This window comes from Manis pentadactyla, chromosome 13 (genome assembly GCF_030020395.1).
Source record: "Manis pentadactyla isolate mManPen7 chromosome 13, mManPen7.hap1, whole genome shotgun sequence".
Taxonomy (NCBI): domain Eukaryota; kingdom Metazoa; phylum Chordata; class Mammalia; order Pholidota; family Manidae; genus Manis; species Manis pentadactyla.
Genome location: NC_080031.1, coordinates 35,173,267 through 35,245,355, shown reverse-complemented (window position 1 = coordinate 35,245,355; position 72,089 = coordinate 35,173,267). Strand labels below are relative to the sequence as shown.

Here is a 72,089-nt window from a genome sequence, read left to right as displayed (position 1 = left end):
TACTTATTGATATGGAGATGAACTACTTCTCTCCATCCTTTGGAAACTGCTATTGATATGAAGATGCACTAAAGCCAGGTGAGTGACTCTGTAAATATTACAATTTTACCCACACTGCCTTTGAAGTAGTATTGCCAAAAATCCTAACCTGATTCTATTAAGTTTCTAGACCTAGTGAAGAATTTATAGCAAAAACCAGAGGGCCAAGGAAGGTTTTATATGACAACACAGTCATAATAGTCAGCAAACTTCTGGTTTTCAGAAACTCTTTAAGACAGATAAGTCAGTTTCTTCAACACATAAATGATAAGGAAGGAAAAAATGGTAAGAGGGAAGAACTCAGTGGATTAAAAAAGAAACATATCTACCAATTGCAATTTGTGGGTTTTGTTACTATTCCGATTTAAATGAATATTTCATAAAAAAATACTCCTGAAATAGTTAAAGAAATATGAATACTACCTGGGCATTTAGTGATAGTAATGAATTATGTAATTACAAGCAGGGATGATGGAATTGTAATTATATTTTACAAAGGTAATTATATTTTAAAGATACCTGTTGAAGTATTTGTGAATGAAATGAAACTGATGTTTAGGGATTTTACAAAATATTCTGGAGGAGGGGTAAGAAAGTAGAGGAAACAAGACTGGCCTTGAATTGATAACTGTTTAAGGTGGAGGTGGGGTTCATTATACTGTTCTCAGTACTTGTGCAAATGTTTGAAACTTTGTGTAAGAATACCTTAATAGAAAATTAGAAAATAATAAACCTCAGTCTTGTCCTGAAGGATTTCAAAACCTAATAAGATAGGCATGCATGCATGGAGATAATTGATTTAATTTAAAGGACAACAAAGGGAGAAACAATATAAGAAATGTGCTGTTCATTATTAGAATTTCAGGATTTTTTTCAGCTAAAGGGAATGTGTGCTGGGTGTTGATTTCTGAATTTTCCACCTAGTGACAAATTCATAGAGATATTTATTTTCTCAGAAAAATTTACTTAGCTGTTATCTATGGGGTTCAGACCTACTAAAAGGTGGTTTTCTACTCATTCCTCACCAATTCTTTCTTAGTAAAAGATGCTCATAAAGAGTTCACAGAGCAGTGGTGTATTATCCATGAAATTGGAGATTAAGTGGAACTTCTGCCATTTTTTCATGGAATAACTATTTCTTTTTTTTTTATTAGATAATTATTTTTTATTGAAGGGTAGTTGACGCACAGTATTACATTACATTAGTTTCAACTGTACAACACAGTGATAAAACATTTATATACATAATTCTAGGTTCCAGCTATCACCCTACCAAGCTGTTACAATATCTTGACTATATTCCTTATGCTATACATTACATCCCTGTTACTTATTTATTTTACCATTGGAAGTCTGTCCTTTTTTTTTTTTTTTTTTTTTTTGTGAGGGCATCTCTCATATTTATTGATCAAATGGTTGTTAACGACAATAAAATTCTGTATAGGGGAGTCAATGCTCAATGCACAATCATTAATCCACCCCAAACCTAATTTTCATCAGTCTCCAATCTTCTGAGGCATAACAAACAAGTTCTTACATGGAGAACAAATTCTTACATAGTGAATAAGTTACATAGTGAACAGTACAAGGGCAGTCATCACAGAAACTTTCGGTTTTGCTCATGCATTATGAACTATAAACAGTCAGTTCAAATATGAATACTCATTTGGTTTTTATACTTGATTTATATGTGGATACCACATTTCTCTCTTTATTATTATAATTTTTAATAAAATGCTGAAGTGGTAGGTAGATACAAGATAAAGGTAGAAAACATAGTTTAGTGTTGTAAGAGAGCAAATGTAGATGACCAGGTGTATGCCTGTAGACTATATGTTAATCCAAGCTAGAAAAGGGCAATAAAACATCCACATATGCAGAATATTTCTCTCAGAACAGGGGGGGTGAGGTTCTAAGCCTCACCTCTGTTGATCCCCAATTTCTCACCTGATGGCCCCCCTGCGACTGTGCCTGTCTTAGGTTGTTCCTCCCTTGAGGAATCTTACCCGTCTCTGGCTAACCAGTCATCTTCCGGGGCCATACAGGGAAATGTAAAGTTGGTAAGTGAGAGAGAAGCCTTATTGTTTGAAATGGTTAGCTTTTTATTTCTTTGCATATTTATGCCCTGTAGCTTCTATGCCCAGCATTTGTCTTGAGGTATCTTTACCACTTGGAAGAATTATGATACTCGGTCAATTTGATATGAGGCACGAATTCTATTTAAGGGTTGTAATTAGAAGGAAGAAGAAAAGCTATAGAAGTAGCAGGCGGAAGAAAACATGGGAAGATTGATTACTTCTTTGACATATCTTCTTGTAGAGTAACTTCAGCATGTATAGGTTTTAAGCTACTAATTAAATTGCACGCACACATTAACATAATAGGAGTATAGTTACATAACCAAAGCATATCTGTAATTACCAGCCATCTCCAGTGAAACCAAGAAAATCAGTTAGGCACCATAGGCATTTGTGAAAACTTATCTATGATATGGTGGATATTGTCCAACTGAGCTTGAACAGTCTGAGAGAAATCAGACAAATCAAAACAACCCATTCCTGGGGAATGTTCACATCCCTTATGTTCTTTTAACAGTAAATAGTCTGTAGTTGTAAGATTTTGGAGTGCTACAATTTGCACTTCTCCTAATTCTTGGTTGTGTTCCAACAGTATAGATCCAGTCAAATTTGTTGTTTTACTGTATGCACAGGCCAGCTTAGATATCTCCTTCATTCCCATGGCAAGTCCAGGAGCTGGTAGGATGAGTGCATCTACAGCTGTAGCAGTGCGTGGATCTTTGTTGGGGTTTTTTGATGATCATCTTCTGGCATGAGTCTTCCAGAGAGTGCTGATGTTGGAAGTTCTCTTTCATATCGTATCTTAGTTCATTTTCGGGGTAGCCCAATTAGGCTTTGAACTTCTGTATAAACGCAATCCGACCCTTTGCCTACACTTTTATATGCCCTTTATACCCTTGTGTAGAACTCATTGGAGGTTACCACACAGGAACTGCCCTTTTTTTTTTTTTGCTTTGTTTTTGGTATCACTAATCTACACTTACATGACGAATATTATGTTTACTAGGCTCTCCCCTATACCAGGTCTCCCCTATAAACCCCTTTACAGTCACTGTCCACCAGCATAGCAAAATGTTGTAGAATCACTATTTGCCTTCTCTGTGTTGTACAGCCCTCCCTTTTCTCCTACAACCCCATGGATGTTAATCTTAATACCCCCCTACTTGTCCCCCCCCTTATCCCTCCCTACCCACCCATCCTCCCCAGTCCCTTTCCCTTTGGTACCTGTTAGTCCATTCTTGAGTTCTGTGATTCTGCTGCTGTTTTGTTCCTTCAGTTTTTCCTTTGTTCTTATATTCCACAGATGAGTGAAATCATTTGGTATTTCTCTTTCTCTGCTTGGCTTGTTTCACTGAGCAAAATACCCTCCAGCTCCATCCATGTTGCTGCAAATGGTTGGATTTGCCCTTTTCTTATGGCTGAGTAGTATTCCATTGTGTTTATGTACCACATCTTCTTTATCCATTCATCTATTGATGGACATATAGGTTGCTTCCAATTCTTGGCTATTGTAAATAGTGCTGCAATAAACATAGGGGTGCATCTGTCTTTCTCAAACTTGATTGCTGCGTTCTTACTGTAAATTACTAGGAGTGCAATTCCTGAGTCAAATGGTAAGTCTGTTTTGAGCATTTTGATGTACCTCCATACTGCTTTCCACAATGATTGAACTAACTTACATTCCCACCAGTAGTGTAAGAGGGTTCCCCTTTCTCCACAGCCTCACCAACATTTGTTGTTGTTTGTCTTTTGGATGGCAGCCATCCTTACTGGTGTGAGGTGATACCTCATTGTAGTTTTAATTTGCATTTCTCTGAGAATTAGGGATGTGGAGCATCTTTTCATGTGTCTGCTGGCCATCTGTATTTCTTTTTTGGAGAACTGTCTGTTCAGTTCCTCTGCCCATTTTTTAATTGGGCTATTTGTTTTTTGTTTGTTGAGGCATGTGAGCTCTTTATATATTCTGGACGTCAAGCCTTTATCGGATGTGTCATTTTCAAATATATTCTCCCATACTGTAGGGTTCCTTTTTGTTCTATTGATGGTGTCTTTTGCTGTACAGAAGCTTTTCAGCTTAATAAAGTCCCACTTACTCATTTTTGCTCTTGTTTTCCTTGCCTGGGGAGATATGTTCAAGAAGAGGTCACTCATGTTTATGTCTAAGAGGTTTTTGCCTATGTTTTCTTCCAAGAGTTTAATGGTTTCATGACTTACATTCAGGTCTTTGATCCATTTTGAGTTTACTTTTGTATATGGTGTTAGACAATGGTCCAGTTTCATTCTCCTACATGTAGCTGTCCAGTTTTGCCAGCACCACCTGTTGAAGAGACTGTCATTTCGCCATTGTATGTCCATGGCTCCTTTATCAAATATTAATTAACCATATATGTCTGGGTTAATGTCTGGATTCTCTAGTCTGTTCCATTGGTCTGTGGCTCTGCTCTTGTGCCAGTACCAAATTGTCTTGATTACTATGGCTTTATAGTAGAGCTTGAAGTTGGGAAGTGAGATCCCCCCTACTTTATTCTTCTTTCTCAGGATTGCTTTGGCTATTCGGGGTCTTTGGTGTTTCCATATGAATTTTTGAATTATTTGTTCCAGTTCATTGAAGAATGTTGCTGGTAGTTTCATAGGGATTGCATCAAATCTGTATATTGCTTTGGGCAGGATGGCCATTTTGATGATATTAATTCTTCCTAGCCACGAGCATGGGATGAGTTTCCATCTGTTAGTATCCCCTTTAATTTCTCTTAAGAGTGACTTGTAGTTTTTAGAGTAAAAGTCTTTCACTTCCTTGGTTAGGTTAATTCCTAGGTATTTTTTTTTTTTTGATGCATTTGTGAATGGAGTTGTTTTCCTGATTTCTCTTTCTGTTGGTTCATTGTTAGTATATAGGAAAGCCACAGATTTCTGTGTGTTGATTTTGTATCCTGCAACTTTGCTGTATTCCGATAACAGTTCTGGTAGTTTTGGGGTGGAGTCTTTAGGGTTTTTTATGTACAGTATCATGTCATCTGCAAATAGTGACAGTTTAACTTCTTCTTTACCAATCTGGATGCCTTGTATTTTTTTGTTTTGTCTGATTGCCGTGGCTAGGACCTCCAGTACTATGTTAAATAACAGTGGGGAGAGTGGGCATCCCTGTCTAGTTCCCGATCTCAGAGGAAAAGCTTTCAGCCTCTCGCTGTTCAATATAATGTTGGCTGTGGGTTTTTCATAGATGGCCTTTATTATGTTGAGGTACTTGCCCTCTATTCCCATTTTGCTGAGAGTTTTTATCATGAATGGATGTTGAACTTTGTCAAATGCTTTCTCAGCATGTATGGAGATGATCATGTGGTTTTTGTCTTTCTTTCTGTTGATGTGTTGGATGATGTTGATGGACTTTCGAATGTTGTGCCATCCTTGCATCCCTGGAATGAATCCCACTTGGTCATGGTGTATGATCCTTTTGATGTATTTTTGAATTCGGTTTGCTAAAATTTTGTTGAGTATTTTTGCATCTACGTTCATCAGGGATATTGGTCTGTAGTTTTCTTTTTTGGTGGTGTCTTTGCCTGGTTTTGGTATTAGGGTGATGTTAGCTTCATAGAATGAGTTTGGGAGTATCCCCTCCTCCTCTATTTTTTGGAAAACTCTAAGGAGAATGGGTATTATGTGTTCCCTGTATGTCTGATAAAATTCTGAGGTAAATCCATCTGGCCCGGAGTTTTTGTTCTTGGGTAGTTTTTTGATTACCACTTCAATTTCGTTGCTGGTAATTGGTCTGTTTAGATTTTCTGTTTCTTTCTGGGTCAATCGTGGAAGGTTGTATTTCTCTAGGAAGCTGTCCATTTCTCCTAGGTTTCCCAGCTTGTTAGCATATAGGTTTTCATAGTATTCTCTAATAATTCTTTGTATTTCTGTGGGGTCCGTCGTGATTTTTCCTTTCTCGTTTCTGATACTGTTGATTTCTGTTGACTCTCTTTTCTTCTTAATAAGTCTGGCTAGAGGCTTATCTATTTTGTTTATTTTCTCGAAGAACCAGCTCTTGGTTTCATTGATTTTTGCTATTGTTTTATTCTTCTCAATTTTATTTATTTCTTCCCTGATCTTTATTATGTCCCTCCTTCTGCTGACCTTAGGCCTCATCTGTTCTTCTTTTTCCAATTTCGATAATTGTGACATTAGACTATTCGTTTGAGATTGCTCTTCCTTTTTTAAATATGCTTGAATTGCTATATACGTTCCTCTTAAGACTGCTTTTGCTGCGTCCCACAGAAGTTGGGGCTTAGTGTTGTTGTTGTCATTTGTTTCCATATATTGCTGGATCTCCATTTAGATTTGGTTATTAATCCATTGATTATTTAGGAGCGTGTTGTTAAGCCTCCATGTGTTTGTGAGCCTCTTTGCTTTCTTTGTACAGTTTATTTCTAGTTTTATGCCTTTGTGGTCTGAAAAGTTGGTTGGTAGGATTTCAATCTTTTGGAATTTTCTGAGGCTCTTTTTGTGGCCTAGTATGTGGTCTATTCTGGAGAATGTTCCATGTGCACTTGAGAAGAATGTATATCCCGGTGCTTTTGGATGTAGAGTTCTATAGATGTCTATTAGGTCCATCTGCTCTACTGTGTTGTTCAGTGCTTCCGTGTCCTTACTTATTTTCTGCCCGGTGGATCTATCCTTTGGGGTGAGTGGTGTGTTGAAGTCTCCTAGAATGAATGCATTGCAGTCTATATCCCCCTTTAGTTCTGTTAGTATTTGTTTCACATATGCTGGTGCTCCTGTGTTGGGTGCATATATATTTAGAATGGTTATATCCTCTTGTTTGACTGAGCCCTTTATCATTATGTAGTGTCCTTCTTTATCTCTTGTTACTTTCTTTGTTTTGAAGTCTATTTTGTCTGATATTAGTACTGCAACCCCTGCTTTCTTCTCGCTGCTGTTTGCTTGAAATATGTTTTTCCATCGCTTGACTTTTAGTCTGTACATGTCTTCAGGTTTGAGGTGAGTTTCTTGTAAGCAGCATATAGATGGGTCTTGCTTTTTTATCCATTCTGTTACTCTGTGTCTTTTGATTGGTGCATTCAACCCGTTAACATTTAGGGTGACTATTGAAAGATACATACTTACTGCCATTGCAGGCTTTAAATTCGTGGTTACCAAAGGTTCAAGGTTAGCCTCTTTAGTATCTTACTGCCTAACTTAGCTCGCTTATTGAGCTATTATATACACTGTCTGGAGATTCTTTTCTTCTCTCCCTTCTTGTTCCTCCTCCTCGATTCTTCATATGTTGGGTGTTTTGTGCTGTGCTCTTTCTAGGAGTGCTCCCATCTAGAGCAGTCCTTGTAAGATGTTCTGTAGAGGTGGTTTGTGGAAAGCAAATTCCCTCAGCTTTTGTTTGTCTGGGAATTGTTTAATCCCACCATCATATTTGAATGATAGTCGTGCTGGATACAGTATCCTTGGTTCAAGGCCCTTCTGTTTCATTGTATTAAATATATCATGCCATTCTCTTCTGGCCTGTAGGGTTTCTGTTGAGAAATCTGACGTTAGCCTGATGGGTTTCCCTTTATAGGTGACCTTTTTCTCTCTAGCTGCCTTTAACACTCTTTCCTTGTCCTTGATCTTTGCCATTTTAATTATTATGTGTCTTGGTGTTGTCCTTCTTGGATCCTTTCTGTTGGGGGTTCTGTGTATTTCCGTGGTCTGTTCGATTATTTCCTCCCCCAGTTGGGGGAAGTTTTCAGCAATTATTTCTTCTAAGATACTTTCCATCTCTTTTCCTCTCTCTTCTTCTTCTGGGACCCCTATAATACGGATATTGTTCCTTTTGGATTGGTCACACAGTTCTCTTAATATTGTTTCATTCCTGGAGATCCTTTTGTCTGTCTCTATGTCAGCTTCTATGCATTCCTGTTCTCTGATTTCAATTCCATCAATGGCCTCTTGCATTCTATCCATTCTGCTTATAAACCCTTCCAAAGAGTTTGTTTCATTTCTGTGATCTCCTTTCTGGCATCTGTGATCTCCCTCTGGACTTCATGCCATTTCTCTTGTGTATTTCTCTGCATCTCTGTCAGCATGTTTATGATTCTTATTTTGAATTCTTTTTCAGGAAGACTGGTTAGGTCTGTCTCCTTCTCTGGTGTTGTCTCTGTGATCTTTGTCTGCCTGTAGCTTTGCCTTTTCATGGTGATAGGAATAGTTTGCAGAGCTGGGATGAGTGATGGCTGGAAGGACTTACTTTCTTGTTGGTTTGTGGCCCTCCTCTCCTGGGAGAACAGCGACCTCTAGTGGATTGTGCTGCGCAGCTGCGTGCAGACAGGGCTTCTGCTTCCTGCCCGGCTGCTATGGAGTTAATCTCCGCTGTTGCTGTGGGCGTGGCCTGGCTCAGGCAGCTACTCTAAAGTGGTGGAGTTGCGTTGGAGCAGGAGCGGCTGGGAGGCCATTTATCTCCTTAAGGGGCCTCCCTGCTCCCTGCAGCCCAGGGGTTAGAGTGCCCAGAGATCCCCGGATTCCCTACCTCTGGATTAAGTGTCCCACCCTGCCCCTTTAAGACTTCCAAAGCACACCCACCAAAACAAAAGAACGACCACCAAAAAAAAAAAAAAAAAAAAATTTTAAATTAAAAAAAAAAAAGAAGGTCACTCGTTTTTCTTTATTCTCCGGTGCCAGCCTCAGGCCTCTGCTCACCGGTCTTGCTGCCCTGTTTCCCTAGTATTGGGGTCCTTATCCCTTTAAGACTTCCAAAATGCGCTCGCCAAAACAAAACAGCAAAAAAGCAAAAAAAAAATGGTCGCGCGCTTTTCTTACGTCCTCTGGCACCCAGCCTCCAGTGCCCGCTCACTGTTCTTGGTGCCCTGTTTTCCCAGTATCGAGGGCCCTGCACTCTGGCTCGGATGGCTGGGGCTGGGTGTTCATCAGCCCTGTGCTCCGTCTCCCTCCCACTCTGCCTATTCTTCTCCCGCCGGGAGTTGGGCGGATGGGCGCTTGGCTCCCACTGGGCCGGGGCTTGTATCTTACCCCCTTCGCGAGGCGCTGGGTTCTCTCAGGTGCGGATGTGGTCTGGATATTGTCCTGTGTCCTCTGGTCTTTATTCTAGGAAGGGTTGTCTTTGTTATATTTTCATAGATATATATTGTTTTGGGTGGATATTTCCGCTGTTCTACTCACACCGCCATCTTCCGCCCACCTCTGCCTAACTATTTCTTTATACCAAATAAAGCGTGGTTTGTTTAATCTCTTGCCTGAAAAACTGTAACATATTCTGGCTATTCTACAAACAGGCAGTCACTTAAGTATGTCCTGCATTAAATTCTGAAGAGAAAAATTTCATGGCACAAGAAAAATAAATCCTAAGTATTAACATTTTCCTGCTACTTGAGAAGTTTACTACCTGGAGTTTAAAGAAGTACATTCAGAAAGAGAGTTTGTGAGAATTCAAAGAAAGTTTTTTCTAATATTTTGAGTTTCTCACACCTGCGTATTTTTCACTGGTTGACTTAAGGTTTTCAGGAGTTGTCAGGTAGTAATGTATTATACCCAGTTCAGCCCCTAACACACAAATGCTTCTTGTCCTTGTAAGATAAATTTTAGCCAAAATAAGCAGGCAAAGAGAGGCAACAAAGGGCCAGGTAGTTTATTTGAAAGCCACTCCCGGGTGATGTTCCGTGGTCTGGGTATTACAGGCTGGGGAAGTCACACCTAGTCAGGGAGGTGGGGGCTTATAAGGGGTTAGGAGGGAGAGGAGTGGGAGGAGTGGGCAAGCTATCCTAGGGACCATGGAGAGGTATGATTGGCTAAAGGTGACATAATAGACAACTAGAAACTTTCTTCCTTCCAAGAGGGAGGAGGCTGACATCCGGTTCTTAGTTGGCACATTAGAAGGATGGAATTCAGGAAGAGCTGTCCCCTTTCCATTAAAGGCACGGACCTTGGGGTCTGGTCTGTTTTCCCCCTATGGCATCTCTCTGTTCTGTTTACATGTCCTTGTTTTTCCTTCCTCCAGCCTAACAGTCCTCTTCCAGGAAGTTACTAGTGCTCTATAAGTCACTTCATGCTCACAAATGAATTCAACCCACGTTTTCCAATTTCTTGGCATCAGAATTTCTGTCCTTCCAGAACAGTGGCTCAGTGGCTAACTCAGTGAAGAACAGATTCCCAGGAAAGCCTTGGGCTTATCAGGTTTCCTGAATAGTGTCTAAGACCAGCATACATCTGCATGAGGCTCCTCCCTTGGAAAGTGGAGTCAGGGAAAAGAGCTCAGATGTGGAGGTGAATGCGACATGATTTAAATCAAGATTTTCATCATTTGACCTTATCAAACTCCAGTTTTCTCAGCTGTAAACTAAAATGCTAATGACACAAAAATATCTTCCACATGGTATGATGGATTTTAGCTCCCTTATCTCCATAAGGATTGTTTATGGCAAATAAAGAATATATTCTGGCTCTTTTAAAAGAAAAAAAACATTTAAAAAAGATATTGTATAGTCAGGAGTACATTAGTGGGTTAGAGAAACAGGCTTGAAACTAAGCTGAGCTTTCAGAATCAACACTCAGAACCACACCCCAGAAGAGGCATGGTAACAAAACTTACCTGCGATTGCTACTCTTACCTGTTCCACAGATGCCAGGAATCTGACTTGGCTGCAACTGTGAGATAGGCTAGGATATCAACTTTACTGTTCCTCTAAAGCTGTGACCCTATGCTGTCATCTGTGTCAGTGAAATGATGTCCCACTTAAAGCCTTTCTTTAGATTGCTCACTTCCCAAGTGAAGTCCTGCCTAGGTATTCATGACAGGTGAAGCCTACGTTTCATGCCCTCATCCAGAAGGATGCCAAGGAGCAAAGTGTCCCAGATTCTACCTTATGAAGATGGGGCTCCCAGAGAGGATACTACCAAAATGTAGGAAGGGTAGTCAAAAGATACTGGACTCTTTCAAACTGCTTTTCCTTAGGTCTAATAACAGTAATACCTTTTCTTTAGTCTACATGTATTAAGTACTTAGCAATGGGCTAAATGAGACTACAGATATCCCCACTTTGCAGATGAGCAAATAGAGGCACAAAGAGATTAGATAGGTTTCTTTTGGTTGGTAAGTGACAGAACCGGGACTTGGACCTCTGTCCATCTGACTCTGAACTCTGGATGGGAAATCGCTATATAATGCTGTCTCCGAAATCTAAAGGCTCTTCCACTGTACTTAAATTGTTTTCTGTTTTCTAAAATCTTGCCCTAATTTCTGCTAAGCATCTTGCTCTATTAACTCTCTGCTAGTGCTGTTTATTTAAAGCTAAGTCAACTCAGCAGCTCTTCACTCTGTGGAAGAGGTTGGAGAAAGTGGGTTGGGTGCATATGCAGACTCATCAGAGGCCCGAGTCCTTAGGAGGTGAAGAAAACTTCTTTGGTGTCACAGATTTCCCATGAGATGCTGTGTGGAGAATGTGGATGCCCTTCCTCTGTTTCTCACCTTTTTCAATGGGTAACATTGGTACAGGTCATGAACACAGTGCAGTGAGAAGAATGTGGACCACAGGCATTCTGACTTGATTTCAGTTCCTGCCTTTGTCACTGACTGGCAGTGTCAGCTTGGAGAAATGATTTACCCCCTTCTGAGTCTGTTTTCTTACCCTTAAAATGTTCCTAGCTTTCAGAGTTCCAGTGAACATAGTACACATTGTGATATTTTGATCCTTCTCCTTCTCCTGCCCCCACACATCTTAGCCCATTCCCTGGAACACAGAATCTGAGACAGTTTGTCTGTTAGCAGTTCATTAAAACCCCAGGGAAGCTCAGGGTGGGAGTGAAAGGGGAGTAGGGCAGCATGGAGGGAAAGCAAGGTCAGGAGATGTGTCATCAAGCTGGCCAAGGCACATCAGTAATACACTGCTGTCCGTTCAGCCCACAGACATTTCCAGAGAGACCTTCTGGGAGTCGCTGAACCTCAGAACAGTCTGTCCAGTTACCAGTTGGATTCTTCCCACCACCTGCTTGCTTGTTGATCAAAATCTGTCCCCTGAGACATGAACTGTCCTGTACCTCTGGGGTATATGATGTGCTCCCTCCGGGCAGCCCCTGGAGAAGCCAGTGTAGAACCTGGATCTGGGAACTGCTGAGTCTTTTCTCCTGCGGGGATTTTTTGAGACAATGTTGAAGCCCAGCTCCTACCTTAGAGCAGGACATGTGCAGAGACAATGACAGCTGGAGCCATGGTGGCAATGTCAGTATTGGCTTTATGTTCCAGGGAAAATGTGAGCCATTGCTGACCTGCTCTGGGAGGGAAGTGAGGCTCATGGCCAGAGTCTAGAGGACACACGGTGCTGAGCACATCAGGGTGGAGCAAACTGTTCAGGTGATTAGACCTTTTAGGAGTCCTGGCGGAAAGCAGCACAGATCCTGCCACTGACGCTGAGAACCTTTGCCCAGTGATTCCTGTTATTAGGACACAGCAAGAGTGCGTTCTGGGCAATGCTTATGAAGTGCACCCACTCTGGATTCTCAATCAGGAGCTAGGGGTTTCAAGAGGCAGGGGCTGTCCAGAAGCCATTCAGGTGAGGGAGAGGCAGTATGGAAGCCACATCAACTTCTGGGGGCTGTAACATCTGGTGTCCAGCATCAGAGGGGTCTGTGCCCGGTGACAGCAGCAACGTCATGGGATAATCCAATTTTGTTGTGAAATTTCGGGTGTCCTTCCAGTCATTCCCACACTCCAAGTCTGGTTCTTCTCCCAGTCTTCCTGGAGATCTGGTCAGCTATTTATGTCTTCTAATATATTGCTTTTATGTTTAAATTAGCCAGGATTCTTGTATTTATAAACCCTAACTGATCCAATGATGATGGGAGGATGAGTGGCAGGTTAATACTTTTGAAATATTAACCATTTTTCCCATTTGTTTTATCCCCTCTTCTACATCACTGTCTGTCGGTCTTTCTGGGGACAGGTATGACAAGGGAATGGAAACAATAATTCCTGGCCTCCAAAGGCCGGTGAGCTCGGGGAGGATAACAACAAAACTCAAGCAGACAGAATGTTTGGGAGATAATACAGGAATATTTGAGATTCTCTTTCCCTTCAGGCTCCTAGACAAGAAAATGATCTCTCCAGGGTGGAAAGAGGAAGGAAATGTGAGAGACCCTCAAACTGCCTGAGATGATGTTCCTGCCGCTTCCAGAGAATGGGCTTTCAAGGCAGATTATTAACTTGAGTTAACATCGGAGTTAATATCAATTGGGAAAAACAAGACTTACTTGTACTTGTGTTTGTGTCCTGAAATTTATTTGTGTTACATGTGTAACAACAAAACAAATCATACAAAACATTCCACCAACCCTGGCGTAAGTTAGCATAAAATGGGTGCCCAATGAACTGCACTGTTTTTATTGCACTCATATCTATTGAAAGTGGGGAACCGTGCGTTGTGCTCTGGCTAGTTAGCAAAAGGAAATCTAGATGCCTGTGTGGTGCTGTGTTCTGAAGGGAGAGGGGTGTTAATGCTGCTCAGGAATCTCACAGTCACTAAACCTCACTAAGTACATTACATCAATAATGTGGTTGGCTGAGGGAGAACAACAGAGGCAAGCATGTCTGGAGCCTTTAGAGTCAGGCTGTACACTTGCCCTGGGAGCCATTCCTTCTGGGAGGAGAGCCCCATCTGACTCCAAAGTGCATGTGATCCAGGAAGATGATGGGTCTCAGGTGGGGGAGGAAAGGCCTGCTTTGTTCCTCAATGCAGACTGGACTTTATATTAAACATTCATTTGGAGAATGTTGTTGCAGTATTTTCATAATTATGAAGGTAAAATGTCTAACTTGGGCACAGAGTAAGCTGTGAGTGTTGTCTTTTGTGCCCTGATGTGGGCTGTTGCACTGATATCCTACGCTCAGACAGTGAGTTGGTCATTTTTTTTTTTTTGTTTAAACGATAAATGAACTTTATCTTATATTGGTCTGTTTTAGTATTGAAGGAAGTGTTCTCCAATTTATCTACTATCATGTAATAGAGAAGCTCAATAGTCAGCAAGAGGGACAAATGTTTTATTTTTGTCATTTTAATTAATTTATTTTAATTGAACTTTTTGGCCATTTTTGGTATTCTAATTAAGTTTTGCCACTATAATTGGACTTTTGTTCTGTTTTAGGACATGGCTAGTCCTCAAAACTTAAAATTTCTGGAGGACCATCAGGAATAATGAGATGTGGGGTAACTTCAGCTTCTATCTCTTCATTTCTGAACCCACATGTTCTTCCTATTGCTAACACTGATATCAAGGTCTTTGATTCAGTTAATATACTGAAAATGGCAGATGTCTCTCACCGTTTCAGAGTATTGTCTCACCAAATGTCTCTCAGCTCTGCTTACTCAGGAGGTCCCATGAGGGCTGACAGTTTCTGGGTGGTCAGGTGTGTAACACAACCAGTGAATCTTATGCTTATGGGCTCAGTCTTGCACCTCCTTTGCTGTGAAGTGGTCTAATGAAATGTTATTTGGGATGCTTTAAGACTGTGGTGTTAGCTCAGGCTCAGAGAGCAGGAAAGACAAACCTATAGCTGAAATAAAGTCATTCTTCTGTGAGAATAAACGGCTGGCTTTTTCAGGCATGAGATGGGCCACTGAGTTCAAACCGATTCATTGTGCTCCTTGAGCAGTGGCACCACATGGGGACTCAATTTTAGTATCTGTTGTAGGTTGCATGTTAGGCAGCAACAGTAACTAGACAGGATTGGGTAAGCGGGTGCTCATGCTGTTGGGCCCCCATGTAGTTTCCATCTCTGCTGTCAGAACTACTTTATTCATATGCTTATTGTGCCGTTACTGATGTTGCCAAGGATAGAGGGTGGCTGGCATCAACTGGCTGAAACATTTCTTCCTACTTGGTCATTTAGTGTCTCTCCCATGGTCTCTGCTCTCTGGTAGGCAGTGACCTTTGTAACATGTGATACACAGACCTTTACACTTTCTGTGATGTGTCCATCACATACAACCACTGCCTCTTCCTATGTCTTCTAGTTTTTTTCATTTTTGGTCTCTGGCCAGCAGGCCAGGCTACTAGCCAGTGCCCATGAATTTGTATATATTCTAACTTAGGGACATTTCTCTTTCCAGAGAAGAAATGTAGTAGATGATCAGATGTACCACTGAAAGCTCCACCCAGCAGGAGAATTTTTCTCTCCATTGTCTTTCAAGCCCACCCTTGACTGAGTCTCTAGTCTTACACTCAGCAGAGGGCATGTCTCTAGCAGAAACATGCTGCCTGCCACTCTAGGGAAAAGAAACTTGGAGTCCCTTCAGTGCACAAGCACGAGAGCCACCGTGGCTTTCCTGACTTCTGCTGGGACCAATTTATGATGATTCATTCACTGCCCCAGAGAAAATGAGGGAGAAGAGCCCTTTTTATTCCTTCTTGCAGGCACTCTCCCTCTAGTGACCCCTACTGGCAGAGCCTAGCATTGACCTAACAGGAAAAAGATAATGCAGTTTGCAGCCTGGGGTCCAGAATCACAAAGTAGAGCAAAAAAGGTTGGGTTTCAGAGTTGAGAGGCAATAACTCATTAACTGGCACCATACTCATGCAGTTTGAAGCTGTGCCTGACAAGCACCTACTTAGTTCTGCAGTCCTGCAATCCTCGACTGTGCATCTGGAAATGAGAACACTGTCATATAAGAAAACAAAACAAAACAAAAACAAAAAAATGGTGTCACAAGAGATCAGAAAGCTCTCCTGAGATAAACACTTTTGGAAAAAATGGTCACATGAAATAGGAATGACTGTTCTGTGAGAAGAAAAGGTGGAGACTGTTGGGCATTTGGGATTTGTACGATACTGGCAACAGTACACACAGCACAACTGCATGCAGACCGAGTGCTTCAGCAGAGGTTGTCAGTAGTTTGAGAAGATAACTCTGAGGGGACAGAGCAGCAGAGCAGAAGGAAGGCAGCCCAGAGCAGGGGACTGCAGAAGAGCAGGCAGCAGCTGTGATCTGCTGTGCACCCTGGGCTCACCCACACACTAAAGGTCTGTTTTCATCCCACAATAGTAAGGAACAGCAAAGGCCACTGCTTTTCTCCTCTGCATGCAGTTTAACCTGCTCTGGACCCTCCTCCACATTAGGCTATAATGAACTCAATTCCAATTACTTCTTTCATTTTTTTCTTCCATGAGGTCTTAAACTTAGGTTTATATGGTATCACCAAAATGGTGTCCATCTAGCTCACCTGCCCTCTGGTTTCTCCTTTTGCTATAAATTATGGTTCTTAAGTTATGGTGAAACACCTTCCTCTGGGAATACTCTGATGTTCTGACCCGAGGAACACTCTGTTAACTGCAGACTCACCTCTAGATGTCCCTGCTGCTAGGCTCTTGGCACAGCGCCCAACCTCTGCACCATCTCACCACCGCCCGCCCCTCACTGAGGATGTAGGATGTAAATGCAGGAGGCATTCTGTGTTTCACCGTTTCCTGGAATCTTGTAGTGAGGGACCAGGCCCCATTAAATTTCCCACTCCACTTCAGGGTAGCTCATATTTCACTTAGACTTTTCTCTACTGTCAAATGCATGGCCCATAGCTTCTGCTTTGAGCCCTGTGAGGCAGCCTGTTTTTTTTTGAGAGTGAACAAGTTTATTAGGCATTTCCTGAGAACAGGTTTTCTAGGGAGAGGGTGCAGGGGTACAAAAAGGCACGGAGCTCCTAGACAGAGCAGGGGGCTGGGGATGGGAGGGGCACAAAGCAGGGAGATGAGGCACAGGGAAGAGCGAGCTCCTCCCGATCTGGCTGATCTGGGCCTCGGCAAGCTGCCAGCTTGCCCCAGGGACCAGGGTGGATAAAGCCAGGCCTCCGTGAGGCAGAGACGTCACAGGCACGTGGAGGTGCTTGCTGGGAAGAGCTCAGACAGGTGACCCTGGGGTTCAAGAGAGAACCTGATGAAGGAGTATACACATCTGGGAGCCTCTAGCGGCTGCGCCCTCAGAATTCAGCGTCCACACCAGTGTCTCACTCTGTCTCTGCTTGCTGCTCCGAGACAGTGACTGAGTTCAGCAGGGGAGCTGGAGCCGGGCCACTCCTGCCCAAAGCCGGGCTTCTCTAAGGAACAGTCTCTGTTCTGGCGGCTTCCTATTGGTCTAGACAAGACTTGCTTAAGTTTGCATTGTAGTCTGAGGCTCTTCTTACCTACTCTCCTTCATCCCTCTTTTCCCTTCACATATGCCTGACTTGCATCACACTCCAAGGCTCTCACTTTACTCCTGTTCTCTCTCTCCTTTATCCTTCACAAGATAAACTTGTATTTTTAAATCCATCTTGGTATCTGTGTTCTGGGAGATATGAACTGTCATGCTCTGTACTACAGAATTTGTTAGGAATTCTCCCAAATCCTTTTACCTCACCTTTTCCTGCAACCATTCCTCAAAGATGCAAACAATTCACACCACGCATCATAAAGCTTGGCTACGATCATTTGTTGGAGGAAGTAATTGTACCACAACAGTGAGAACAGCAACCAAATTTCTGTCTCATTGAATCATAGTGCCAAGTAGGCAGATATAGTACTGAGGTAGGTCAGGGACATGAGACAAGCATCATGATTAACTATTCCTGCCTATGATGAAAAATGCTGAGATATAAACTGGATAGTAAGAACAGGAGGGACTCCATCTTAAGGCTATGATTCCATTTTAAAAAGTAGAGAAGATTCCTAACAAATGCTTTGGTAATCAGGCAATAACCCAATAGTCTACCTTAAGGCAGGGCAAGCAGTCTTAACTGATAAGTCTCCACTGCTTGAGGGTAACTACTGTCTTGGAGAACAAGATAAATACATCCCTTGTGTTGGGTTTATTTAGCAGAATCAGTTAGAGGACTGATAACAAGGGGAATGAGACATGGTGTCTCTCACGAGAGACAAGCACCTTGAGACCACAGTCAAGCCAATGCCCAACAATGCCCCTCTGCCCTTTGCCCCATTCTTGAAAGCTCAGAAGAAAGGCACCTCCTCTCTGAGGATGCCTGCACTTTCCTTTCTTCAAGTGTGTAGCTTTCTCACTGCTCAAATTATTGCAGTGTTTGGTCTTTGTTATTTCATTTTCTTTCCAAATCTTCACTCTGTCTCTGCTTTACTCCTAATAAGTAGGAAGGGGCTGCTAAGAGCTCAGATTTGGGCCTGCAGGTTTCTGTCACCTGGGTGACCTGGATGAAACTGGAGCTGTGTGATCTGCTCTTAGTAGCCTGCCCAAAAATCTCCTTGCTTTGGGAAGTTCTCAGAACATTATCTCACTCCATCCCATGTTCCACCACTCCCCCAAATCCTGGAGTGGTAGGGGCTGGTCCCCTTGCTCTGCAGATCCAAGTGGACACAGGATGCCAGGTGACCCTGGCTTCAGGAGTTGGCGAGGGAATCTGCCCTCAGCTGAGAACTTTCCTGCTTTCCCTCTGCTCTTTCCTGCTCTCTGCTGCCTGCAAGACAGCTGCCATTTCCTGCTGCTCTCTTGCTTCAGTGACTTCCTTCCTTACCTACACCTGCCCGACCCGTTTGAGAATTCTTTCTCGCCAAGAACCCTCTCCGGCCAGGTGGAGGTTTCTTCAGGTGCTTCCTTAGTGTGCAGGGAGACACCTCCCAGACGCGGCTGCCTGGCAACAGAAGTACTAAAAAAGCTGCCACTGTATGTTAGACATATAAACCAAGGTAATTTACATTTTTCAGGAGGAAATGGAGAAAGGAATAAAAGATACAATAGAGTGAGAAAATATTGCTCACAGCCCATCATTGAATATGTGGTCTTGGGAAATCTCCTCCAACAATTGAATTTTAAACTGAAGAGATGCAAAGAATAAAGATCCAAATGAATGCTGATGGTTAGTTTGGGCCCTGTTAGAGCTTCCAAATGATGCCATCTGAAAGTGCCAACATTTGAAATATATGAAGATTATTTTTGGAACAGAAAACAATAAAACAGTACAAAGTCATATAAAGAGGAGACAAAGGAAAAAATGAATGGTACTGAAGATATAAAAATGGAGAATGATCCACTAAGAGTGATTGGTATTTACTTCAAAAAGTACAGAGCAATGGAGAAATGGGAAAAAATATTAAATGGGTATGTGTAGGAGTATATTTATCACAGGAAAATAGACAAGGCTTATCAATCAGATTATTTTGCCAATTTACCTGTAAACAGCGAGGCACGGCTCCCACCGACAGATATGTCATTTCATTGCTGGTAGCATTCTTCATGGCACTCGACAGGAACAGTGAAAACTTGGAGGAAGCCCACTTTTCAGTCCCCAAGAAGGGAGCTGGGTATTATCCTTGTCCAGCTGTCATTTGCGTTTTTATCTTTAACATAGTCAGCACATTAAAAAAAAAGCCAGGGGGTACCTTCATATTCTGACAATTCTGATTGAAATACCGGGAAAGGAATGCTCCCAGACAAAGAAAAGAGTCTTGAATGCCAAAAAGGAAAACTTTGATCAAAGAGCAGAGAAGGGAACACAGGAAGGAAGCAAGGCCAAGCTCTGCTAACAGGAGAGGCAGAAGAGTATCAGCAGGGGAAATCCTTACTTAGAGGGGGATGAACTTAGGATGTGGACTTGGGAAATATTTTTAAGAGCAGGGAACGGATCCATGCGATGGTGAATGTGTCATGTAGTGTGCCTCACCCAAGTGCTCTTAGTAAAGGCGGAGACAAAACCCAGAACACGGCAGACAGTCCTTTCCAGAAGGATGCCACCAGCAGGAGGAAACTCAGCAGTGTATGCTCCCTAAGTGATTCAAAACAAAAAGTAGTTGGGATTAGTTGATGAAGATTGTGGGGGACAAAGACAGCAGGTAGAGTTAACTGAAGAGGCTTATGACCCTCAGAATTAAGAGAATGAAGGTGAGCAAAATTCCATCTTGGGAATTAAGATTTCTGGAAGAAGGGAAACACAAAAGTCTACAAATGTGTAAAGAGAAATCAAATACACAGCTGTACAAAGTAAAATGCATATAAAATATGATACCAAGCTGAGTGAAGAGAGAACAGTGACAATTTGAGTATTTATAAGAAATTGATGTTCAGTATTTGTGGAAATTAATTGGCATCAAATTGTTAAAGTGTTGGGTAAAAATCCCCCAATAAATTCATTTTGTTTGGTGACTGTGGATAAAATGAGAGTTCCTGTGGCCAGGATTCTCATCTGGCCCTGGTTGACTAGCTCACTGCACACCTGTGGGCAATACATGGCTGTTGACTCTATAGAAAGAGCTCCGCCCCGTGCTCTCTATGCATTGACACGGTGGCAGGGCTGCAAGGCTGCAGGAGAGCAGAGCAGAGGCTGGAGTGGTGGCAGCACCAAGGACAGAGGCCCAGACGATGGCTGTGCAGGATGACTGTGCAGAGAGGCCAGGAGGATGGCTGTGCAGACAGAGGGGCCCAGAGGCAGAGACTGGCTTGCTGCCTGCAGACTTGCTCTGAGTAAATGGGATTTTAGTGACGACCTGCTACCTGGAAATAAAGCTGGGTATAACCCTTTCACCCCAAGAATGTTTTGCTGTCATTTGTTACCTTATAGGTTAGAAGTCCAGGGGCAGGACAGTGTTCCCCTGGAAGTTCTAGGGGAGAATCCCTTTCCTTTCTCCAGCTTCTGTCGGCTCTCCACCTTCCTTTGACTTCTTTCATCTTCAAAGCCAACAGTGGCTGGTAAAGCTCCTCGTGCCGCGTCATTCTGACACTGACTCTCTCGCCCTCTCTTCCACCTATAAAGAAGCACTGGGTCCACAGATGATGATCTGGGATAATTGCCCCTGTCTTAGACTCAGCAGATCAGCAACCTTAATTCAATCTGCAACCTTAAATCTTCCTTGCCATCTAACAACATATTCACAGGTTCTGGGCATTAGGACATGGACATCTCTGGAGGTCATTAATCTACTTACCACATGAGCCTATTTACAGGATTCAGTGAGGGAGGGTTACTTATTTATTCAACAAATACTTATTGAACACAGAGTAGGTGGGTCTGGCATGTTTTTGGCACATAAATATTGTGTGTTTCTTCAGTTTGTAAACAGTGAGAGCTTACTGGAAGATTTTGTATAAGGAAGGGCTATGATGAGCTTTGTGTTTCAGAAATGAGTCTTGATTTCAATGGATAAGATAGATTAGCAATAGAAAACAGACTGGCGATGTAGAAGTCAGGAAACTACTGCAATGGCACACGTGAAAGATGAAGATTCTGAATTAAAGTAGGAGCAATACAATTATAAAAAGAAAGTGAAATTGAGGAGTTCAGTTTTGTAAACCTGAAGACCTGTTGAGTTGGATATACCCATGGGATTTCTATTTGGCTGTGTCCATAGTTGCCTTGATCTATAAGTTTGGACTAGAAATACAACTTTACTTTAGGTTGGTTTCTAACAGAGGGAAGGTGAGAATATCACTACTGGCTTCTTTGTGTAATCCTAGCTTTCCCAAAGGCAGAGTAGGGGAAATCTCCTTACTGGATTTCAAATGCAAATACATCATATTGTATTTAAATTTTGTTTTCAGGTATGTATGTGTCTTTCCCTGGACTTTGCCATTTCTTAGTCAGTGATTGTGTCTTATTTACCTTGGCCTTTTCAGCACATAGCAAAGTATTCAACCCAGAGTAACTCCCTAGAAAACGATTTATAGAGAAAAAGGAGCACAGTGAAAGAAAGGGCTCCGCTGAGCTTGTCTACCATTTAAAGGAGAGACTGCGCAGAGCAAAATAGAATTACAAGAAGATGAGTTATAAAATCTCTTGAATGAAGAGATATTAGAGAGAAGTTGGGATTGAATAGTTTCATTATTAGCTACTTTTGGAGCTTCTGAAAAGAAATGAAGAAACACCTCTAATTTGTTTCATGAAAATGTCCTCAATATCTGGATGTGGTTGGCATTACATCAAAACTCAAATTCTGTATCTTGTTTATCAGGAAATTTGAGATGATTGGAGGATTGTTAGTTGCTGCAGAATTTGGACTCTTGTGAGATAACATTTGGAATATAGGATGACCCTGTAAGCAGGTTAAGTGGATTAAACAGCTGTTTGTACAATAAAATGAATATAATCATTGAACTTGATTCATCTGACATGTAGTTATTTCCTCAAATACATTAAATCAGGTCATGATTAACCAATGGGATATTAGAGTTTTTTTGAATCTGTATTTTCTAAAATAACAATGGAGAAATTGTTGTTTACGGTAAAATTACAGAATTTGTGGTGGGACTTGCTCACTGGTTTTGCAGGGACAGAATTTTTGTGAGAAATATTTTTTCTTTTCTTCCTTTTTTCTATTCTTTCTGTTGCTTCCAGTCATTCTAGTCAGCTTCGTTATGCCACAAAAATCAGCTTTGTGGGCTGGTGGCATGAGCCATTGAGCAGCCCAGCCCAGTCAGGTCACTGAATCAATCTTCCTTGTTTTGCATTATTTGCTTCACCTACATAAGCAAGTCCCTGTTTTACTTCAGCAAGATAAAAGGAAACACTTCTTATGACCTTTATAATAGTGTAGTTCCTGCCTCTTCACAATATGACAAAGCATGTTGAAGTTATGCTCTCACTTACCTTTTCTACCCTTTCCCAGTTAGTCACAAGGTCTCAATAATTCTTTGTGCATTGGGGAGGTGTAGATAATCACCCATGTCATGCATGCCTCTGGTTGTCTTCTGAGTCTTCTTGAGAATAGTCTTCATGGTGTTTCAAATTCTGTGGAAGACTTTGAAAACCATATTTAATGAGAGTCATGTGGAAGAGGGATTAAATTTACTCTTTTTGGCTTTTGGATACAGAATAAACATAATTAGGTGTGTGTCAATTCGATTTTAATTAAGAAACATATTGAGTGGCAACCATATGTCAGGTGCTCTGCTATATCTGTAGATACAAAGATGAATAAAATTCTCACTTCTGTCAGTGATTTTAAAGTTTGGTAGGAAAGTCAAGCAAATAGAACAATAATAGCAACATAATGAGATAAGAGCTATTTTTAAATGTCCACACAACACTATGGAAGCAGATTGATGTACCAAAAAATAATATCTAGTTCTGAAGTTCAAAGACGATTTTTGTCTTTATAATCCAATTGTATCCATCCAACAGAGGGATGTTTTCCCTATAAGAAACTGGTTTCCTGTCACTGGAGGTCTGCAAGCTGAGACTAAACTGGAAAGGTAAAAAATGGGAAAGAGGCTGGGTGTGGGTTAACTGTGAGACTGGTGGTGTTTCCAAGTCTGAATTCAAGGATTCATTAACCATCAGTGTAGGGCTGAGTTTTAAGTAGTAGATTCCTGTATAAACTCAACATGGGTTGAACTGCTCACTCACTGCCTGATACTCCTACTCCCAGCCCCCATTCCTCTGCCATAACACTCTCCTTTATGGCATTTATCCAAAAAATATGAAAACACTAATTCAAATAAATATATGTACCTCCATGTTCATTGCAGCATTGTTTACAATAGCCAAGAAATGGAAACAACCTAAGTGTCCACTGATGGATGACTGGATAAAGAAAATGTTGTGTGTGTGTACATACATATATGGGCACACAGACATATATATGTATGTACATACATATGTGTAACACACACAGTGAAATATTATTTAGCCATAAAAAGAATGAAAATTTTGCTATTTACAGTAACATGGATGGACCCTGGGGTATTATGCTAAGTGAAATAAATCAGACAAGGAAAGACAAATGCCATATGATCTCATCTATATGTGGAATCTAGAAAAACAAAACAAATCAAACCCCAAACCTAGCCTGTAGATACAGAGAATAGATTGGTGGTTGCCAGAGATGGGGGGAGGGAGGTGGGTGAAATGGGTGAAAGGGTTCAAAATGTACAGATTTCCAGTTATAAAATAAATAAGTCATGGGAATGTAATGTATCGAACAATGACTATAGTTAATAATACTGCATTGTATATGTGAAAGTCGCTAAAATAGTAGTTCTTAAAATTCTCATCATAAGAAAAAAATTGTAACTATGTATGGTAACCTATTTAAGCAGACCTATTGTGATCATTTTGCACTACATACAAATACTTAATCACTGTGTTGTACACCTGAAATTAATTTAATTTTATATGCCAATTATACCTCAATTTAAAAAAATGGTGCAACACATGTTACTATGAGAAAATATTTCTATATCCTATATTTAGGCTTTTCATCTGATTTGCATCCGAAAACATAAGGGGTTTTTCATGACACTCTCAAATTTTAGGCCAGGTCACTGGATGTTTCTTTTCTTTTTTAGTGCAGGATATTGCTTTGGAATAAAATTTAGTAACATTTATTCACAAAGTGGGCTTATATATAGCTCTTGCAAATTAGGTTTCCTGTGGCTTTTAACAAGATACAATTTCTGCTTCATATCTGTTTGCTCCTAAGACTCTTGATGATTTCAACTCAGGTTGACAAGGGAGAAACACAAGCCTAGATTTTGTTCCAAATATTTTCTCACAATGGACCTCAGATATTACAGAATGAGGGAGGGCAATAATAGAGCAGCAGTTTTGAGGGGCGAGATTTTGGCAGACTGCTGGATGTCCACGTCTGTTCCTTCATCAAGTATTGACCGGATGACCTCTATGTGCTGAATGCTATTAAATCCTGGCCAAATGAAGAAAAACTAGATATGGCTTCTGGTGCCTAAAAGTTCACATTCTAGGCCGACACAGACTTTTCCTTGGAACTGAAGGGATGGAATTGAGACTGGTGAATTTCAGTGTCAAGTTAAGATACAAAGCTTGATGACATAACTCAGAATGGAGAGGGAAACATTAGCACAGTAAAACCAAAGTATTGGTTGATAAGAAATAAAAAGTTGTGTCAATAGAAGGAGTGTTATTCCTATGCACAATCAATTTATGTATGGGGATCATTAGAAATAAATTTCCAGGTAGACCATCTAGTTGCTTTTAGAAACTCTGTGGGGGGAAAATAGCACTATTCCTGAATGGAAGTCCTCTGCCATTCCAGACCCTCCCTCCGTCTTCAGGGTCAGAGCTCATCCCTCACTCTTCTTCCCTCCAACCTTCCCTGCTGAACATCATAGGCTAGAGCAGCAGGAACTGGACAGAGGAGTAAATCATTGACATTCTACAACTAAGAATGAAAATTTTGTAACATATAATAAAAGGTTGTGGAGACTTATTTATCCAAGAATGCTTAATGGCGATTGTGAGACAGAGGACAAAGACATGTAAATCAGAGGCTAACAATAGTTTACATGGGGCAGCCTTCTGTAATAGGCAAAGAGGTCTCAACTTAGTCTAGTAGTAGAGATATAAGTAGCTAAATTCATGATATGACTCTTGATTAACTCTTCCATCACTGCAAGCCATCCTGTAAAGAGCTGCTTAAACCATTACTGGTGTCCAGAAGTTACTTGATTCAGAGAGATACAGAGGAGGCAGTATAAGGAAGATCGTTTTGGTGAGAGAAAATCATCAATTCACAGATATAGATCCAACTAAAAAAATTATAAAAATCATTCCCCCTCCTACACCCTTTCCTGAGAATATCTAGAGAAATATCCTATAGGATTCATTTACATCTTTGAAGACTCAGCTCAGACATCACTTCCATTAAAAGCTTCCTCTGAACACCCAAAATTGTGTATCCTCCTTTGAACCCTCAAGGCAAAGTAATGAAAATCTGAACTAGTAATGAAAGAGAGATAATGGATGTAAGAGAAAAGTAGGCAAGGAAATGAATAAAATTTAGCAGTCCATCGTTACATGAGAGGGGAAAACAATGACCTAGGAGACTCTGAGCACTCTGGGCATGTGAACCAGGAAACGGAAAGGCAGCCATCCTCAGACACACAGACATACACGCTTGTTGGGTGGGAAACTGTACTCAGATTTGGTAATGTTGGGTTTAGGGTATTACTGGAATGTCTAGTTGTATGTGTCCCAACTGTGTATGTGGGACTTGAGTTTTCAGTGCATTCATGGCAAGCACCAAATAAAAATTTGATAATTACCTGTTAGAATATGGCATTTGAAGACATGAGAATATATCAATTTGCTGAATGATAAAAATACATACCAGGAAGAAAATAGGATCAATGATAGAACTTGGGGCAATATTTGCATTTCAGGCATTTGAGTAAGATAAAGACCCAGAGAAAGAGTCAGAGGGGTCCAGGAGGATCAAGAGTTTATCTTCATCAAAGGCAGAATAACTTTCTCAAGCAGCTAAGGAGGGCCCCAGCAGGCCCCAGCTGGGCAGAATGCAGGTTAAATGTTAAAATATTCCATCTTCTATCTTGCACTTATTTGGAGAAATTTTTTATTCGTTAAGTCAACAAATAAGATTAAAATCTGAAGAAGTAATATGTATTTTTTTTCTAATAATAGCGACAGGAATGATGTTAATTGCTAATCAATTAATCCAGTTTTGTTACATTTCTAGCAGGCTCATTCTAAGACCTGTGGCATATTGGAAAGATTATTCGCTTTGGAAGAAAACTTGCCAAGGTTTGAAATTTCTTGATGCTAATTAGTTATATGACATTAGGAAATTTATTTAATCTTTTTGAGTCTCAGTTTATTCATGGGTAAAATGTAAATAGTAATGCTTACCTTGCAGTACTCTTGTATGATTAAGATAATATATATTATTTAGCATATCATTTATACTAAATGATAAAGAAGGATTATTTGTCCTTCTGAATCCCTTATTCTCAATGTCATTTAACCCTCATGAACATCTCTAAAAAATATATTTATGTGTTCCTTTGCCTTAATATAGAAAACCATAAAAAACATTAATCAAGATTTTATGGGTATTAATGGAAAGATACTGAAGAAGTTTGCAAAATTGAAAGACAAATCTAGGAACTAGGGAAACTGTAGAAACATACCTAAATTGGAATTGCGCATTCCCCAACTTCCAGGATGAACACTGGTACAGAGAAGAAAAGAAAAGCCTAAGAATGGGAAAGATAAATATTTTTCAGGAGCCACTTGAACCCTGGCTCAGAAGGGCTAGAACCAGGAAATCAGTACTGTTAGTTGCTTCTTCTTTTGTTCTTTCATTTTTGCTCATCTATGTTTGCTTTCATTCTCTTCTGTTGTAAATGGATTCACTCTACATGCAGGGGGATCTGGTTGTTAGCAGCCAAATTAATTACCTTCTAGCTCTGTGAGAAAAGGGAAGAGCCAACATTACCAAAAATTCTGGTGAGGCACTCAATTGATCCGGCTTACTTCTTATACCCAATCCTGCAATTATGACTAAAGCTATAGCATCCTAGGATTCCTCCAGTTTGAGCTGTGAACTCAGTTCTGTGGCACTGGTGCTAGGGTCTCTTACCGGTAGTATTGAAGGAAGTCATGGAGTAGTCCTGACCCACAAATGGACGGCGCTATCGGAAGCTCCTCACCCTCTCCCCTGCCCTTGGAATGTACATTCCACCCAGCATTCCCAGAACCAGAGCATTTTTCTAGGACACAGCTTTGAGAGAGCAAGGTGTTGTCGAGACCATCTGGAGTAAATATGTGACTGAACCCAGTTAAGGTTTCTATATGAACTTTTAAGATTATGTGTGGGAGCAAAGATCTACTCATCTTGTGTCTGCCCACGAGTTTTATTTTTTAATCATGAAAGGGTGCCATTGATGGTTAAGGTAGATTGAATTTTTTCTTAAAAATTTAAAGATTATTGATTTTTCTCATTTAATTCATTAGTATAATCAATTTATTAAATTGATAGGTTTTTAAGAAATGTTGCATCAGTTTGGATCGTGGAATAGGTTCTCCTGTGTATTGTTCTTTTGCTACATGCTGAATTTCATTTACTAAAACATAGAAATTTTGATTCATGTTTGTAAGTGAGATTGGCCCATTGTTTTCTTTTCTTGTGTTATCTCTGCCTAGTTTTGAGCTCAATGTTTTTTCCAGTCTTATAAAATGAGTTGGGCAATTTTTTTCTTTTTGCTACAATTGGAAGAGCTTACATAAAATATGGATTATTTGTTCCTTATTGGTTTAATAGAAATGTCTGTAAATGACCTGGGCCTGGTACCTTTTCTTCAGAAAGAGAATCTTTGAATATGATTACAGTTTTTAATAGTTAGTTATTGTTCTACTCAGATTTTTTTAATTTAGTAATTAATTTTTCCTAGAAAACAGCCTTTTGATGTTTTTCATATTAATATAAACATATTTACAGCAATTTTTTATGATTGTAAAAGTTCTATTTTATCTATAGTTATTTTCTATTTTCCCATGTTAATATTGTTTTATTTGTGTCTTATCTTTCCACCCCATGGATTTATCTTACCTAGGATTTGTCTATTTTATTTGACTTTTTAAAAGAATCAGTTTTGGGTTTTGTTGGTCATCTCTATAAAGTAACAGTCAAAATGGCTATCCTGCCCAAAGCAATTTACACATTCAGTGCAATCCCTATCAAAATACCCATGGCATTTGTCAACAAACTAGAGCAAATAATCCTAAGATTCATATGGAACCACAAAAGACCCCAAATAGCCAAAGCAGTCTTGAGAAAGAACAAAGCTGTAGGTATTACACCCCTGACTTCTATACTACAAAGCTACAGTGATCAAAACATCATGGTACTGGCACAAGAATAGGTCCATAGATTGAAACAAAACAGAGAGCCCATAATAAACCCACCCATATATGGTCAACTAATATATGATAAAGGAGCCATGTATATACAATAGGGAAAAGACAGTCTCTTCAGTTACTGGTGGGAAATCTGGACAGATACATGCAAGAAAATGAAACTGGATTACTGCCCAACCCCATACACAAAAGTAAACTCAAAGTGGATTAAAGACCGGAATGTAAGACTTGAAACCATAAAACTCTTAGAATAAAACGGACAAAAGTCTCTTGAATGAAAGCATGATCAATTTTTTCTGGACATGTCTCCCCAGGCAAGGGAAACAAAATAAAAAATGAACAAATGGGAATACATCAAACTAAAAAGCTTCTGTACAGCGAAGGATATCAAAGCAGATCAAAAAGGCTTTTGTTTTGTTTTTAATTCTCTTTTTCTTTTTTGGCTTTTATCCTTGTTATATTCTTCTCTCTATTCTCTTTGCCTTAATATTAATATTTTTCCTCCTTATTGAATAGAAAATTTGTTTATTTTCAATTCTTCTTGTTTCCAGTAAGTATCTTTAAGGCTATAAGGACCACTTTAACTGCATCCCACAGTGTTTGAAATGTAGTAATTTTGTTGTCATTATGTCCTAAATTTTTTGTAACTTTCTATTCTGACTTCCTTTATAACCCCATCACTTATATAGGATTATATTTTCTGGTTTGCAAATGTATAGGATTTAAAGACAGGCTACCTTTTTGAGGTTTATTTCTAATTTTATTGTACTGTTATCAGTAAATACTGTTTGAATATTGCCAGTACTTTGTGATTTGTTGAGGTTTCCTTTGAAATTTAGTACACAGTCAATGTTTATAGAGGTTCTTTGCTTCCTTCAATGAATATATGTTCACTTTTGGGTGCAAAGTTCCATGTATTCTATCATGCTTAATAATTATATATATATCACATAGTTATATGTTATTCGATTTTCTAATTTCAAAGAGGTAGTTGAAACTCTCCAATTATGATTGAAACTGTTATTGTCGTTGATATTTCCTTAGTTTAACATTTTCCATCTATTTAATTTAAACTTTTTTGGTGTCATTTTGTTTTGGGTGTTCTACTCGTTTTTAAATCCACATGAAAAATATTTTATTTTAAAGGATGCATTTAAAACTTTAAATATGTGTATCTAGTGATATATTTAGCCTTGTGTCATCCCATTTTGTGCTCTGTGATATTTCTTTCTCTTTTACTCTGTCTTCCTGTTTTCTTTTAGAATGTTTGAATTTTTAAAAATGTATTTAGTTTTCCCCTTTCTAATTGTTTGGATGTTAAATGTTTGCTTTGATTTTTACTCGTGGCTATTCTAAAAATGATTCCTAGTAATGTTCAAAATGTATTGTCTTTCTTCTGAACAAGAAAAAATCTTTAGTTTGCTTTGACTTTGCTTTGGGCTAGTTCTCCAAAGTTCCTATGTTATTAAATTCTGAAAATGTTATGCTAACTGGCTATTACACCTGTGAAATTGTTATTTATTATTTTATATTTTATTGTTATTGTTATTTTTGCCATTTATTATACAGATTTTATTGCATATTTGGATTTTGCATTCTTCTTCCTACTAAGCTAATTTTTCTTGTTGAATATATTCTTTTATAGTTCTTTCATTGAAGTCTGTGGCAAATCAACATTCTGAATCTCAAAGAATCTTCAACTATCTGTATTCTTCATTCTTGAAAGATCATTTAGATGAATATAGAATTCAATATTCTGAGTTACATTTTCTCACCATTTTGAAGATACATTTATCCACTGTCTTTTGACATCTAGTGTTACTGATGAAAAAGCTATTAATGTGTTTCATCTTTGTAGGTAATCAGTTTTTACTCTCTAATTGTGTTTTAGGATTATTTATCTTTATTTCAAGTGTTTCACCATAATGGGTCTATAAAAAAGATATGAAAATTTATCCTTCTTCATAGTCCAAATCTTTGTCAATATTTAGGACTTGTGTTTCTTCAATAGTGGCAATTCTCAGTATTTTTCTTTAAATGTTGCCTATCTACTACCATTCTTTCTATTCTCTCATTCTGAAAATCATATTATATTTGGAGTATTTAGACCTATTCATTTGTGTTTCTAAGTTCTCCTCCCACCCACATTTAAAAAATCTATTTGTTTGTACTACTATATGGGAGGTTGCCTTGATTTAATTAATCAGTTCATGAATTTGCTATTAGCCTTTTATTGAATGAGTAGGTATCCTCTTAGTGATACTTAAACTTTGTTTAAAAATTAATGATTTCTAAGATTTTTAAAGGGTTTTAAAAAATAATCAACCACTCGTTTTTATTTCATTTTCACCTATCATTTATTCATTAGTCTTCTGTCTTGTTTTTTTTTTTTTGGTTCTCATTCACTAACTCAGAAAAAGTTAAAAATACTTATTTTAAAGTCTTTAGTGTTTTCTATTATGATGATTTCCCTGAGTTTTAAGTGCTTCTATGTTCTGAATATATCATTTGCTTTTTATGGTGATACTTTCCTTCAGCTGCTTTGTAATTTTTAACTGTAATTTATCTTCACAGGAAGGTTTCTTTAGCATGTGTCCAAAAACCTACAATGGTTTCAAGAAGGCCTTAGCCCTTAACACACTGGACATGACTTCAGTTAGCATTTCAAAGCTCAAAACTTCTGACCCTCTAAAGATGACATTTTTTCCTAAACCAGGTGCACTTGTTTTCCCTTGCCCTCAGCTCATGTTCATTTGCTGGCGGGTGGCAGATCCTCTTTGCCTGGCTTCACCTGCTTGGCACCGTCCCCGGCAGCAGAGCACAGCCTGGGAGGTCTCCACTCTCCCCCAGGCATCTGGTCTGGTTCTAATCCTGGTCCACGGCAAAACAGTCAGCACTCATTCCCGTTCACCACAGTGGCTTTGAGAATGACCGCCCCTGTATGGAAACAATGATTTGTCCTTTTCTTATGTTTAAGAGAATTTCGGTGTTATAAATTAACACTGTGATCTTAAATTAAGAACATTATTTTCAATATTACATTTGAATTATTATTCATTAGGATGTATTTTATATGCTGATACAGAGATCCAGTTTTTTTTTTCCAAAATAGTGAACCATTTGATCACACATTGTTCACTGATTAATCAACCTCCTCTCTCCAGATGCCAATTTATTATGTTTCCATAATTATTTTGGTCTAATTATGGACTTTTCTCTGTATCACTAAAGAGTCAGTCTCTGTGCCAGTATCACACTCTTATAATTACCATAACTGTATCACCTGTTTTAATATGAAGTAGAATAAACCCTCCTTCATCACTCTTCCAGAATTTCTTCAGATATTTTCATTTGCTTCTTCTTTCACCTAAACTTTAGAATAATCCTGTCATTCACAAATACTCTCTTGCTGTTTTGATTGGGATGACATATCTTTTATACAAAATTGAACTCCCAAACTAAGAACAAGTACATACCCCTTTAATTAAATCTATTGTAACCTTTATTTCAAAGTGATAATTTTCTATAGATAAGGTATTATTGAGATTATTTCTAGGAATTTTGATTATTATTGTTTTTGTTGCTGTTGTAATTGGGTTTGTCTTATGTTTTTGTCCAAATTATTTATCATTTTATACATTTGTATTCAGTTAAATTTATTAACATTAATTTTTTTCTAACAGTTTTACAATTCAGAATTTAAAATATTCCAGTTGTCTATTCATCTCATCTGCAAATAATGATAGTTTTCTATTTCTATTGGCTAATTCTTATAAGACAATGCTAAATAATAATAAAAAACAGGTATCCTTTTGTTGCTTCCAAATTTAATGGGAATGCTTTTCATGTTTTGTCTTTTGCTTTGATTTTATAATTAACTGTGTTATGAGAATGTATCAACACAGTGGGCACAAACAACAAAAGTCCAACCAAATGCATCATAAAAGTGAGAAAAACAAAAGGCTAACTAAAAGTGTCATAAATATGAGAAAAATGAGAAAATCTCATGCGTGGCAAAGGAAAAGAGACCTCTGGTGTCTATAGATATAGATACCTCTGATATCTGTTAGATAGAACCTAATCATGATTCACTGTCTGAAGCTAGGGAGGGTGTGCTCACATTCTCTGAGTAAACAGAAGGGTGAAGAACTGAACCAATTAGGATGGTGCCTGTTAGAAACAAGGGGTTAGGGGTAGATTGAATGCTGGGTAGGCAACAGTGTCTGCAACACAGAATTCCCACCTCCATTTTTCTTCAGAATTCTTCAGCAGTCATTTTTGGTTTCTTCAAATGCCTTTAGGTCCCAATTAAGCTGATCGCATCATTTTTTCCATTGACCTTTGATGGTAAAAAATATTTTCTAAGGTTGAGCTGTTGTAATTTCTTGAATGAATCTAATTTGGTAATTGAAAATAAATTTAAAACTTATTTCTGAATTACATTTGTAAATATTTTAGCTAGTATTTAAAATAAGATTTATAAAAGAATGATGTCAGCATCATGGCAGCGTAAGACATCTATCATTTTTGAAACTTTTCTCAACAACAAATTTTGGCATCCATCCAAAGACAAAAGTGCCCTTGAGGGAGCTATAGGATCCAGGACCAAACACTGAGGGACCAGAAGGAGCCTGGCCTGCTGGAGCATTGGATCATAGGCAGACAGACCTTGGTTTTGGATGTGGACCCTGTAGTGGCCCATGAACTTACGCCAGGGACTCTTGGCTGCAATCCCATATCCACAGTACTGAATCCTCAGCTACATGACAGGAAGTAGTGAAGATACTGAGAAAGCAGCAGATAGAATCTTCAGAGGTCATTTAAGTATACAGATCCTACTAAGTGCATTTCAGACTCCAGCAAGAAAACTGTTCATGAGACACTGGAATACAAAAACCTCAGATCCCCACAACTGGCCCACAAGCACCCACAGTGTTGCATGAGTCTCACCTTATGAGTCTGGGCTCCTTGTGCATGGTCCCAGAAACAGTGGTGGGAACAAATTTTGGCAGGCAGTTAATGAGCATGCACAGAAATCAAACCTGAATTTGTGGGCCAGGAAGAGAATACAAACTTGGGATTTAGCATCACCTTTGGGAAAACAAAAGTGGCTCTGTCAGCACGTTGCCTGGTACATTTTAGCATCCAGAGAAGGCATATAAGCTTAAGAATTCCACCACAATAAGGAGCAAGAAACATGGATCAGGAATACTCATAGATCTGAGATAGCCTAAGAATCTCTAGTAGGGCTGACAGAAACTATCTCTATCCTGAAAGCAGTTAGTAAAGACTAGGTGAAATGACTGCTTCAAATGCAAAGACAGCAGCACAAGACTTCTAGGAACATAAACATTCAAGGTAACATGAAACCACCAAAGATCACAATCATCCTCCAGTAACTGAACCCAAACACATGGTGACCTGTAATTTATCCAATCAAGAATAATGACTGTTTTAAGGAAACTCAATGAGCTGCAACAAATTAAAAAAATAGCACACAAAATAAGAAAAACAATACAGACAGAAAAAGAGAAGTTTTACAAAGATGTAGAAATAATAAAACAGAACCAAACATAAATTCTGGAGCTAAAGAATACAATGGGTGAAATTAAAAATTCAAAAGAGATCATAATAGCAGAATGGTTCAAGCAGAAGAAAAAGTCTGTTAGCTAGAGGAAAGAAGGTTTGAAATTACCCAGTCAGAAGAGAAAAAGAACAAAGTATGAAAAAGAACAAGAAAACCTACATCATCAACAGTAAACCATGAAAAGAAGTAGTTTGCAAGTTGTTGGACTTTTGGAAGAGGAGAAGGAGAAGGAACCAGAAAACCTACTAAAAGAAATAATGGCTGGTAATCTCCTAAGACTCCCAAGTCCACTCACATTGGGGAAGGGATTTTGCTTTATTTAGTGTATCAATTCAAATGTTAATGTCATCCAGAAACATCTTTTTAGGCACACCTAGAAAGGGTTAGCCAAATATCTGGGCATCCCATGGCCTAAAACTTGACACATAAAAACCAACCATCAGGGAATGGAGCCAAGATGGCAGCATGAGTAGAGCAGCAGAAATCTCCTCCCAAAACCACATATATTTATGAAAATATAACAAAGACAACTCTTCCTAGAATAGAGACCAGAGGACACAGGACAACATCCAGACCACATCCACACCTGCGAGAACCCAGCGCCTCACGAAGGGGGTAAGATACAAGCCCCAGCCCAGCGGGACCCAAGGGCCCCGCACCCCAGCTCCCAGCAGGAGGAGAGGAGTCGGAGTGGGGAGGGAGAGGAAGCCCAGGACTGCAAAACACCCAGGCCTAGCTATCCGGACTAGAGCACAGACACAGTGCATGTGTGGGGTCCTGGAAACTAGGGAAACAAGACGGCAAGACCTGTGAGCGGGTCCCTGAGGCTGGTGCCCGGGGACAACGAAAAGCGAGTGGCTTTTTTCTTTAACTTTTTTTTTTTTTGCGAGTGCTTTTTGGAAGTCTTACAGGGACAGGGAACCCAAAACCAGATGGAAGCATCCTGGGACACTTAGTGTCCCAGGGAATGTGGGGATCTCTGGGCACTCTAACCCCCTGGGTAGCAGGGAGTACGGAAGCCCCTCACAGAGATAAATAGCCTCCCGGCTGCTCCCTCGCCAACATGGCTCCACCATATCGGAGCAGCCACCTGAGGCAAGCCATGCCCACAGCAACAGCAGAGATAAACTCCATAGCAGCCTGGCAGGAATCAGAAGCCCTGTCTGCACGCACCTGCCCAGCACAAGCCACTAGAGGTCGCTGTTCTCCCAGGAGAGGAAGGACACAAACCAACAAGAAGGGAAGTTCTTCCAGCCATCACTCGTCCCAGCTCTGCAAACTATCTATCACCATGAAAAGGCAAAATTACAGGCAGACAAAGATCACAGAGTCAACACCTGAGAAGGAGACAGACCTAACCAGTCTTCCTGAAAAAAGAATTCAAAATAAAAATCATAAACATGTTGACAGAGATGCAGAGAAATATACAAGAGCTAAGGGATGAAGTCTGGAGGGAGATTACAGACTCCCAGAAGTAGATTACAGAAGTGAAACAAACTCTGGAAGGAATTATGAGCAGAATGGATAAGATGCAAGAGGCTATAGATGGGATAGAAACCAGAGAACAGGAACGCATAGAAGCTGACATAGAGAGAGATAAAAGGATCTCCAGGAATGAAACAATATTAAGAGAACTGTGTGACCAATCTAAAAGGAACAATATCCATATTATAGGGGTACCAGAAGAAGAAGAGAGAGAAAAAGGGATAGAAAGTGTCTTTGAAGAAATAATTGCTGAAAACTTCCCCAAACTGTGGGAGGAAATAATTGAACAGACCACAGAAATACACAGAACTCCCAATAGAAATGACCCAAGGAGGAGACCACAAAGACACATAATAATTAAAATGGCAAAGATCAAGGACAAGGAAAGAGTTTTAAAGGCAGCTAGAGAGAAAAAGGTCACCTATAAAGGAAAACCCATCAGGCTATCATCAGACTTCTCAACAGAAACCCTACAGGCCAGAAGAGAATGGCATGATATATTTAACGCAATGAAACAGAAGGGCCTTGAACCAAGGATACTGTATCCAGCACGATTATCATTTAAATATGATGGAGGGATAAAACAATTCCCAGACAAGCAAAAGATGAGGGAATTTGCCTTCCACAAACCACCTCTACAGGGTATTTTAGAGGGACTGTTCTAGATGGGAGCACTCCTAAAACTAAACAGATGTCACCAGAGAAAATAAAATCACAGCAAAGAAAGCAGACCAACCAAATACTAACTAAAGGCAAAAAAATAAAATCAACTACCCACTAAAAGCAGTTAAAGGAAACGCGAAAGAGCACAGAATGAAACAACCAACATATAAAGAATCGAGGAGGAGGAACAAGAAGGGAGAGAAGAAAAGAATCTCCAGACAGTGTATATAATAGCTCAATAAGCGAGCTAAGTTAGGCAGTAAGATACTAAAGAGGCTAACCTTGAACCTTTGGTAACCACGAATCTAAAGCCTGCAATGGCAATAAGTACATATCTTATAGTCACCCTAAATGTAAATGGACTGAATGCACCAATCAAAAGACACAGAGTAATAGAATGGATAAAAAAGCAAGACCCATCTATATGCTGCTTACGAGAAACTCACCCCAAACCCAAAGACATGCACAGACTAAAAGTCAAGGGATGGAAAAACATATTTCATGCAAACAACAGAGAGAAGAAAGGAGGTGTTGCAGTACTAATATCAGACAAAATAGACTTCAAAACAAAGAAAGTAACAAGAGATAAAGAAGGACACTACATAATGATAAAGGGCTCAGTCCAACAAGAGGATATAACCATTCTAAATATATATGCACCCAACACAGGAGCACCAGCATATGTGAAACAAATACTAACAGAACTAAAGGGGGAAATAGAATGCAATGCATTCATTTTAGGAGACTTTAACACGCCACTCACCCCAAAGGATAGATCCATTGGGCAGAAAATAAGTAAGGACATGGAGGCACTGAACAACACAGTAGAACAGATGGACCTAATAGACATCTACAGAACTCTACATCCAAAAGCAACAGGATATACATTCTTCTCAGGTGCACATGGAACATTCTCCAGAATAGACCACATACTAGCTCACAAAAAGAGCCTCAGTAAATTCCAAAATATTGAAATTCTACTAACTAACTTCTCAGACCACAAAGGTATAAAACTAGAAATAAATTCTACAAAGAAAACAAAAAGGCTCACAAACACAACACATGGAGGCTTAACAACATGCTCCTAAATAATCAATGGATCAACGAACAAATTAAAATAGAGATCAAAGAATATATGGAAACAAATGACAACAACAACACAAAGCCCCAATTTCTGTGGGACATAGTGAAAGCAATCTTAAGAGGAAAGTATATAGCGATCCAGGCACACTTGAGAAGGAAGAACAATCCCAAATGTGTCTTACATCACAGTTATCGAAACTGGAAAAAGAAGAACAAATGAGGCCTAAAGTCAGCAGAAGGAGGGACATAATAAAGATCAAAGAAGAAATAAAATTGACAATAATAAAACAATAGCAAAAATCAATGAAACCAAGAGCTGGTTCTTCGAGAAAATAAACAAAATAGATAAGTCTCTAGCCAAACTTATTAAGAGAAAAAGAGAATCAACACAAATCAACAGAATCAGAAATGAGAATGGAAAAATCACGATAGACTCCACAGAAATACAAAGAATTATTAAAGATTACTATGAAAACCTATATGACAACAAGCTGGAAAACCTAGAAGAAATGGACAACTTCCTAGAAAAATACAACCTTCCAAGACTGACCAAGGAAGAAACACAAAAGTTAAACAAACCAATTACAAGCAGAGAAATTGAAATGGTAATCAAAAAACTACCCAAGAACAAAACCCCCGGGCCAGACGGATTTACCTCGGAACTTTACCAGACACACAGAGAAGACATAATACCCATTCTCCTTAAAGTTTACCAAAAAATAGAAGAGGAGGGAATACTCCCAAACTCATTCTATGAAGCCAACATCACCCTAATACCAAAACCAGGCAAAGACCCCACCAAAAATGAAAATTACAGACCAATATCCCTGATGAACGTGCATGCAAAAATACTCAATAAAATATTAGCAAACTGAATTCAAAAATATATCAAAAGGATCATACACCATGACCAAGTGTGATTCATCCCAGGGATGCAAGGATGGTACAACATTCAAAAATCCATCAACATCATCCACCACATCAACAAAAAGAAAGACAAAAACCACATGATCATCTCCATAGATGCTGAAAAAGCATTGGACAAAATTCAACATCCATTCATGATAAAAACTCTCAGCAAAATGGGTATAAAGGGCAAGTACCTCAACATAATAAAGGCCATCTATGAAAAACCCACAACTAACATCATACTGAACAGCGAGAAGCTGAAAGCTTTCCCTCTGAGATTGGGAACAAGACAGGGATGCCCACTCTCCCCACTGTTATTTAACATAGTACTGGAGGTCCTAGCCAGAGCAATCAAACAAAACAGAAATACAAGGAATCCAAATTGGTAAAGAAGAAGTTAAACTGTCACTATTTTCAGATGACATGACATTGTACATAAAAATCCCTAAAGACTCTACTCCAAAACTACTAGAACTGATATTGGAATACAGCAAAGTTGCAGGATACAAAATGAACACACAGAAATCTGTGGCTTTCCTATACACTAACAATGAAACAATGGAGAAATCAGGACAACAATTCCATTCATAATTGCATCAAAAAGAATAAAATACCTAGGAATAAACCTAACCAAAGAAGTGAAAGACCTATACCCTGAAAACTACAAGTCACTCTTAAGATAAATTAAAGGGGACACTAACAAATGGAAACTCATCCCATGCTTGTGGCTAGGAAGAATTAATTTCGTCAAAATGACCATCCTGCCCAAAGCAATATACAGATTTGATGCAATCCCTATCAAATTACCAGCAACATTCTTCAATGAACTGGAACAAATAGTTAAAAAATTCATATGGAAACACCAAAGACCCCGAATAGCCAAAGTAATCCTGAGAAAGAAGAATAAAGTAGGGGGGATCTCAGTCCCCAACTTCAAGCTCTATTACAAAGCCATAGTAATCAAGACAATTTGGTACTGGCACAAGAACAGAGCCACAGACCAGTGAACAGATTAGAGACTCCAGACATTAACCCAAACATATAAGGTCAATTAATATTTGATAAAGGAGCCATGGACATACAATGGGGAAATGACAGTCTCTTCAACAGATGGTGCTGGCAAAACTGGACAGCTTCATGTAGGAGAATGAAACTGGACCATTGTCTAACCCCATACACAAAAGTAAATTCAAAATGGATCAAAGACCTGAATGTAAGTCATGAAACCATAAAACTCTTAGAAAAAAACATAGGCAAAAATCTCTTAGACATAAACATGAGTGATCTCTTCCTGAACATATCTCCCCGGGCAAGGAAAACAATAGCAAAAATGAACAAGTGGGACTGTATTAAGCTGAAAAGCTTCTGTACAGCAAAAGACCCCATCAATAGAACAAAAAGGTACCCTACAGTATGGGAGAATATATTTGTAAATGACAGATCCGATAAAGGCTTAACGTCCAGGTTATATAAAGAGCTCACACGCCTCAACAAACAAAAAACAAATAATCCAATTAAAAAATGGGCAGAGGAACTGAACAGACAGTTCTCCAAAAAAGAAACACAGATCACCAACAGTCACATGAAAAGATGCTCCACATCGCTAATTATGAGAGAAATGCAAATTAAAACCATAATGAGTTTTCACCTCACACCAGTAAGGATGGCTACCATCCAAAAGACAAACAACAACAAATGTTGGTGAGGTTGTGGAGAAAGGGGAACCCTCTTACACTGCTGGTGGGAATGTAAATTAGTTCAACCATTGTGGAAAGCAGTATGAAGGTTCCTCAAAATGCTCAAAATAGAGTTACCATTTGACTCAGGAATTCCACTCCTAGGAATTTACCCTATGAATGCAGCACTTAAGTTTGAAAAAGACAGATGCACCCCTATGTTTATTGCAGCACTGTTTACAATAGCCAAGAATTGGAAGCAACCTAAGTGTCCATCAGTAGATGAATGGATAAAGAAGATGTGGTACATAAACACAATGGAATATTATTCAGCCATAAGAAGAAAACAAATCCTACCATTTGCAAAAACATGGATGAAGCTAGAGGGTATTATGCTCAGTGAAATAAGCCAAGCAGAGAAAGAGAAATACCAAGTGATTTCACTCATCTGTGGAGTATAAGAAGAAAGGAAAAACTGAAGGAACAAAACAGCAGCAGAATCACAGAACCCAAGAATGGACTAACAGGTACCAAAGGGAAAGGGATTGGGGAGGATGGGTGGGTAGGGAGGGATAAGGGGGGTAAGAAGAAAGGGGGTATTAAGATTAGAATGCATAATGGGGGGGTGGGAGAAATGGGAGGGCTGTACAACACAGAGAAGACAAGTAGTGATTCTACAACATTTTGCTATGTTGATGGACAGTGACTGTAAAGGGGTGTGTTGGGGGGACCTGGTATAGGGGAGAGCCTAGTAAACATAATATTCTTCATGTAATTGTAGATTAATGATAACAAAAAAAAAAGAAGTAAGTAAGGGGGAATTACTCCCTGATAGGATAAAACTAACTGCAAATCACCGATTAATGCATGCTTTAAATATCCTTAATTTTGATCATTTAAAGGGGTTTCAGATGATCAGCTATGGGAGTACATTTTTCTGATAATATTCCTTTCTCTTAAAAAAAAAAAGCAGTTCCTGTGTGGTGATCTCCAATAAGTTCTTCACAATGGTATAAAGGGCATATCAAAGGGTGGGCAAAGGGTTTGTTTGTGTTTATACAGAGGATCAAAGCCTAATTTGGCTACCCAGAAAACGAATTAAGATATGATATGAAGAAGAACTTCCAATATCAACATTCTCTGGAAGATTCATTCCAGAAGATGATCATCAAAAACTTCAACAAAGATCCTGGCACTGTTGCAGTTGTAGCTGCATTCATCCCACTGGCTCCTGGACTTGCCATCGGAAAGAAGAAGGAGATATCTAAGCTGACCTGTGCATTAAAACAACAAATTTGACTGGATCTATACTGTCAGAACTCAACCAAGAATTAGGAGAAGTGCAAGTTGCAGTGCTCCAAAATCTTGCGACCATAGACTATCTACTGTTAAAAGAACATATGGGATGTGAACAGTTCCCAGGTATGTGTTGTTTCAATATGTCTGATTTTTCTCAAACTATTCAAATTCAGTTAGACAATATCCATCATATCATTGATAAGTTTTCACAAATGCCTAGGGTGCCTAACTGGTTTTCTTGGTTTCACTGGAGATTGCTGGTAATTGTAGGTCTGCTTTGGTTAGGTAACTATATTCCTATTATGTTAATGTGTGTGCACAATTTAATTAGTAGTTGAAAACCTATCCATGCTGAAGTTACTCTACAAGAAGATATGTCAAAGAAATAATCAATCTTCCCATGTTTTCTTCCATCTGCTACCTCTATAGCTTTTCTTCTTCCTTCCTAATTACAACCCTTAAGTAGAATTCATGCCTCATATCATAATTACCGAGTATCATAATTCTTCCAAGTGGTTAAGATACCTCAAGACAAATGCTGGGCATAGAAGCCACAGGGCATAAATATGCAAAGAAGTAAAAAGCTAACCTTTTCAAACAATATTGCTTCTCTCTCACTTACCAACTTTACATTTCCCTGTATGGCCCTGGAAGATGACTGGTTAGCCAGAGACGGGTAAGATTCCTCAAGGGAGGAACAACCTAAGACAGGCACAGTCGCAGGGGGGCCATCAGGTGAGAAATTTGGGATCAACAGAGATGAGGCTTAGAACCTCACCCCCCCTGTTTGAGAGAAATCTTCTGCATCCGTGGATGTTTTGTAGCCCTTGTCTAGCTTGGATTAATACTTAGTCTATAGGCACATACCTGATCATCTACATTAGCCCTCTTACAGCACTAAACGTGGGATTCACATATAAATCAAGTATAAAAATCAAATGAATAATCATATTTGACCTGATTGTTTATAGTTCATGATGCATGATCAAAACCGAAAGTTTCTGTGATATGACTGCCCTTGTACTGTTCACCATGTAAGAACTTATTCACTATGTAAGAACTTGTTCACCATGTAAGAACTTGTTCGTTATGCTTCAGAAGATTGGAGACTGTTGAGAATTAGGCTTGGGGTTGATTAATGATTGTGCATTGAGTCCCCTATACAGAATTTTATTGTTGTTAACAACCATATGATCAATAAATATGAGAGATGCCCTCTCAAAAAAAAAAAGAGAGAAAAAAAAAAAACCAACCATCACATGAAGAAACTCTTAATGTTCCATTTGAAGCCCATATTCTCCCAGAGATAATAGAGCTGCTGGCAAATCCAGAGAAACACTAAGAATTAAGCAACCCCTGCTCAACACTCCCACCATGTTACCTTGATGTGTTTTCAAGAACAGCACAAACTTGGCCTGTCAAATCAGTGGTGTTACCCTGAAACTAAAGAGCCATCCAGAAACTGAGTACAACTCCTTATAGGACCACGTACACTTAGGACAGAAGAGAGTTTCTCCCTGGTCAGACTTTTTAAGCTGTTTGACCCCAGAAAAGCAGAAAAGAAACAACTATCCACTGCAGTGGAGCAAGTGCTTATTTTCATTATTTTGCCCAACTGGCATAAAACAGAAAAGTAGAAGAGAATACAACCAATGTCCAGCATTTAAGTATCAGGGAGACTAAAAGTGGAGCCACAGAAAATTTAGAGGGTTTGGGAGAAATATACGTAAGAATCCTTTTTTTAAAAGTGTGTATTTCCTAGGGCTGCCATATCAAATTACCACAAACTTGGTGACTTAAATACAGAAATTTATTCTTACTGTTCTAAAGGCCAAAACTCTGCAATTAAGGAGCTAGCAGGACCACACTGCCTGCAGAGGCTCTAGGGGAGAATCCTTCCTTGCCTCTTCCAGCTCTGGTGGCTCCTGGAGTTCCATGGCTTGTGATTATGTAACCCAAGCCCTATCTCTGCCATCACACGGTCTCCTTCCATAGGTCTGTCTGTGTCCTTTACTGTCTCCTATAAGGACACTGTCATCGGATTCAGGGTCCACTCTAATTCAGTATGATTTCATCTTTATCCTTATTTTAGTTGTACCTTCAAATATCCTATTTCCAAATAAATTCCCACTCTGAGGTTCCAGATGGACATGGATTTTGGGGGAAAACTATTAAACCACCTACAAAAGGACTATGAAGAGCAGATATAAGTAAACTATTAGATAAATTGATTTTTCTTTTCAGCATGGCTAGTTCTCTGCTTCAGGTTCATAAAATAAGAAATTAAGTGTTGGCCAACCTGAACACTTACCTGAAGTTGTGGGGGAGAACTCACTTTCATGTTAATTAAGGTGGTTGGCAGAATTCAGTTACTGAGAATTCCCATTTTCTTGCTGGTTGTTTGCTGGGGGTCATTCTTACCTTCTAGTCCTGGTCTTCTTCCTCAATCTCCAAAGTTAGCAATGGCTGGCTGAGCACTTCTAATGCCTTGAATGTCTCTTCTGGCTTCCCCTTCTGCCTTATCTATCCAAATCTCCTGTCCATCACATGCCCTTGACTCCTTCTTTCATTGCATCTTTCTTGCAAACTCCAGCCAGAAAAAGATCTCTGCTTTCAAGGGCTCATATAATTAGATTGTGTCCACCTAGACAATTTAGGATAATCACCCTATTTTATTTATTTATCATTATTATTATTATTTTGGTATCATTAATGTACAATTTCATGAGCAATATTATGGTTACTAGATTCCCCCCATTATCAAGTCCCCACCACATACTCCATTACAGTCACTGTCCATCAGTGTGGTGAGATGCTGTAGAATCACTACTTGTCTTCTCTGTGTTTCACTGCCCTCCCCATGCCCCACCACACACACCATGTGTGCTAATCATAATGCCCCTTTTTCCGTTTATCCCTCCATTCCCACCCATCCTCCCCAATCCCTTTCCCTTTTGTAACTTTTAGTCCATTCTTGGGTTCTGTGAGTCTGCTGCTGTTTTGTTCCTTCAGTTTTTTCTTTGTTCTTATACTCCACATATGAGTGAAATCATTTGGTACTTGTCTTTCTCTGCCTGGCTTATTTCACTGAGCATAATACCCTCTAGCTTCATCCATGTTGTTGCAAATGGTAGGATTTGTTTTCTTCTTATGGCTGAATAATATTCCATTGTGTATATGTACCACATCTTCTTTATCCATTCATCTACTGATGGACACTTAGGTTGCTTCCATTTCTTGGCTATTGTAAATAGTGCTGCAATAAACATAGGGGTGCATATTTCTTTTTTAAACTGGGCTGTTGCATTCTTAAGGTAAATTCCTAGGACTGGAATTCCTGGGTCAAATGGTATTTCTATTTTGAGCTTTTTGAGGAACCTCCATACTGCTTTCCACAATGGTTGAACTAATTCACATTCCTACCTGCAGTATAGGAGGGTTCCCCTTTCTCCACAACCTCGCCAACATTTGTTGTTTGTCTTTTGGATGGTGGCGATCCTTCCTGGTATGGGGTGATATCTCATTGTGGTTTTAATTTGCATTTCTTTGATGGATAATCACCCTATTTTAGGGTCTCTAATGTTGATTACAATTGTAAAATCGCTTTTGCAGTGTAATATAATCTATTCAAAGGTTCCAGAGATTAGGGTATGAACATATTTTGGGGTTGGAGAGCATTATTGGTTTTCCATATCCACTTCAAATATTTTATAGTTTTTTGTCACCACCATTCACTATACATATTTCTAAGCTTCAAAAGTATGACTAGGTTTCTGCCCATAGAACCCCTTGTCTTCCTCACACTAAAAACACTTTAAGAATATCCATGAACTTTTTGTTTTTCATTTCATTATGTTTTTCCTTTCCTTTACAACTGTAGGTCCTATTTGGATATTTGTGACTGAGAGCCTAAAGAAGAATATTAGTAACCCTCCCTCTCCTCTCAGGGGTGCTTTCAAGATTAATGTTCCATAAAAATTCTAAATTAAAATTTTAATTAAAGTGCATATGTGAATTAATGAGATTGGGGATCAGATTCCCAATTTAGCTAACCCACTAGATTTTTTTTCTCAAGACTCTAGGCGCAATCATTTTTTTTTCTGAGAAAATCCCACAGTATACAAATTTGATGCAGTCCATTCTTTTTCTTTGTATTGAGCAATTTGAATGAAAATACTAAAAAATATTATCTTGAATTATTGAAAGAATTACTTTCATTTTACTTATCTTAAGATGTAAACCAAAAGAAGTAATTAAAACATGTACAGCATAGATTTGTGCTTTTCTTTCCTTATTTTCACTGGCTCTATCTACTATTTTTATGGGACAACACTGACATGGAATCATTAGATTTGGTTTGGTTTACCTGCAAGTGGTGAGATGCACAGACACACCTGCTTAATAGTGCAGGTCTTACTTTAATTTCAGTTTTTTTATATCTACTTCCAAAATTTATTTAACATAAGTTTATACAATTAAACTGATTATAAGACCAAACTCTTAAAAAAAGGTTGAATCCAAATATAGCAAGAATCATTATTACTGTATTTTTAAAGCCACATTTTCTATCTGAATTTATTTTCAGGCTAGGTTTAAAATAATAGATACAAAATTAAGAGCTAAAACATTGCTGTGATTTAATACTATTTTTATCTTCCCTCTAAAGTTTTGGTAAATTCTACTAAATCCAAGGAAATTGAGGAATGTATGACTTTTCTCAAGGGAGGAAACTGGAATTTAGGGAAAACCTTCACTTCCCTTGTTTTGTGTCTCCAGGAAGAAGGATTTCAGCTGGAATAATACTCTCGGGCTTTCCCCATGGGAGGGACAGTGATTTACCTCATTGGCAAGATTGGGAGAAGAAATGAATTTAGTCTTGATGCTCTTCTCTTTCTCCTTGTCCTTCTCCTTTCTCTTCTTTTTCTCTTTCGAAACAATCTCACTGCTCCTTCATGTAATAAACTCACAGGGGAGAGTGGGAAGGATGGTGGTTTGACACGTGTGAAAGTGACCAGATGGACTGACCCTTGCAATTCTGTGGGGGGGACGATTGATAAATGCAAATAGATCTAAAGACACCTTGTGCAATCAACTTTATTAGTAATGTAACTGCCATCTGTCTCTCTAGCTATTGAGTTTCATTATCTGTTCTAAGCAAGGAAGGAAAGATTGAGTCTGTTTATTAGTTTTAAAAGTTCTCAAGAGTAAGCATCAGATGCATCAAAGAAGAAATCAAGAGCTCAGAGGTTGAGGTGACTCTGAGATTATGAAACACCCAAGAATTCTGAGAAACTGTCAGGGAGGATTTGGGGCTTCCAAAGACATGGAAGTGAGTATTTGAGGCAAATTTTATTCAGACCTTAGTCAAATTGCTTAAACTTTTGGCGATTCAGTTTATCTATAAAACAGGGATAACAGTAACAACCACAAAAATTATGTATATGTATATGTGGCATATATATAATTTTATTTACATATGTGGTTTATATATGATTACATATATATTTGCACATACATGCACGATTTAGGATAGCAAGTGATACTTAGAGGTCCATAATGGTGGTTATTTATTATGATTATGAGTATTATGATTTATTATTCCTGGATCATTGACAACTAAATTGCACAGAAAATTTAAAAGTGGAGAAATTAATAGTACTAGGCATTTAATGTTCGTCGCTGTAGGTGAGCCCTGAATGCGGCTCTGAGCTTGCTTGAAAAATGGCAAGCTGGTTGACTGGGTTGTATAGCTAGCACCAAAGAAAGAAATAAACAGTACATGTTTTCCAGAGATAAAGTTTGGTTTCTTTGGCATTAAAGGCACATTCTCTATCTGGCCACAAAGCTTGGTCAGACTATATTTGGTGAGAGGCTTAGGGAGTTGGGGCTGATCTCAAGGATCTGGCAGAACTGGGAAATGAGTTGTTTTGAAGGATACTATTGAATACTTCAGCTAATAAAAAAAAAAAATTGTGTGACAAGATAGAAGAGGAGATTATAAAAAAGGCAGTAAAATAGGTAGCTAAGGAATTTGGGGAAGTAGAGCAAGGTGTAGATCATATGAGTTTGGACTATCCAGGAACAAAATCTAAACGCTAGGCTTGAGGCAGGATGCTATCTTTATGCAGAACTTAAAGTACTTGCCAGAATGGGAACAAATCATTGAAGAAACAACATGGGCTTTCTCAAGAACTTAACAGCCTTTTTTCTAGGTTCTTTCTCTGTTATTTTATTAAGTAAATCATTCATGAATCTCCCACTGCATATTCACTCTTAGGGGGATATTGGTGAAGCAAAATACACATATATTAACCTTCAAGAGGTTTCTAGATTACATTATGGAAATAGTATTAGCTCAATTCTACATTTTGTGCATGTCAGAACACTGACTGTGTCCTGTGGGAAACACAAACATGAAAACCTGCTCCTAATCTCCTTGAGGAGAACAGCTGATGAAAATCAAGACAGGTATTAATTTGGCTATGTTGGAGGTAAAATCACCTTGTTTTTGTAATATTCAAGAAAGAAAGAGCACTGACTTCTCAAAAAATTAAAAATAACTATTTATCACTATATCCTATACCGAGTGCAAATGTCACGGGAAGGATGTTCCCAGAGTTTCTTTACCACATACTACGGTGGTTCTATGCTGTTTCTACCATCTTTGGATCAAGGTCTTAAGACTCACCGTAGTCTACAATACAGACTTAAAATAGTCTATAGAAGCTATGAGGCTTTTAATACATTGAAAAGTATTATGGGTGATCTCTACTTTTGTTGCTCATTTTCATGAAGGATTTCTACTTCTCAGGTATGACCAGTGCCTTTGCCTCTCATTTGTTCCTGTGCTTGGGAAGAAAAGACTGGCACCCCATAGATCATGCAGACCAAGAGGCAGGACCATTCTATTGGACAGGGAGCAGTATGGGCCATGGCTCCTGCTTTATATCATGGGATGGCATGTGTTTTCTTGCTTCCTCCTCCTTGAGATAGCTGATGAACTAGGCCTCATTTCTGGTAGGTCGGCTCTGATCTGAGTTTTCACACTTACCATAGGGTGGAGATTTCTATGTCATGTGCATTTCAAATCTAGGTTTTTGGAGGGGAGTAGGAGATCCCATTGTACTTTTCAATTTAGCTTTGCTAATAATAAATATCTGTAAGTGTATTTTTACCCTCATCTGGTTCTTTGGGTTTATCTTCTCCTGGTTATAATCTAGACGAGAAGAGGGACTGATGGATTAATAAATGCCCCTTAAACCTCCAAAAAAATATATAATATGGGTTTTAACTTTGATTCTGTCCATGCTTGCTGTGAGATAGAAACTGGACAAGTTCCTGGACTTCTTTAAGTTGCATTTATTTACTATAAAAAAATGTCATAATGCTGGTGAAAACACTCAACCCAGTTAGCAACTCTTAATTATGTGTTCATATTGGTTGGCCTCCCTTTAGCTTTTACTCTTCAGCTCTTTTCTCGTGGGTTCACTCATCTAGACTTCTGCTAAGGAAGGTCTTTTGCTCAGCTTTCCTATTCTGTTTAAGAATGAGCAGCGAGAAAAAGTGAACTACTTCAGGCCTGTTTGCAGTGCTGTGTACATGAGAGGAAAAATAACCCAAGAAACCGTAATAGCCCCTGACTTCTTAAAATAATTTGAACCCAATTCCAAGTTTTTGACATCTTAAAACATTTTATTTTTATCCCCAGGCTTCCTAAGGTAATTCAGTACTTAAATTCTCACAATAGATTAATGTAATGATATCTTGCTAAAAATCTTACCTCAGCTGGAAGTAGGAAGTCACTAAAAGTTGATATAATAACTGATTTGTGGTAAACATAGAATCTTTTTGCTCTTTATCTCAAACTGAATAGTTTAAAAGTTATTTCTTCACATACAAATATTATTTCCTTTGCAACCACAATTAAATTATTTTTATAACTTCAAAATTGAAAGCATTCAATTTAAAATCAGTTTAATCTCATGGAGGGAGGACTAGGATTAAGTTTTGTTTAAGGACTAAATTTCATAGAGGGAGGCTAGGATTCCATTTTCTAGTATGCTGCCAACATACTTGGAGGCGTATTGGAATAGGAAAACATCACAGTGCTCTCAGAGTCCGTGAATCTATTTGGGTATGGATTTCACTGGGTAAATCCTCTTTGCCTGAAAGATTCCATCTTCAACTATCAATGTATCCAAAACCTACACAATTTCCTGTCTCAACTAAGGACTCACTTCTTACATGGGAATTTTTACTGATGATTCCAGGCCACCTGATCGTTATATAGCTGAATTCCTTTTAAACCTATAGTCAGCTGCACCAGAATGGTCCAGCAGATAACAGATTTTTAAAATCAGATCAGTGTTCAGAGCTTGACCTTAATTTACTAGCTGTGGACCTTTGGGAACGTTAAATTTTCTAAAATGAGTTCCTCAAAATAGGGATGAAAGAGATAATAGTAACTCTTTTGCTGTAAGAATTAAACAGTATGTAATATATTTCAAGTAGCTAAAAGAGTTACTGATCAAAAATGATAGACCCATTTCACTTATTTATTAGGTTATTTATTCTATGAATATTTATCAACTAACTAATATGTTCTAGGCACTATACTACGAGTTAGTAATGTAAATTTAAGATAGAAAGTCATTTCCTTGAGAAGATCACCATTTAGTAGAAGACAAATTGGTAAACAAGTAGACTAAAGTATGTTAGATCTGTGATTTATGATCAACCATAGATCTCTATTCTATGATCTACATATTTGATAGTTTTATGATGGATGGGCATGAAGGAAGCTGGGAGGCACATTGGAGGAGCACCTAAGCCGGTATGGGAAGGAGTCAAGGAGGAAGTGTGGGTAAAATTGCAATATTTCCAGAATCTCTCACCTGGCTTGAATGTATCTGTGTTATCAAAAGGTGTTTCCAAAGAGTAGAAAGAATTAGTTCATCTACGTATCAATCGCTGATTACAGGGGCATGCGATGTTTTATCTGGACCGCCGAGATTTGGTGGGGTGCTCTTCTGCTGCAGCTGGGGCAAGAGAGAGACGGGACGACTGCTTGTAAGAAATAAACGGGCTTCTTAACTTTATTTCTCCCTTTGACTGATTTTGGTGTTAGAGGTATTTTGCCGCAGGATTTTCCCCCCAGAATTATAGCAAGAAAAAAAGAGGAGTCATTATGTGTAAAGGAAACAGCTTGCATAGGGCCATTTATGAGAGAAAGCCTGTCCTATTCAGAGAAAAGTGCCATCAATTTAACCTGGCTAGAAAATGAGGAAATTGTCAGTAAATGAGGTTGGAGAGGTAGGCAGGGGGCAGTTCCTAAAGAAGCTTAAAAATCACATTATGGATTTTGAATTTTATACTAAGGAAAAAATATTGATGTATTTCAAACTGGAGATACCATGTGATTTCACATGCACTTTTAGAAAGATGAGTGTTCAATTTGTGGAGACTATATTAAAATGGAAAAAAGGGGTGGTAAAGAGAATTAAGGATTTCTTATATTCTAGGTTTGAATGACGAGGACCTGATTTAAGACACTAATATGGGATGGGCAGAAGATGGAAGGGTCAAGGAAGGGTAAGGTATCAATAGAACACAAGGAAGAGGAATGAATGAAGGATAATTGTCATATTAATGGTGTCAAATTATGTAAATCAGACTCTAGGGGGTCAGCATTATTAAACTCCCAAATCCCATAAAAATTCTCCTTGCTTTGATTCCAGATGCAGCTTCTATTAATTCTGATTTACTTGTAACATTCCTAAAAGGAGACGACGGGCTGGAGAGGATGATTCAAATAGCCATTGTACTTGGTGGTTAGTTTTCACTGTAATTTAATAAATCTTTATTTTGGCTTAGTAACCTGGTCTAAAGTGTCATTGCCCAAAAGGAACTTAGCCATTCTTGGTATGCTGTAAATTTCAGATCTTGAGCTACTGAGACTGACTCTGGACTAAGGTGAATCCACCAAAGTGATACTATTTTAAAAGGTGAAATGAGGAAGTCTCTGGAAGGTAATCCCAACATCATCATTTACCTAGTGAGATGTTGTAAACATTTCAACAAGAAAGAATCCAATTTTAGACATGCTGGGTTTGATTTACCAGACAGCTAGTAAGAGGTGGAGCTGGCATTTGGATCCCAAAGTTGGATTTCCAAATTGTTTTCTAGTACTTAGGCAACATAAGCCCAGTTTAAACTCCTATTTTAGTACTAAAAAGAATAACATCCAAGGTTATTCAGACAGCATAAAGTACTGAAAAGAAAAAGGAAAGAGAGAGAGGCAACGGGGAGAGTGACTATGAGCCTCATGACTGAAATTTCCCCTGGCCACCCCTGCTGGAGTTGGGGGGGCTTTAGCAAGGCAGTGACAATGCCCCCCAGTTCTTCCATGCCTTAAGTACAGCCTTATGCTCTGAGGCTTCCCACTCTGGGGCTGCTTTTTAAAAACTGGTAGGTGGAGGATCTGGTAAACTCAGATTCAATAGGATGTTAATGACTGATAAAGCTTAATATACTAGGTTCCTTGGGGTAATAGTTTTGTGGGAAATGCAGAAAGCCACAGCTTAAAGGAATAAATCTCTCTGAATTTTTAGACACCATTGAGCAGTTGGAGATATAATTTTATGAGGGTCAGAGATGCCTTCTTCCTGACCCTGAAATTGCATCACAAAAACAGCTGCTAAGACTCCCTGCTGTTAACTGAGCCAGTACTTGAAAGACTCGTCATGGTAAGACTGAGATGTGGAATTACACAATCTTTGGGAAATATTTGATGTGAGAGCAACATGGGGGCACACCTCTTACCAAAATAGCTTAAAATCTGTGTCGTGCAGTTACAGTGAACACCCCAAAGCCTCATGCATAAACCACAACAGCCTCTGAAAGACAGGGAAGAGAAAAAGAAATGGGGGTTGTGGCCTTAGAAAAGACAGGATATGAAAAGAGGAGCTGTCCAGCGGGGAGAGGTCCCCACCACCAGCAGGGCAGCGCTCTGGTGGATCCGTATGTCTCTTAACTTCATTGGTTCCTGAAATTTGCCTAGTCAATGTATCAGGTTTGAGGGAGTGGATGAGGTTGGGAAAATCATGCCATCCCAACTCATAAAGGACTGTTTTACAACCAGACACAAGTTTTCATTTTTCAGAGAACTGTGGTTGACAAGAAGACTGGAATATTAATGTCAGTTGGTTAATTCATTCTCTTCCTGGAAGGAAGTTCCTTGTAGACGTCAAAATAATGTAACTTGCCATTTGAGATTTTGCACATAGCATTCAAGAGCCAGAGAATCCTGGCTTTGCGAACTGCTGGCTAAAAGACCTGGGCTATGTCACTACCCGTTATGAACCATAGCCTCTTCATCTATAAAATCAACTTTTAGGAAAGTAGGGTAAGAGAAGAAAATGGATTTGTGTATATAAAGTACTCACCACACAGCTGCCAACTACGTAGCTATTTTAATGTGTATTCTGTAACCTACAGAATCATACCTTTAAAAGGAAGCTGTTTATCTTATCTCATCACCATCTCCTGTAAGATGCCAAAGACACACTGACTTGTTCCTACTCATTGACTTCTTTCTTTCTAGACCACAACCAATTCTTAAATGCAATGGATTAGATTGTGCTCTTTGTTGCATGCCAGTTCTAAACATGTAACAGAGCCACACTGAAAAATTTAACTTTTCGGCCTTGAAGGATTATACAAGGAGATTAAAATTGATGTTGAGTGAGCTAATCAGCTGGATTAGTATCTGTGTAAAGAAGTGTTTAAGGTCCTACAGAGAATATAGAAGTGGAAGTTCTTAGAACATGAACTCACTCCATCCAGTGCTCCATGGCTCCCCCAAATCCTGGGGTGGGCAGGACTTAGTTCCCATGCCATGCAGAGTCAAGTGGACACTGGGCACCAGGTGACCCTGGCTTCAGGAGCTGGCCAGGGATCTGCCCTATGCTGAGCAGGGGTTCAGAGAGCTTCCCTCCCCTCCCTCTGCTCTCCCGTGCTCTCTGCTGCCTGTGGGTGCTGCCGCCATTCACTTCTACTCTTGCTTTAATGAATTCCTTCCTTACCCACACTCTTCCAACCTGGCTGAGAATTCTTCCTCTATCAGGATCAAGAATCCTTCCCTGGCTTGGTTGAGGTTTTACCTAAAGCACAGGGAGAGACTTTCACATATGCGGCTGCCTGACAACAGTACTGTGTTAAAGTTATGATGGAAAAATATGCTCTATGAGCAACTAGGAAGAAAACCTTCCCAGATACGTGAGAAATCAATTCTATCACATAAAGACCCCTATTAGATTATAACTTTTTAATGATAGAATCTGGCTTATTCATCTTTATATTCTCAATGTAATCAATTGACTTAATGTAATTAAAAACCACAACAGCTTATGAGATGAAGTGCTTTTTTACCTCATTTTATAGGCTGATGAAACTGAGGTTTGGAGAGTATAGATAATTGTCTGATATTATCAGTGATCTAATAAGCACCTCTAAAAACTGGAGCACTCTGATCCCAAAGTCAGTGTTTTTAACTTGGAAGGTGAATATCACTAGTTTTTCTTATTCTGAATGAAAACTCTTATCATAAATATAAACAGTGTTCAGTGATGTGCAGCTTATGTGATGCTTTTCTACATGGTAAGTGTTTTTAATTCTCACAGTATCTGGAAAAAGAATTCCTACTTCCCCTATACAGATCCTAATTAGAATGGGTAGAGTTATGCCTTCACTGGAGGTATTCTGACTCTACATCCAAACCGGGCACACTTCCTCCCACAATGTGAAGTAAAAACCTGTGGCTATAATCTTGTCCATGTGGTTCCCTGGGACCAGGGGCCACTGCAGCTGGTAATTGTTTCTTTGTTACCATAAGTGCTATCATGGCACATGGAGTCTTGGAGGGGAATGTGTACATTGAACTCCAGTTTAAAAAAAATGTCTTGCTTCCCTAAAAGGACTTGTCTTTTTCATCCAGAGAAGACCCATTTGTAGTCTTTCCAGTGTAAAGAAAACATTTACTTTTAAAGAAAATCTAATCTAAATTCCCCTGTACTACAATTGAAGCCCCTTTTTTATTGTTCATTTCTCGTTGAAAATACAGAAAAACCAGTCACTGCCATTAAATCTAATCCTCATGTGTGCTCTTGAAGATAATTACCAGTTAAACAGAGCTCTTTCTGGGAATGATTTTTGAAATAAAATTACTATTGTCTCAGTACTTTTGAGAAATGTTTCATGCATGATCCATCTTAAAAGAAGTATGATAGACTATTCTACTTAGACTAATTTAGTTTTAAGGAATTGAGACTAAGGCAAATTTTCTTAAACATCAGGGAATTTGCTGTACAAGAATATAGGCATGGAACTTCAGGAAAAGCCAGACTCAGAAAAGCAGGAGCTAAAGGGTGGTTCAGGGTTCAAGGTGGCTTTAGTGACTTCAGCAGCTTGGAATCTGTGGCTTGGAGTCATTCTCAGATTCCAATGTAATGTTACTGTCCATTACCTTGGCTTCTTCATAATTTTAAATTTCACTTTGCTACTTGCCTTATTCTCTTTGTATTTCATGACTTTCACTCCCATGAAAGTCAGTATGAATTTTTTTTGACAGACTATATCCCAGCTTTGGTTCAGATACTCAGACCTCATCCAATAAGATGCTCCTTCCCCAGGTGCCTGGACTTGCTGGGTGATAACATCACATGGTGAAAAGTATGGCTGTCTCTTTAGCAGAGGCCATGAGCAGAATCATTTCCATTAGAAGGAGCTTGTAGGCATGGCAGACAATGCAGGCATGCCTAAGACAAAGGCCGTTTATGTAAAAGAGCACACCTGATTGAATCTGCTTTCCAGATATGACATGAATCCCTCTTCCTCTCTCTATCCCCACTGTAATTGCTATAGTTCAGATCACTATCACCTCCTTCTTGATTATAGCAATAGCTTTTTAAATATACACCTCCACCTTCTTCAGTCTTCAATTCTGCAGAGAGAACTTTTCAACACAAAAATCTGTGATTTCTTCCCTGTTAAAAGTTTCCAGTGACTGAGGATGAATCACACATTCTCTAACATATCTGAGGAGACCCATGCCAGCTCTGCCTGAAACCCCACACTCATCTCTAAGCCCCTGTTCTACCCCATAGTTTAGTTGTCCTCCCTTTTATGTTGGACCTTCCCCTAATCTGTTACCTTGACAGTAAAGCTCATCCTCACCTCTTCAGCTGGCTAACGTTCACCCATCTTTAGGCCCCAGCTGATGCTTTCCTGATCTCCTTGCTTGGGTTTGGTGTCCCTCTTGGGTCTATCTCTAGCATTTTGCACTTTATCGTAGAATTGAATCTGAGTTACCTATTTGTTGGGTTCTGGTGAGGACTCTAAGAGTCCCTGTGCAGAGGCCAGCATCTGCTGTCACTCACTCCCCGAGCACTGACTCTGGTGCCTCATTTATGGCGAGTGCTCTGCCAATGTGTTGAGTTGGTAAGAGAAATAAATAAATATTTTTTCAAAGGATAGTGATGAAAATCTTACTGCACACTATACCCATCCCCCTTTGGTTCTGCTCTGGGTTCCCTGATCTTTTCTCACTTCTTTGTGACACACTCTCTCCCTTCCTGTTCCATTGTCCTTTGCACGTGCCATTTCCTCTGCCTAGAATACTCCTCCTTTGGCCTGGGTAGCTGCCACTTACCTTTCAGATTTCAGCTTAGTTGTTACTTCTTCAGGAAGCATTTCCTGACCTCACTTCCCAGACCAGATACAACCCCCCCATTATATGTTCTAACAGCATCATACACTTCTTTAAAAAACTCATCCCAGTTCTAATTTTACATTTATTTTTGCAAATATGTCTGTGGATGATTACCATTAAAGTCCCAACTTAGCATGGTACCTACTAAGAGAGGAAATAGTTTATTTAATGAATGAATAATTTTTAAAGTAATGCTGCCAGATAAAATATGCCATGGACATGCAATGAGGTGGTCAGAACACCAAAAGTCTTCAGAAATCAGTTACCAAGTGTGGTAAAAAAAAAAAGGAATAGCACAGTTTGACATCAAGGGTTGGAATCCCCACTCCACAGTAAGCTAGTTGTGTGACCTTGAACATGTTATTGTCATTATCTGAATTTTCTATTTAAAGGGTGGTAAATAGAGAAAATAATAATCTCTTATCTGAAAACTAAAGGAGATTATCTTTAATTCAGGTTATCTGAAAACTAAACAAGTAATTATCCCTGAAAGCTGCCATATAGGCAATGATGTGGTCATGACAAATTCCCACATTCTTCAAGGTGAAGTGTGAATAAGCACAGACTCAGAGTGTAATATTTCTCAACTTTGGAAGGGCCCTATGGTGAGATAGTAAAAACTGAGGAAGTGTTTGAAATAGTGAAAAATTTTAATTTTTTTTAACAGAAATCCTCTTTCATACCAAATCCTAGTTCTAGGCTAGTCCTCAAACAGACAATATAAATGTATGGAGCTCTCTGTTAGCCCATCTGAGATGAAGAAACTATGACAGAATTCTTAACAAACATCGCTTTGTGATAGGGGCTGACAAAGGGGATCTGGGAATTCGCAAGAAGTTAGGTGTGAGTGGGAAAAATCTACTTCCCTTGGCCCTGTTATGGAAAACACTGGGAAACCTGGACTGGATTACAGAAGGAAGAATCAAGCAGCATTTGAGGGTCTTGGAATGTTGAGGTTTTATTCTTACACCGGCGGGCTCAGAGGGGAGTACTCTCCCAAGGTCTGAGCCCTGAGCACAAGCAAGGGGGGCATTTATATTCTTTTGATATGTGGCATTTCGGCATGTTCAGGGCAAAGGAGGAGCCTGGAGGAGGGCAGGAGGGAGCTGGGGGGGCTCTGCCAACAGGGGGCAAAAGCGGTTTGCTGACCTTGACGGCTGTGTTGAGTGTTTTCCTTATCAGGCCCATTAGAACACGGTGAATTCCAGGAAACTGGAAAGGATCTGAAAGTAACTTGGATTTCACATACCTTTCATTTGAAGAGCTCAAAGCACTTTATAGTAATAGCCCAATTTATTGAGGATGCTAGACCTTACACTGGGTGATTTACATTATCCATGCCCTTTAATCCTCACTAACCATTTGAGGTGGGTACATTATCATTGTTATCAATATTACAAAGAAATGATAGGTAAGAAAGGAAACAACTCACCTGAGGCCACTCACTCTTCTGTGTCTGGGGTCAGCTCATTTATGGCTACCAGTGAGTGAGGGGGATGTCTTGCTTACTCTGAGCTCACTAATGTGAGTTACATAGGAGTGCCAAATATCCTTCACCTGGAATTACTTGACCATTCAAATAAAACGCCATGATCTTTGTGTTGGGGAGGGAGAATCAGAAATCTGAGAGATTGTGTCTCTTGGCTAAAATTACACAAAAAAAGGCAGAATGTACACCTGTCACATCTAGAATAGTACATGGCATATAGTAGGGACTCAATAAATATGTCTTAAGTGATTGATCATGCTGTATGTTCCCCTTAGTGGAGAGCTCTGGGAGAAGCATCTGGAGCTGCTTTCAGAGGAAGAATTCAGGGACCCAGGCCTCTAAGTTCTCTGAGAGTATGTGACTTTCCCTATCACACTCCCACCCGCCCAGGCTGATGTCAAAGTTCCTGATACCAGCGGCAAACCTAGGCTTTTTGAGCCTTCCTTTCTAAACATGAGCAGGTAGTTCCCAGGCTCAGTGATGATTTTCACATTAATTAAATATTGGACTCTCAAACTTCTGAGATGACAGTGAATAAGGAACACAAATCTTTTTGAAGGTGTCATGAACTTTACATTTGTCAGTGTTTGCAGACTAATGAGTTACAGAGCAAAATTATGTCCCAGTTTTACATAAACACATCAGTCCATTTCAGCCATCATCCTTCCCATTCAAGGAACTCTGTGCATATTATTTTCTTTCAGGTGAAAAGAGGCAAGTCTGAGATTCAGTCCCTTTTTTACCACTGCTGTTCATTCTTCAATAAGACAGGCTTGGAATGGGGTGGGTGTAAAGTGGGTGGTCCTTAGAGGAAGCACTCGGGTTCTTAGGTCTGCTGGATCTCAGGTAAAATCTCCAGAGCAGTTGATCCACAAAGAGCCTCAGTTCCCTCATTTCTAAAATAGAAATAATGGTAATACTCCTCTCACTAGTACTCTTGAGGGTTCAACAAACTAATCCTAGTGGAGTCGCTAGAAATTGGCAGAGACTGTTTATTGAGGTCCTGCAAAGGTAAGGGCCAATATTCCTGCCAAAGGAATGTAGGGGCTGGTACAATTTGGAGTGAGATGTTTAGAGGCCTGAGGCTTTAGTTCTCTGCTGGATTTCTTAGGACCTGGAGAGTAATGGGCTAGATTGGTGATGTTCTCTGACATTTTCCCTATTCCCTAGGAAGCGAAAGTCTGAAGAGTTCTTCCTGAAGTGGCAGGACAATATGTACTCACCTTGACACTTCTAGGTAGTGTGGGGACTCCCAGCCTTGAGCACCCCAGATCACGCTGAGGTTTCTCCTGGACCAGCTCTCCTTTCTCTCCAGTTGCAGTGGTGGGATGGAAATGATTTATCTTTGTCTCTCCTCACCCATCTTTAGTTTTCTCCTCTCTACTGTATCAGTCCTATCAGGACACAAATATGCTCCGATTTCCCCCATTAATATAATGTCTCTTGTTCTCACTTTCTCTTTCAGTTGCCACCATACTTCTTTATTGCTTTTCACAGCAAAACTTTTTTAGTCAACTTTATACATTGGTTATCTCCAATTCTTCTTTTCCTTTTTCTCCCATGCACTCCTATCAAACTCTCACCCCTACCACACTATCAAAAAGTTCTTGATTGATGACCTCTACATAGCTAAATTCAGTAGTAAATTCGTAGTCTTTTTCTTGTTTGATGAACTAGAGATTTAATTGAGTTGATCACTCCTTCGTCCTTAAAATGATTCATTTGGTTTCTAGAACAGTCTTATGTCTCCCTTCCCTTAATGTTGGAGTGCTCCAGGCCTGTATACTTTGAATTCATCTCCATTCTTGCTGATCTCATTCAGTATTAAGCTTTAAGCACCACCTATACATTTATGACATTTTAATTTAAACTTTAGATTCATGTAGGTATGTGAGAATATATGTGTGTGTGTATGTGTGTATATATATATATATATATATATATATATATAAAACTGACCCAAACTTGTACAGTTGGACTGCCGATAGAAATCTTAAACTAGCCTCAAATTTAACATGTCCCAAATTTAAATCCCAAACGTCTTCCCCAAAACCTGGCCCCCACAGTCTTTCTCAACATAAAAACAATAGCAATAGCAAACATTTATATAGGTCTTACTATGTGCCAGGTACTAGTTTGAGAACTTTATGAGTATTGTATAATCCTCACAAACAAATATGAGGGAATAGTAATATTTTCCCATCTTACAGCAAAAATGGAGAGAAGTATTAAACACCCTGGGGCAGAGCTGGACTTCAAAGCCAGGCTGCCTGATTTCAGTCTGTATTCTATCATCTTTCCAATTCCTGAAGTCTCTTTCAAATGATTTACTGTTCAAAATAAACATATTGAAATCATCTATAGCTTCTTTCTTTTACATCCACATCCAATCCAGCAGTGAATCCCATTGGCAATACTTTCAAATATATCCAGAATCTGACCACTTGCTAGTGACACTGCCACAGCCTTGGTCGCAGCCATGATCACCACTTGCCTGGGTTCTTATAAATAATCCTCTCATTGATCTGCCTCTGTCTCAACAAAGCAGACACGGAGAGGCAGATCATCTTACACGTTCTGCCCAAAGTCCTCCCGTGGCTCCCCATCTCACTGGGAGCAAAAGACAACATCACATAGTGACTTTGAACTCTCAGCTCTCCTCTTACCTCTCTAACCTCACTTTCTACTGATCTCCTTGCTCATTCCACTCCACTCCTACTGGGCTTTTTTAGGCATTCCTGGAACATAAACACACTTGCTCCTTCCTCAGGTAATTTGCATTTGCAGTTACCTTTTACTAGCGTGTTCTAGTCCCAAATTTCCACATGCCTCACTTCCTTACCTCCTTCAGAACTTTGGTTAAATATCACCTTTTCAGTGAGGGTTTCTATAGCCACCTCTTACTAGACTGAAGGCATTACGCTTCCTTTCCTGTTTTGAATTTCTCTGCTCAATTTATCACTTGCATGCTTACCTTTATTTATTTTCCCCCCATAGAATGTCAATTTCAGGGCAGTGGACATTTTTGCTGTTTGGGTTTTTCATTGTCATATCCCTGGTAACCATCTGCCTGGTGCATATTAGGTGCTCAATAAGTATTTGTGAAATATTTAATAGTTCTAAAAATGTAAAACAAAAAATGAATAGGCCAATGTCCTCATAGGGAGATAAAATAATTAGGTTTTCCAATACCATAAGTGACAGTTTGATTAGGAGCCAGGTGGAATTTATATCTTTTAAGGACACCTTCACATTTAAAAACAAGGACTATAAGGAAGAGAGGAAAGGGACCTACTTCAGGCCAACTTTCTGGTTGAACATCATGCTTCATGGACAGAAGTTGTTTAATTATCCACAGGTTTTTCCTGTTTCTTCTCCCAAGACAGTTTCTAAAGTTAATGTTAGATATTCTCATGTACCAAAAATAAAAGCAAAAAAGGCTTCATAAACATTAAACAGTGTAAGGTCTGTTTATTTAAAGATTCTCTTTCATATTTGTCAACATATTTTCTGTGTATTTGTGATAAAAAATAGCCAGCTCTCCACTGATAGCTAGGCCATGAATTTAACAGCAAATTCAATTGAAAGCCCAATTAGTCCTTATCCACAAAAAGGTTTGTGTTCTAGGTTATGTAATATGCAAAGTCAAATGATATATTGAAGCATATTCTAAAGGAGACCGAGAGATAGCACATGAGATCTATAGTCTTCAAATCTTTACTTCAAATGAGGCTAAACACAGAATTCTCCCAGATCTGAGGCTTGACTTTTATCCTAGACTCTGCATTTTACAAGTTTCATTAGATTTAGCTATTGGAATTTTAAAGCCTAGAGCGAGAGCAAAGACCCGAGCCCTATCACTCGTAGTGCAGTCCTTTGGGTGCTCATTAAGGCTTTTAGATTTATTTTAGGAAACTAGCATTTTATGGGTCAAGGGTATCCCACGCTTGGTGGGCTGCGTGCAGCCTGATGCCATCGCCTGAAACTATGTTGTCACTGCAGAGACTGTTCCGTGCAAAATTACTTTTATTTGAGTGTCAAGAGATTCGAAAACTTTTTTATGTGTGTTTGTAGTTTTTTAATACAATATAGTGTCATATTCTAAACAGAAAATTGGTCCCCCTTCATATTTCTTCCCCGTAAAGTATCACAGAATAGCATCTTAGACATATCATCTCCAAGGTGACCTTTCTTGTTCGTTCATTCATTGTTGTTCATTCATTAAGGATGATGATCAGACTCCCGTAACATACATTTTCCTAGTTAGTTTTCCTTTTAAGTTCTCTGGACACACATGTAGCCATGAGACAATCAATGCTTAACTCCTCTAACTGTTGTAGTTAAAGTTCTAAATGATTGTGTGCAATAAGACTGCTTTTTTTTAACAAGGTAAAATATTTATTTTTAGTATTTTCTTATTGAAATATAGTTGCTATACCATATTATATTGGTTTCAGCTGTACAACATAGTGATCTGGCATTATAACACATTACTAAATTCTTACCATAGTAAGTGTAATTACTGTATGTCATTATACAAAGGTAGTACAGTATTATTGATTACATTCCCTAGGTCTTTAATCTCCATGACAAATTTCAGAATTGGTTCTTTTCCATAGGGTCTGTCCCTCTTGGAGGAGAGAAGCATTTTCCAAAGGACTACGCTGGTACATTCAGTACACAAAACTAAGGGATGGTTTACATGGAAACCATCAACAATATGAGGGGGAAAAAATAGGATCTGTGTTCTAATTCTCATTAACATGTCCCAAAAAATTATATTTTAGATGTAACTAGTCTACTTAGCAGTTATTGAGTGAGGATCATGCTAGATAATGCAAATAATTATCTCATTCGACCCCAAGGTAACCAAGTGAAACACATATTTCTCTTTTCTTGAGGCAGACAGGCAACAGAGCTTGGGACTAATTAACCACCCTAATCCACATCCAGAATATAACAGAGCAAAGATTCAAATCCAACTCAGGTTTTGCACCATATGCTAAGATCTTCTTCATTGTATTGCACTCTTTCCTTTGGCTTCTCAATTTTATGTTCAGATCAAACAGGTGTTATAAACTGTATTAACAGAGTGCAACCAATCTTATCCTTTCTTCCTTTCCTTTTCTTTGGTTTTAGGTGTCCATGCTCGACACTTCAGTGAGTGAGACGACACCGGCCCCTAGAGGCGGAGAGATGCATATCTTCTTCTGTGCCACTGAGCACTTTTTATAAAATCAACTTATTTTATTATGACATTTAGCATATTTTGTTATCATTACTCACAGTCGAAATACCCCACTTGAATTTTAATTTTCTAGAGGTGAAAGATGGTGACCTATTCCTATTTGTTACACAGATATGAACCACCAGGAGCCACTATTTGGAAACTGAATTGATGGTAAGAGGTCATGGTGCTGAAATGGTGTTCTGAATACTTTTCTCATAGACACTCTGAGAAGTGATAACTAAGTCATGGCCAGGCTACAGTGTAACTCTCTCTGTAAAGCTGAAATCATCTCATATTTAACATTCCTTGAATTCCACATCCAAAAGAGTTCAGGGTGATCGATGTGGTATTTTTTAAAAATAGAGCTAGCTGTTCTCCAAGTCTCCAAAATATAGAAGTGCAGGAAATATTCTGCCGTCAGTTTCTTAAGCTTTCCACTCACACATACACATACAAATTATTTGGAATTGTAGAGTGTTCAGTCTGGAAGAGACATGATCATGACCTTGTCAATCTAAAGTCAAACTGAGTTCCAAAAGGTTAACTTCTTTGTTTATGATCACATAGGGTCTTTATCCACTGTTCTCATTTTTATTTTTGTTTCTTCTAGAAACTTTATTGGATTACTATGCTTCTGAAAGTCTTATGGTTTTTCTGGAATCCCCTTGTGGAGGCTGGCTAATAAGTCCTATTGGGAGCCTCTGTTTTTATTTCTTCATGGCTATGGCAGAGCCATCAGAAAACAGCCCATAATCTTAGTTGATCAGATTCAGGTCAATTAAAAACTTTAATTTTTGTGAGTCTACTATGGGCTAAGCCCTGTGTGCTAGGCACAGGAATTACAGAGATGAATTAGCTCCAACTCCTCTTCAAGATTATCTTTCCACCCTCTCCCTTACCTTAGTTCTCTTGGTTCTGTTCACATTTTTAGTATATGTATTCTCATAATTTCTATTTTAATAAAAGTCCACTTCTCTTTTTTCAGACCTGCCACTAACTCTGATTATGAACTTGAATGTGTTACTGAGAATCTCTCACTGAGTTCCACCCACTTGGTGGCAGGATGGAAAATGACCAAACATGACTGTTGCCAGTAGACAGACTCCAGTGAATTGTTTAAGAATTACCATAAAAACTTTGCCATACAAATTTTGTTGTCAACAATGAAAACACATGGTAGGAACTAATAACTCACTAGGCATTAAGTCCTCTACAATTTTCTAAAGGGAATTGAGTATATGTTCATTTCAACATTACCTCTTTTAAAAAAACTATATTGGTGGCCCTATGACTAGTAGGTAGGTAGAACTTTTTTTCATTTCCTACTTCTCTCTTTCAACTTTCTCTGAAGCCATGCAACCTGTTGGTCTCCTCACTTTGTGATATAGTGGCAAGAATTGTAGGAAAAATTATGTCATCCATCATCAATTAGCCACTTTACTGCTCTGGGACTCATTAGTCTCAATTACAAAAAGGAGAATCATATACTTAACTAAAACAAGATTTAGGGTCAAGTGATCTGGAGACCTTCCCATTCAGACATCCTTGGCATTCAAAGGAGATGAATATTTTGGATGCAAGACCCCTTAGCTTCTGATTTTTTTCCCTATTTCAATCTCTAATCCATAAACCATTCTTAAGGATCATGTGCTTAGGTCTCTGCTATATTTCAGCTCTGTTCAATGTGCTGACATACAAGTAGGCAAACAACGGCCTAGATCTGCCTCTGTGTCTTTCTCTCTGATTTTCCTTGCCCCTTTTCAGGATGTTTTTTGTTTTTCCTTGAAGTTTCCCAGAACACTGCTCTCATATCAGGCGTATTGAAGACATAGCAAAGGAAGCAGTGGCAAAATTCTGTTTAATAGTCTCTTTTCTGACTCCTGTATGGTTGTAGGGGATAATTCTAGATCTGAGAGGAACATGATTTCACGTTCTCTGCTGCTTGCAGTGTGTTGAGCCAGATGCCTTAGATACACGGAAGGGAAGACTGAGGAATTGCTTCCCAGCCAACACGTTGCTGAACAGCAAAAGGAACAGAACTTTTAAGACCCCCACAGAATTCCCCCAGGGAGTTTATTAATGCCCTAAAATTCCAAACATGCTTCATTGACCCTGGGCCGCTGAGCTTTTCAACCAGTGGCAGGTGGTCTGGAGTTTGTGTGTTTTCTATCAGCTGGAAGAGCATCCTGAGGTAAAGATGAATGGACAGCAAGTACAGCAGAATTAATTAAAAATGCTGAGTTTGAGAAGAGCACATCAGAGTTTTGGTAGTTATTTCAGAGGCACTTTGTTGAAGAAGTACTAATCCATTGAGGGCGGGAGCAGAAAGTCACCTTGATAAAATGTGGGTTTCGTGTCCCTGTGTTTCCCGTGTCACTGTTCTTTTCTTTCCTTGGTGCCAGAATGTCTGCCCTGTGGCTCATTTTTGAATCTTAATTGGTGGTCAAATAAATCCTCCAAAGGTGCTACTGATGAGGGGCTTGTGCTAGAATCAGATTTGTGTGTATGTCTTCGTATTTTTTCAGAGCACTTTCACTTTATCTTATTCACTTTTTGCAACAACCCTATGAACTATTTTTATCTCTAAAGATGTGGAAACTATTGCTCATAAGATTATTTACACCAGATCACCCTGTCATGAATTTAAATTCTGAGCACACTGTGTCATCTCCCTCTTTGGACTACTTTGAGGGTAGTTTTCATTTTAGAGGCGACACTAAGCCTCAGAATAAGGTGGTAGCTTTGGAAAAGTGAGGAACAAGCCAGCACACCTCTTCAAATGGCTTCAGGCGTCAGCTGACCACCCTGTCCTCCACTTCCTGCAGCTGGCTTTGCCCACTTACTCTCCATAAGATTTACTCAGTTATGGAGGCAGAATTTGATCCACAATTTGGAGCCACTGTCGTCACTGGTGCAAGTCTTTGAGGCAGTTTGGGAACTTAAATACATTTGTCAGTGATGGCAAATGGATTTTAACTCCTGGCCATCTCAGATAGATTATTACTAGTGGCCACCTCCTCGAAAAGGATGCTAAGGTCGTCTGTGAGCTCAGCAGAAACATATCATGAGTCATCATTTATGTCTACATGACCTCTGTGTGGAGGAAGCAGTAAGATTCCTGCAGTGGAGCTGTCATTCCTGACAGATACCGACATGGCAGATTAGCTTTAGAATGTCTCCCAGAGATCATTTGTTCCAATCTCATTTCACAAATTAGGGAACCAAGACATAGGGAAGTGAGCCTCATCTCAATCTCCCTGCACTGGCACGGTGCCACTTGAAGGCAAAGCACAATTTTGACCTAATATTCAAGTTTGATGCCTTGACTTCATGCAGAAAGTGCTAGCAACTCTACAAGGAGGCCATATTCTGCCCCCTTCATAGTCCCTTTGAAGATAGCTTTCTCAGCTTTCCATACTTCTTGCATCCAGCGGTCTGGAACTTCTCTGCCTTTTCCCCTGTCACCTGCTTTGGCCACCTGAGCCTGCCTTATGTCCTGTGCCTCACGTTGCTGACTTTTCCTTCCCCCCATCTCATCTTCATCAAAACCAATCTATTTTATATCTCTCATTATTAGGTCTTTGTGTCACACACAAATATATGAAAAGATAAATGATACTTATTCCTCCTGTGGGCTAATTGGGTTATGAAAATGGGATTCTTAGAGACACAATGTCTTAATCCTAAGAGAAAAATCCCAAATCATAGGAATTTAGAGTACCAGGGGAGGCTAGCTTGTGGGACATGGAGTATTTTGGTAAAAACCTCTTCAGCAACAGTCACCAGGTCAGGGCCAGTCCTGACTGTATAAAATACATTAACATATTTTAATACCTCACGTTCATTGACCCTCCCAACTCGTGCATTCCATTGCTTTTGTATGGCTCAGGATGACTCTTCATAGTTGTCCACGTTTTATAGCTATAGAGACCAAAGGCATGTAGGAACGATGACGTCCTTTAAGTCTCTCGGACAAATGCGGCAGAGCTGGGATGAATGGTGGCGGCCTGCAGCCCCACAGCAGCCCCTCCCTGCTCCTTAGCCCACAGAGCTACCCTGATGTTCTTCCCCCTCCGCCACAAACCGTCTTTCTTGTCACTCTGCTTTATACAGGATCAGCACGCTTCAATAGGATCTGAAGAGGTTGTGTTCCCAGTAATGATATTTGCTTGCAAACCTACAGTGACTCTTTAGTGGATAAATATTGCATCCAATCTAAACTCTTCTCCTTTATTTAATCTCAGACAAAGCTTCCTTTGATCATGACGATGTGGGATTAAAACATAACCATTTATCTGGTAGTAGGAATACATAGTCAGAATGAACAGGTACTGTGCTACCCTGCCAGCCATCTGAGCTCAGATCAGACCAGGCTGGTGGTCTTGATAAATGTTGTGTTACATTCCTGTATCTGTGACTATGGTAGGGTATGTGTTTTGTTCAGGCATCACAGCCCTTGAGTTAATGTCAAAGACTGTAGTCACAGCTCTACATACCATAAAGCTTTATTTTCATAGAAGAGGCTATGGGAATGGATAGGCTCTGCTAATATTAAATCTTCACAAGTCATCTGAGGGGTATATTTGGAACCAAAAGATACCACTTTAAGTTTACAAGATACGTACATACATAAGAAGATGTGTAATGCCTTCAACTGGTCTTTAAGATCCCTAAATAATCATATTTAGCATTATCTTCAATATGCCGCACCCTAATAGAAACTGTTTACACACATATTTCGAATTCAGATAGCAATACACCACAAGTCAGATATATTATATCTGTTTAAAAGATGAGGACCCCAAGGCTTAGGGATGTTACCTTCACCAAAGTTGCTTGTCACCCATCAAACATAAATTCAGGAGTTGAACCCAGTTCTCTCTGACTCAAAACTCCCTGCCTTTTAAATACTAAACCACTCTGAACTTTTCTAATCTGTATGAAATACGTGTAATTCCAACCAATTAAGAGACCAAAAGGGATGCTAGAGATAATTTCCTGTATTACATTTTAAAGACTCAGTCTTCTTCAGCACTATATGGGCCAGGATGAGCTGTGAAACATAAACAGTGGTCAGCAAGGCTGAACTAAGGAGAAAATAAGGCAAATGTTACTCATGATGAAACCTGAGTAACAAGGGGAAGGTCACTCTTGCTTCACAGTAACCCATCCTGTCACCATACCTGGGACTTTCATAAAATTACTGACTATCAGAACTAGAAGAAACCTTAGATATCATCCATTTTTTTAAAGTGAGGAAGCTAGACTCTGATTTGCAAAACGACATCCCAAGATCTCAAATCTACTTAGTGTACAAACAAAAAGTCATGGCTTAATGCATATACAACTTTAAGATTTTTCAGGGTCCTGCTTAAAAATTCAAGATCCTAAGGTAAGCATTGACAATAGATTTCGTCGTCTGCCAGCTCAGAGTCACAGGGAGTAGCTGTCTGAATTATTATGTTGACAAGATCAGAGGCTGCTCCTAAGAATCAGTGGGAAAAAGTGCCATCATTCGTCGCTGCTGTTCGCTTTACCTACAGGAAGTGGACTTTACTAGCACATGTACTATGTAATACACGTCTGGTTTAAGATATGAAAAGCACCCCGATTCCTTATCAGCGGAAGGGGAAAGGCTAGCCCTAGCGTCAGAACACCCGCTCTCAGGTCCTGACTGAGCTGCGTCCTTGGGTGAATCACTCAGTGTCCCTAAACCTTAGTTTCCTGATATTTACTAAAAGGATTAATTATAGCTGCTTCACCTACCTCATATGATATCCGCAATTAAAAATAGGTAGAACTTGAGGACATATGTTGTAAATAGGAACTACTCTTCATAGTTGAGGGCCAAGAAATTACCAGGCCCACAGAGGAGAGAAAAGTAGGTCAAATTGAAGGCAGGAAGGTATTACTATCATTTCCTCTGGAGCTAGTTATGTTGCCAGAATCTACCTGAAGTGCAAGTTTCTCCAAGAAGGGACAAGTCATTTTTGGCATTAGAGTGAAGATTTTAGCCCTGCTGAGCACCCTCTGAGCTTGATCTGATCAAACAGTGGAAAAAATGGGGCTTTTGGAGAGGCTTTATTAACCTTTCAGGTTCCTGGGGTTCTTTTCAGTAGAGACCCTAATTTCCTCAGGAAACTGACATTTTTACTCTTTTCCCACACCAAGGGTGGTGCGGCTGGAATTCTCTGTAATAATGCTTTAACCAGAATGAGTGCACGCTCCGCTTCCGCCTGGCTGTCCGAGCCCTCTGGCCTTGCACTGGCCTTCCTCACACATCTCCCCTTTGGTCCCTGTTCCCCAGCCAGACTTTTTCCAGGGAGGTCTCCGTGTCTCCCATGCCTCTGTCCTGTTCTGATTCTCCTCTCAGAGGAAACCTGCTTCAATAGAATGTTTCTCAGAAACATCAAAGTTAACATATTCAAGACAAAACCAACCAGGGATTCCCCCCAATCTGTGTCTTTCCCAGTCTTCACCATCTTGGTCAGGAAACTGAAAAACCTGAGTTATTCTCAACACTTCCCCATGCCTCACACCTTCACATTCTATTATTTATCACATTCTGTTAATTTTACTGCTACTAGCATTTCCTGAACCTGCCCACCTCTCTCCACCACCGTTGCTATCACCTTGGTCCGAGCCACCATTAATTGTCAGCCAGACTCCTGGGTTGCTCCATGAACTTCTTCCATGGTCTGCTGGCTTCCCAGAGTTGGAATGCTCCTTCCCAAATACACATCTGATCACGTTACATCTCCACTCATATTCCTTCAAAGGCTCCATTACTCTCTGGCTACAGCAGACAAGTCCATCCAAGGTCAGTCTCTGCTCACGTCTCGGTACTCTCTGCTCTTAGGCTAACGGTCTGAGTTTAACTCAGTTCCTGGGAGTCACATGTTCCCTTTCCCTTCCGGTCTTTGCGTGCACTGTTTCTTCTGTCTGGACAACTTTGCTTACTTCGCCTCACCTGGCTGACTTCTACTTAATCTTTGGGTTTTAGCTTAATTGTTAGGTAGTCAAGCAGGCCTTGCCTGACACTCTGAAATAGATTTGGTCCTCCTCCCTCCACATTTTCCCAATACACCATTTATTTCACTATCCTATTTTACATAATTACACATTCATTATTTTTTGTCCATTCACTCTATTAGGACAGGGAGCTGTGTGTCATGTTTATCACCACAGCCTTAGTTCCTACTGCTTACTAGTGCTCAGTAAATGCTTACTGCATGAATGCATGAATGAATTCTTCCCCATCTCAGTGAGTCACAGTCCTACTCATTCTGCAAAGTCCAACTTAAAAACCTAATTTATAAACATTTCTACCATTCCCTCTCCTCATGTGGTATTTACTTAGAAAGCTTAAGCGTGTCACTGGCATCACTTGTATGATACTCCTGTTTTTCCTGTTTTGAGTTATAGTTACCGTTACTCTTCATCATCCCCTTCAGTCTCCTGAGAATAAGTGCATCTAATCTCCCTTGATGTAGCCTCCCAGGGTCAAGTTGAGAACCTAGGACATAGATATTAAGTGATATATGATTGCCTAAATCAACCTAAAAATCTGCTCAGGTAAGACTAATTAATAAACTGCAGGCATTTTACAGAAGTTGAACACTTTCAGGCAAATACTTTCAGTACATAAATGTGACTGGAATTAAGATGATATAGTAAAGCATTTCTCTTGGTTTTGACATTTTCATTAAAAAAAAGATTGTTCCTCTTTGAAAACATACTTTCAAATATGCAACAAATCCCCAACTCACAGAAATCACAGCAAGAATCAGAAAGTCCTATTTATCTATTCTTCAATATACAGAATTATTCCAAAGATATCAGTTCTGATAAATTTTTCACCTGAAAATGTGCATGAATCTTTGTGCATATGCAAGATAATCCTGTACCAGATGTTTTACTGTCCCTTCTAATGTGTATCTGCAGACTTGACGAGCTCTGCAATTTCTTCTGATTCTAAGTCTTAGATTCTCCACACTAATTTATTCAAGCAGGAAGCTACTCTAGAGCTTTGGAATGCGTATCTGAATCAGGAGATATGAGTTCAACCCCACAATGTGCTGTTTATTATCATCTTGATCTTGGCTAAAATCATGCACTTGACTTTTTTTTTTGGCACATATACTCTGTTCTGGGATTTAGAGATGCAGTGGTGTACAGATAAAGTCTATTGACAAAATAACCTAACCTCTCTGAACCTTAGTTTTCTCATCTGCAAAACGGAAAAAGTGAGATGTGGGCTGCCTTACCAGGCAGGTGACTAAAACAAGGCTTTAAGGATAGGCTTATATCTGTTTGGGATTAAAACATATAGCTGTTTGGGAATTACAATAGGGGCTTGTTAAGTTATAGAATACTGGGTTTTATCTGTTAGTGTTTGAGGGTCCTGTAACTCAGTAAGTCATGGAGTATTTTTTTCCTCTTTAACCATATATGCAAGCTCCTGGAGGTAGGGGCTTCATTTGGTTTGCTGACCTTGTTTATATCCAGTGTTCACTGGATTACCCTTTACCCTGCATATACTAGGCATCTAGTACTTGCTGACAAAGTAAAGAACTCACTTCTGGAATTCACGTGGAGCCAGTGCGCACGATTCTTTTCCTCTTATTCTGCTGTGAGTTTGACCTCAAGGGTATCAGGAAGCTGGAATCTTTTCAAAGAGATAAATTGCTTCCATAATTTTATACCTCTTTTTTCCCCCAAAGCAGCACTCTGAGTAACATCTACTCTGCTTCATGACTGAGAAGCAGCACCAACTAAATAGATTTAATCTCAAGAGCCCTGGGCCAAGGAATCCTCTTCCATGAATGTAACACTGGGAAGCTGCCCCCTGTGCCTTGAAAATTAGACTGGGTGGAAGAAGGCTGCCCTCACACCTGTGACCGCTACTCAAAGGAGGCTTCATCCAAGTTCCTGCTTTAGCCATGATTTGTCTAGATGAGCTGCGAGAAGTCAGTGCCCCTCAGCAGTGGTCAGTTTGTTGACATGCTCAGTTTGCACATGAAAGTCCTCTGGGACCCCCAACAATAACAGGAAGAATGGCATCCATGGGGGCAGCAGATTAGACCTTTGGTTTCTGGCCCAAACTCTAGAGGCTCAGAATCTGTGTTGCTGGGGATCAACGAGGGTACATTCTTTTGGACACATAACTACATCAAATGACTTGTAA

At 39.4% G+C, this 72,089-nt stretch overlaps 1 long non-coding RNA gene across 2 annotated transcripts; it reads right to left on the bottom strand.

Moving 5' to 3' along the window:
• Nucleotides 1-22,628: 22,628 nt before the first annotated feature.
• Nucleotides 22,629-53,504, bottom strand: LOC118921537 (uncharacterized). Of its 2 annotated transcripts, none has more exons than XR_008993259.1 (3): nt 43,838-44,719; nt 32,958-33,053; nt 22,629-22,820 (listed from the first exon to the last, which is right to left on the bottom strand). It is a non-coding gene; the product is annotated as an uncharacterized LOC118921537 (long non-coding RNA). The 2 variants fall into 2 exon arrangements; XR_008993260.1 differs by lacking the exon at nt 22,629-22,820 and adding an exon at nt 52,238-53,504 and having other exon boundaries at nt 31,089-33,053; nt 43,838-44,060.
• Nucleotides 53,505-72,089: the final 18,585 nt, after the last annotated feature.